General features: G+C 35.0%; 6 protein-coding genes and 1 long non-coding RNA gene across 10 annotated transcripts; 1 reads left to right on the forward strand and 6 right to left on the reverse strand.

Annotated features, from left to right (window-relative positions):
- Positions 1–2,654: 2,654 nt before the first annotated feature.
- Positions 2,655–8,334, reverse strand: LOC126717100 (disease resistance-like protein DSC1). 3 transcript variants are annotated; one of them, XM_050418366.1, is made up of 8 exons: positions 8,090–8,334; positions 6,907–7,722; positions 5,736–6,807; positions 5,559–5,621; positions 5,221–5,388; positions 3,901–4,008; positions 3,114–3,738; positions 2,655–2,907 (listed from the first exon to the last, which is right to left on the reverse strand). In XM_050418366.1, exons 2-3 carry the CDS (start codon positions 7,702–7,704, stop codon positions 5,770–5,772), a joined length of 1,836 nt encoding a protein of 611 aa, XP_050274323.1. In that variant the 5' UTR covers positions 7,705–7,722; positions 8,090–8,334; the 3' UTR covers positions 2,655–2,907; positions 3,114–3,738; positions 3,901–4,008; positions 5,221–5,388; positions 5,559–5,621; positions 5,736–5,769. The 3 variants fall into 3 exon arrangements, with proteins under 3 accessions (XP_050274323.1, XP_050274325.1, XP_050274324.1); XM_050418367.1 differs by lacking the exon at positions 2,655–2,907 and adding an exon at positions 4,558–4,713 and having other exon boundaries at positions 2,914–3,738; XM_050418368.1 differs by lacking the exon at positions 3,114–3,738.
- Positions 8,335–8,463: 129 nt separating this feature from the next.
- On the reverse strand, positions 8,464–9,570 carry LOC126719265 (disease resistance protein RUN1-like). The gene is made up of 3 exons (XM_050421837.1): positions 9,229–9,570; positions 8,835–9,132; positions 8,464–8,687 (listed from the first exon to the last, which is right to left on the reverse strand). The coding sequence occupies exons 1-3, from the start codon at positions 9,568–9,570 to the stop codon at positions 8,464–8,466; spliced, it is 864 nt and encodes a 287-aa protein (XP_050277794.1).
- Positions 9,571–10,221: 651 nt separating this feature from the next.
- Positions 10,222–10,767, reverse strand: LOC126719266 (disease resistance protein RUN1-like). Its single transcript, XM_050421838.1, has one exon. It carries the CDS (start codon positions 10,765–10,767, stop codon positions 10,222–10,224), a length of 546 nt encoding a protein of 181 aa, XP_050277795.1.
- A 1,845-nt stretch (positions 10,768–12,612) lies between these two features.
- On the reverse strand, positions 12,613–14,971 carry LOC126717101 (uncharacterized). Of its 2 annotated transcripts, XR_007652432.1 has the most exons (3): positions 14,795–14,971; positions 13,803–13,985; positions 12,613–13,176 (listed from the first exon to the last, which is right to left on the reverse strand). It is a non-coding gene; the product is annotated as an uncharacterized LOC126717101 (long non-coding RNA). The 2 variants fall into 2 exon arrangements; XR_007652431.1 differs by lacking the exon at positions 13,803–13,985.
- Positions 14,972–15,379: 408 nt separating this feature from the next.
- LOC126719267 (uncharacterized) lies at positions 15,380–26,952 on the forward strand. The gene is made up of 15 exons (XM_050421839.1): positions 15,380–15,482; positions 19,506–19,617; positions 19,741–20,507; positions 20,608–20,698; positions 20,875–21,273; positions 21,515–22,270; positions 22,862–23,290; positions 24,038–24,349; positions 24,461–24,700; positions 24,822–24,942; positions 25,014–25,171; positions 25,300–25,933; positions 26,439–26,503; positions 26,594–26,695; positions 26,800–26,952. The coding sequence occupies exons 2-15, from the start codon at positions 19,507–19,509 to the stop codon at positions 26,950–26,952; spliced, it is 4,338 nt and encodes a 1,445-aa protein (XP_050277796.1). The 5' UTR covers positions 15,380–15,482; position 19,506.
- Positions 26,953–36,368: 9,416 nt separating this feature from the next.
- On the reverse strand, positions 36,369–37,618 carry LOC126720040 (uncharacterized). Its single transcript, XM_050422517.1, has 2 exons — positions 36,772–37,618; positions 36,369–36,662 (listed from the first exon to the last, which is right to left on the reverse strand). Exon 1 carries the CDS (start codon positions 37,585–37,587, stop codon positions 36,772–36,774), a length of 816 nt encoding a protein of 271 aa, XP_050278474.1. The 5' UTR covers positions 37,588–37,618; the 3' UTR covers positions 36,369–36,662.
- Positions 37,619–47,621: 10,003 nt separating this feature from the next.
- LOC126719268 (disease resistance protein RUN1-like) lies at positions 47,622–52,000 on the reverse strand. The gene is made up of 6 exons (XM_050421841.1): positions 51,502–52,000; positions 49,804–50,816; positions 49,512–49,631; positions 48,854–49,220; positions 48,491–48,705; positions 47,622–48,317 (listed from the first exon to the last, which is right to left on the reverse strand). The coding sequence occupies exons 1-6, from the start codon at positions 51,998–52,000 to the stop codon at positions 47,622–47,624; spliced, it is 2,910 nt and encodes a 969-aa protein (XP_050277798.1).
- Positions 52,001–71,482: the final 19,482 nt, after the last annotated feature.

Below are 71,482 nucleotides of genomic sequence, written 5' to 3' on the forward strand. Positions count from 1 at the left end.
GGCTTTTTTATTTTTATTTTTTCAATGTCAAAATTTTCCACATATTGCAACTGGAGGTTTATGCGTTTGTCATCGTCATAGTTAGGGCGCCATCGTCTTTTTCAAGAAAAATGATTGGTGAAATTTATACGTTTAGCAATCAATTCAAAAGTGAGAACTCCTGTTCAATTTTTCTTTAAAGTTAAGTAATAAATGAAAATTTTAGATGGACCTTACTTTGAACCAGTTCTGCATATTATATTATCTTCTGTCTTTTTGTTTCTTATAAGATAATTGATAATTTGTTCAACTCAATGCCACACTAACAGAAGAAACGAGTGGGTTCCAGTTAGCTCAACTGGTAAAGTTTCTGATAGTTGAATAAGAGATCTGGAGTTCAATCCTCGCCTACACCAAAAACTGATTGGTGTCTTGGTCTGATGATAAAAGAGCTATCATCAACAGCGGACGCCATAGGTTGAAACTCTCAAAAAAAAAAAAAAAACAGAAAAAACGAAAGAGTTTATAATAGAGCTGCTCCATTTCATTGAATGAGGAAATAAAATGAGAGAGTACAGTCAGTGGATTACACCTCTGTCCTATACAATATAGTGAAACAGAGTCAGAAGAAGTAAAAAATCTGTAACAAGAACTCAACGTCTACTAACAGAATCTTGACACGTAATCAGGCCTAATTATAACAGACCAAAAAAAAATTAAACTCGTTTCTTCTTCACGTGACTTCGGCGTGTATCACTTAAGTAAAGCGGCACCGTTTTGCACTTGTTCCTTTTATGAAACGTGAGGATCTCTGGCATAAAACGATGGCGTTTTGTCGCCGCCTTCTTTGTTGAGAGCAGCATCACAGTTGAGAATGCTCGATGATCTATCTTCAGCAAAGTTAATGCTTATTCACTTAGTCTCATCTCACTCAGTACTACAGACCCATTAAGCTGAATATCAAGAAGACGAATGAAGTGTCTATTTGGCAAATATTATTTTTGCCAACTTTTTTTTACTATTCAGTTTATTTTTGTTACTATTCATATGTTTTATTACAATTTTTGGTACTATTTATAAGTCTCTTTATACTATTTCAGATAACTTTTAATTTTATCTACAATATTTTCGGCAAAAGAATTTTAATTTTAGCAAAGTATACAAATCCCAAACGGACTGAAGTCACCATTCCCATAAGCATTTGGATGAATATTGGTGGTTTTTATCACCCAAAAAGTGTCTAATAAGACGGATGAATATTGGTGGTTTTTATCACCCAAAAAGTGTCTAATAAGACAAACATTGGTCATTGCTGGCTGACTTGCTTTTTGAGGATGGGCTTTTGCTCTTATTTTTTTTAAAATCTAGCCCAATGTTCATGTTTTGAAACTATTAAGTACCATGTTCCTATTTTAAAACGACTTTGTTAAAGTCAAGTTCTATTTATATTTTACCACTTAATTTTTTTTGAAAATTTAAGTGAAACTTGACATTGCTAATGTCAAATTTCACTTAAAAAATTACATATAACTTGATTTTGTTAAAATCGAGTTTCAAAAACAGGGACATTTTGTTAAATAATTTCAAAACATGGACATTGTCTTAGATTTTTTTTAAAATAAGGGCAAAAACCCAATTTCTCCCTTGGGGCTTTTGCAATGGCCATATCAGCAACAAATATGCCCATAACAAACTCATAACACATTCTATAAGCCTATAAACACTACAATCATCTACTTAATTTTTAAGGGGCCAAGGTGAAGAACTGCAAGAGGAGCTGTCCAAGAGTAGGGAAATAAGTGCATGAAAGGAGGACAAACAATGAGATGATCAAATGGCTATAAAAGGTCAATATTGTAGGTGCAGTTTGTGGAATTGTGAGCTTTAAAAGAAACGAGACAAGATGCTCCCATACTTCTAACATCAATTGAAGAAATCTACTTAAATTTGATTCTTCTTAAAACAAAACAATCTGAACACAAACATTGAGTTTCATGGTATGTCCCAGTGGAAGGAGATTAGAAGAGAAATAACAATATAATGATGTATATAGGGTCTGATGTGAATCCCTCCCATGGCAGGCACGGCCTTCCCTCTTCAACAGTCCCTCAATCAAACCCACTGCATTCTTAAAAACCAACTCACTCATACCAAAAATAGAATTTACACAACTTAACAAAGTTTTAACAATCAAAGAAATTAGAATTGGTAATTTATATAGTGTATCTTGCTCTCTATATCTCTTTTGATCTTTTGACAATTTGAAAATGTAGGGAGAATAAATAGGTAACTTTTATACTCTTGGGTTGAAGTTTATAAGCAATAGCATAATCCCCATCCACCTAAAAAAGGTACTTTTAACTGGTAATGACACAGAATTTTTTTTGCATTTTTAGATTTTTTTTTATACAATCAAAGGGAAGGGCTGGTTCAGGTTTTTATTACAAGGCCAGGAGATATTCATATGTGATTTAGAAGCCAATTAGCTAAAGCCCTAGCCTGAGTTAGTGCCCTTGTTATGAATAGCAAAAAACACTGCCATCCCCTGCTTCCGTGAGTCAAGTGATTTTATTTTATTTTTTTTATTCATCAAAGAAGCCTTCTCTTCTTTGTGTAGATATATCCTCCAATGTGACTTGCAATAAACAGGACAAGGAGAGAGAATTCTTTAAGAATAGCTGTGAAAAGAGATTTTATTTATTTATTTATTTTCAACCCGAAACATATAGCATTCTTTTTGTACAGAATGTATTGCAGGCTGAAGCAACCAGAAAACAGTTTTGACATTTTTCCTCCAACTTAGAAGAATCTTTCGAAAACCCTTCAGCAATGATCACCTACTGCCAATTATCAGGAGCTATGCACACCCAAACAGGCCTCTCTGTCTTTGAACTTAAGACTGCAAAGCCTGAATTGTTACTAAAGTACCTGCAAAACATAGACTTAGAGAGCATTAGGACTGATTGCATAGTGCTTTCTATCCTTTTAACAATTTATAAAATCGGATTGCTTAGGAAAATCACCATTTAGACATTGCACTAGAAAGAAAGAAATAAAAGTCAATAATTTTTTTGCCTTTTAGGTTTATAGCAACTAGTAACCTTCCCATTTCCACCTGACCACTCAGTACTCACATGTTTTGATTACAGCTTCTCCTCATTTACTTCTTGTATTCCTTGATGATTCTCTGAACTTTTTGACCGCATGCTGAGGTTTACAAAATTGCAGATTTTCATTTATTCTCTGATGAGATATTTCAAACACCCAAGTTGGATATTGCATATCCCCAATTATCATCAATCCCCATCCAAAGAGCATTGTTGTCGATCTCCATATTTATGTTCAAACAACTTGATCTATCATTCCAACTTTCATTACCATAACCAAAGCACAGATTACATACAACAATTTAGGATCATTTCTCAAAGTCATCAAATAAATGCATATATGATTGCATAAATACCACCTATTAACAAACAAATAATTTTCCACATCTTAAAAATATGATTTCACAAGACTTTCATTCTTAGTGCCACCTGAATAACAAAAGCACCAGAATATTGTATTTACTTCTTATTATCTCCTCACATCCCAACAAGCTCCTCATTTTTTTTTTCTTTTTAAGGTAAGTCGTGTGCTAATAAGCTTTGCCCAAACTAAATTGAAATCTGACACATCTTAATGCTATGTAGACACCGTTATATTGAGTACTGCACAAAACCCACAGATAACTTAACCGAAACATAGATGCTGCTTAATCTGCATATAAATAATAAGAGGCCATTAGCATCTAAAAATGGGAAATGCAATTCAGTTGCGTTTACAATTAGAAATCTAATAAGAATGCTTCATGTTGCTTTTACAATCATTCTTCTAACGTCTTCATAACAAAAAAACACAAGAGAGGGGATCTAGGATTACCTCAATAATGCTGAAGACAACAGTTGGGCATCTGTTCCCAAGAACTGAGAATGTCACAGTGTAGAGTGGAGACATAAGCTGAAGTCTTATCTCACCCCATAACCGAATCTGTTAAACAAATATGAAGGAATTTAATAAATTTCACACCCCTACACAAAACAAAAACAAAAACAAAAGAGAGCATCCAGACTTCAAATCCAAAACAACACACATGTATCTCAAGTTCCAGTGACACTTCCTAAGAATCCCATATTACTGGCTACCATTGTGTTCTGATTCCTAATACAGAAATCATTACTAACTAAATAGTATTGCAGTCTTATTCCAAAATTCAGAAATAGTTTCCACTGAATCAGAATCAGAGCAGATTAACAATGTTCCACATGATCCAGTGCACGGGGCCTACTTCTAATATTCCAAGTCAAAATTCTCTTGTTAACATTTATTCTATCTACTTAGTCAAGCTTGGCATATCTAGGAGCAAGAAAATATCGAGGTACACCTTTCAAAATCACCTTACAGCTGCATTCTTTCTTCAGACCCTAAATCTCAAAAATTAAGAAAAAAATTTTCACTATAGAACTGCCTATTCTTGAACCCCTGTAATGAATAAGCCTTTGATTTATATTGCTCACCAGGTACTTTAACGATGTTTACCTCAAATAATATATTGAACAACATCGCATTGTTTCCATGACCCTCGTATACAGAGAGAGCCAAAAATTGAACTCCCTTTCATGCTTTGGCTCCAAAGAATCACATATGCCCTTGTTCTTATTTTCTTTGGTCAAATAAGAACCTTCTTTTTATCCCCTGCATTAGCATCAACTACCTAGTCAACTTGATGTTCTAATATCTCTACTACTCAACATCCTGCATTTGATAGTTTTAATTTTACAATAATTCAGAGGTTTTAAAAGCCTTATTATGGAACTGCCTTCAAGAAAATAACATTCACCTATATACCAAAACAAAAAGGCAGATATACATAGAAATATGTACATGTATGCATGTGTGTGTGTGTAAAAGAGAGAGAGGGTATCAGACTGTCGAGTTTGTAACGATTGAATATATTTAGCTAGATCTCATTTAACATAGACTCCATCTCCAAACTTTTTTCCACTCCAATAGCTGGGTTACCAAGTAATGTAATTATGTAACTCCCATCTAATTCCCCAAAACCAGTTTCCAAAGGACACGTGATTACTAAATTAAGCTCATTCTCATAGAAAATAAACCAGCAGAACACATAGAGCACAAGATATATACATAAACTTTAAAAGCATTCAAACAAAAACAAACATCACATCTCAAATATACCATTCCAAGAGCTCGACAGGACCCAAACCAGGCTTCACTTCCTCCAAATTTCCTGAAACCTCTCCAATCTAGCAGTCTTGTTCAACCAACCTCTCTCCACCTCACCTTCCCCTGATGAAACTCACCTCAGTACCCCTCTTCCATCATAATGACAATCCACACTCCACACTAAAACAGTGGAAAAAAGTGTTAGTGCAAAGTCTAAAAAGTTTTAAATGAAAGAAAAGGCCTAGGAATGAGCTCTAAGGCAAAAAACTTATGCAGAGAGTGCATAAAGAACGTGTTCCACCGGCAAACAGTTGACTCAAAGTTAGAATAATTTTGAAAAGTTTTTTTACCATTAAAAGAGAATGAACTCTGCATGTCCTTTGCAATTGTATTAATACCCCTCACGCATAAACCTGTTCATTTAAAGAGAGAGAAAGAGAGAAGTGACAAAGACACCAAAAGGTTCAAATGAAATAATGTAACTAAAGAAAATTATTTGAAAAAAAGAAGTCTTAAGAGTACTTTACCTAGGCATATTTCTTCATTTTTTTTTTTAATTTATCAAGATCTCCTCATTTTCTTTGATCTTGTTCTATTTTGGGTAGAGTGACTTATTTTTGGTATTTCTGGTCCACCAATTGGCATATCTCTAATCGGACTGTCCGAATTGCTGGACCGCACTGAAGTCAATCCCTCCAAATATGTAGAGCCCAACTCTTTTGAGCACAAGCCATGCTCTTGAGCTCCATACAAACATATGCAGCTCTTGGCTACTAAGAGCCTCTTGCTGCTGTTGCTGTTATGGATTTTTCTTGCTTTTAGTAGTTGTCGACGAGAAGTACTCTGGATTGGGCACTGGGTATGGTACAGTCTGCGTAGGATAAAGCTGGGACCTCGGTTAAGAAACGGTCTGAGTCGTTGGTGCACAATCCTCTTTGAAATTTGATGGTTTTGTGGTTGGACCAGTTCATAGTTTTCACTGATGATAATGGAATTCTGAGGATGACAAATGCATTCCACATGGATGCCCATCCTTGCAATGATCGGAGCCTTTTCTCCGCCAGTTTTACTAGTCCAATTAGAGATTTTACATGAAACTTCAACAAGATTCTGATCACCTTGAAGCAAGTCTCGAAATTCCTGCTGCAATTGGCTATGAGGTACACCATAAAACCACAGATGACCACACTCCAAATTATCAAAGAGTCTTTGCCTGAGCAATCGCTTATGACCATTGATGAAAATGTCGACAACACAAATATAACTGTATGTATCTGTATCCCTCATCCCATCTAGACAAAAAGCTAGACACAGGGCAAATGTTGAAAATTCTGGACCAATCCAGAATGATATGGAACCATTGACACTCTGATGGTTGAACTTCTTTGGAATCTCATTTCCTGGTAATATAATCTGATATTCGCATCTAGTGTCATCTTCAACATAATTTTGTGACACATTTATAGGGTCGTAGAAGTCAGTTTGAATGATAGAAAACTCAGTGGGGGAGAGCCTAGTAGATGATTGTGAATCCAGTAATATGTCACCTTTCACACCTAAACATGTCATAATTTTTGGAAGCCTTAACATTCTTCCAAACTGCATGCAATTAGGATATTCAAGAAATTGGCATTTAGCAAATCTAGTGAAGTATTGGAAAGGTAACAAAAAATATTTTGTATAAAGAGAGAGAGATACCTGAAGCAATAATTTTTGTATTGAATGTGAATCTAACGAGAAGCAGTTTGATGCATCTACTTCTCTTACACTTTCTGGAAGCTTTGGAATTTTCTCAACAAACATACAATCCCTAATTTCAAGCCAATGTAACGAATTAAATCTATTAATGCTTTCTGGGAGGCTAATATCTTTGCTCCATATGGATAAACGTTTCAGCGAGGGTGGGCAACAAGAAGTCAAAATGAAATCTATTTCTTCACAATTTTTAGAACAACAAAGAAATAGGAAATTCAAGCTCCGAAACCCATAATTGGAAAATCCACCATAGCTCAGTGCTTGTCTACTTATCTCCACGTCCTTTGGAAATTCGACGCCACCAAAAAGATAGAGTAGGTGAAGATGCTGCAATTTATAGATGCTACTTGGAAGATAAATGGAGCAAAAATTGGAACTTAGGTATAATTGCTCGAGCCCAATGAGATTCCCAAATGATGGTGGCAACTCTCTAATAGCAGTGTCAAACAAATCTAGAACCTTTAAACCATCCATTTCTTGCGGAATATTGGGAAACTTCTCAAGCCTTATGCAACCAAAAAGGCGAAAATATTTTAGAGATTTCATCATGAGGGAGCTTGGCAGAATTTGAAGTTCACTACAATCTGTGAGGTCCCACTTTTCAAGCTTATCAAGACGTCCAACCGACTCATGAACTTCGACTAAATTTCTACATTCACGAAGATCCAATTTCTTTATGTTTGGGGTGGTGATCAATAAGTCAGGCAATTTTCTAATGTAATGACAGTGACTGACATTCATATATGCCAAGCTTCTCAGCTGTGTCCATGGGGAAAAAAAGCCAAATCAAAATTTGGCCAAAACAGAATTTTCTTTATTGAGAACAAACTTTAAAATAGGAGTAAAACTTATTTTCTTTTTCCACTTTGTACCTTAATTTCCCCAATTAATTAAATTCAATTATGTGGTCATACATATCAATGAATTATAAGCTTGAATTTTAACTTCTTTAGAAAAAATAGCATTGTTTTTGTTGCATTGGTTAATACAAAAATGTGAATGAATTCAATTGTAAAATCTAAGGTACAACACCAAAAGATAATACCTCAAGAAAAAGTTATCAGTTTTGCCTTTAAGATATAGTTTATTAAAGGAATAAGCTATAAATAAATAAAAATTATTATACCTCTAGAAGCTTGTCCAATATAATGTGACTTTGTGGCACATTGAATGCAATGAGTCTGTGAGGACAAAAAGTGGATGGCAGGGAAGAGAAAGGAAATCTGGGCTAATCAATCAACCGTAATCCATTGGGAAGATATTAAAGGTCTCCACAAAAATGTACATTATCAACTATAAGGAATTTGAGATTTTTCATCCGTTGAAGACATTTAGCTTCTAATTTCATCTTTGTTGGTCCTGGCGAGCGTGACATTATGCCTCAAATTTTTTCTGACCCCTAGTTGGAAAAAGCAATGAGTGAATTAAATTATACCCAAAAAAAAAAAAAATTTCATCTACCCAACAAACAAAAGGGAGAAGAAGGTGAAGGGAATTAACTTATACCATATTTTCAATTACTACTTCAAGAACATCCTCATAACACCATAGCCTACTACGTCTTCCAAGCATTTGCAGGGATTCTTGTCGAACAATTTCCCTACCCATTTGTTGTACCAAGTCATGCATAGACAGTGCATTATATTCACTTAAAGTAATGAGTGACTTATCAACAAGTTTCTGAATACCAAAAAGTGGGTATAAATTGCAAGCATTTAGTATATCTACAACATAATTCTTGTCAAGTCCCTTGAAGAAACATGCAATATCAAGGAAAATATCCTTTTCATTTTCATCCAATCCTTCATAACTTATTTGGAGTATTTTATGAATATCATTGTTAGGAATCCTTTCATACTTAGATAATGCACTTTTCCATTCTTGCGTAGTTCTTCCATACAATTCAGCACCCATTATTTCTAGAGCTAATGGAAGGCCTTTCGCGTAATGAATAGCTTGGTATGCAAGTTCCAAATAATCTTCTTTAAGTTTGTTTCCATGGCAAGCATGCATACTAAAGAGTTCAAGAGCTTCGTCATTATCTAATTCCTTTACCTCATAGGTTGAACAACCTTTTCCAAGAGTAGCTAGCAAGTGTTTGTCTCTTGTTGTGATAATGATTCTACTTCCAAAGGCAAACCAATCACATCCTCCAAGCAAATTTTCTACCTGAACCCATTTATCCACATCATCGATAACTAAAAGAATCCTCTTACAAGAAAGTCTTTCCTTTATCACATTGATTCCTCAAAATTTGTTTCCCACCTTCAAATTTTTATCCCCTAAGATCTCAAAAAGAAGTGTCTCTTGTAGTTCAATTACACTAGCATTTGTCCCTGACTTTTCTTTAATATTCTCTAGATAACTAAATCCTTCAAAACGATCACAAATTCTATTAAAAATAGCTTTTGCAATTGTTGTCTTACCTATTCCACTAGGGCCATATATCCCGATCATGTGAATATCATTCGACTCAATATCTGAAAGTATGGTCTTTACACGATAATTTACTCCAACCGGGTATCGAGCAACAAATAATGGTGTGCAATTTAATTTAGAATTTGAGATCTCCTCAACAATTCCTTGAATAAATTCTACACCTATCATTCAGAGAGCATATACGTATGCGATGAGTTTGAATCTAAAATAAAAATAAGAAGGGATAAAATGGTGGGGCCCACACTTGAATTTATTGGTAAGATAATTTAAGTATAATTTTTTGTTTTGCAATCCATAAAATAGTGGGGCCCACACTTGAATTTATTATTTGGCTAATATTTTCTAAATACAGTTTTCCAAAAACTGTATCCTATTTTCCTGATTTAGAATAGGATTTTAAAAATGACTAAAGGGGTATTTTAAGTATACAGAAAATGTTTTTAATGACATAGTTGTAAATAAATTGAAAACAATAGACTCCACTTAACTCTTTTACCTCTTGAACTTATCTTTATCCCAAAAAGAATTCTTTATACTGTTTTGAAAACAAAAACAAAAATTCTCCTACCACCAATCAAGCCCTTAATGTGTATAAAAATTACTAAGTATTTTTTTAGCACCAAAAAAAAAAAAGTTTTTAATTTTTTAGATACATAGTTGTTTAAATTTTTGATAAATTTGTTTAAAGGTAATTCAATAACTTCAAAATTAAAATAAATAAATAAATAAATAAAAAAGACAAGACATCTGACGATGTTCCCCTAAATTTTTCTAATCAGGGTAAAAAATTTAGCAATAAAATTCAGAAATCAGCGGTCATCACAAAGCCATTAAAACTAAGAAATCAGCACAAGAATGGTCATTGAATACATACCCATACTGGTAATGCCAACCAGATATATTGCCAGCTTCAGTTAGAGCTTCTCTCCACCTTTGAACCTTGTTGTTATCCTTGACTTTTCCATGCTCAGCCAGTGCTTCCCCGAATTTTCCCTTTTGGTTACGAACTTCTGATGGATCCACATTGTAGAAAACCGGCCGCACCAACTGATCATTCTTCTTACACTCAACAATCTTGGCAAGTTCATCCAAACACCAAGCGGAGGATGCATAATTTTCAGAGAAAACGACAATTGAAATTGTTGAACTCTCTATGGTTTTGAGAAGTTGGGCAGAAATTTGTTCTCCTCTTGGGAGATTATCATCGATGAAGGTGCGAATACCCCGCCGAACCAAAGCGTTATACAAGTGGCCTATAAAACCAAGGCGGGTATCTTCACCTCTAAAACTCAAGAAGACGTCAAAGTTCATGGGTCGGTGGGTGAAAGAGGAAGATGAGACTTCATTGCCGGTCACAAGAGACATGGGAGATATAGGAATTGATGGTTGGGATGACCTGAAAGGAAGAGGAGAAACTGAGAAAGAAAGAAATGGGATTTGGAATTGGAAGAGACGACTGACGAGAGGAGTAGTCAGTTTGCAAAGAAAAGGAGCGTCTGGACGCGTGTTTAAGCTGTCTAAGCACACCGTTCATGACTTTTTATTCTATGATCAATTCTCAAATCACATATGATAATGTCAGCTTGGAAAAAAAAAGGGTGTAAAATAAATACCCAAGTTAAAAATGTTTTTGTTTTTCAAAAAAAGAAATATTAAAAATGTTTCTTTGCTCTCAAAAAAAAAGTTCAACACGTTTTAAAAAATTGGCTTATCTCCCTTATTGTGGAACCTCTTGGAAATTTGGGAACAACATGAGAGAATGTATCTGTTTGTTGGAAATTTTTTCTTTTTATTTTTTGATAAATGTTAATGGATGCTATAAGTCCATTTGTTAATAGGCCAATTTTAGAAATTTTTTTATGCGAAAAGAAAAAAAAAGCAATTGACTTTTTAGACTGCTTTTTATATTTCTTATAAAATTAATATTAAAATTTTCTTGGAATGATTTATTAACAAATGACATCCTAAAAATTTATTCAAATTAGCAAATCAATAAAGTGCTCATCCAAACGTAACTATGTTTGTCAAACATACGTGGCTACATGGTGTTGATGAAGCCATCTGCTGTAATACTAATACCTTCAGTTCTTTTAATTTTCAAATAATATTTGAAAATTTAAAAAAAAAAAAATTGATAATTTGTTCAACTCAAAGCCCCACTAACAGAAGAAGTGTCATTACTCTTTAATCTTGTAAGGTTTCTTCCATCTAACTAGTCAAGCATGGCATATCTGGGTACACTTTCCAAAAGCACCTTACAGCTGAATTCTTTCTTCAAATCCTAGTCCTCCAAAATCAAGAAAAAAAATGTTTTGCTATAATACAGATTCTTCTTAATCCCTTCTTAAGAATTAGCTTTCAATTGTTTCTCGAAAAAAAAAAAAAAGGAGAAGAATTAGCTTTCAATTTATATGGTACACCGGGTACCTTAACTATATTTTAGCTCAGTTATTGCATTGAACAACATTGCATATCTTCCATGATCCTCATGTACAAAGACCCAAAATTTCAACACTATGTTTCATGGGTTCTAAAGAACCACATATGCCCTTGTTCATGTTCTCCTTGGTCAAAGAAGACCTTTTTTTCCTCACTGCATTAGCATCAACTATATACTGAATAGGATGTTCTAATTGCTCTACGACTCAAAATCCTCCATTTGATAGGTCCAAATTTTGCAATAATTCAGAGGTTCTAAAATCCTTTTTATGGAATTGCATTCAAGAAAGAGAGTATCAGATTGTTTCCAATCTTTATATTTCAAGTAGCCTCTCTAATGCTAATACCTTCACTTCCTCCAAATTCACTGAAACCTTGCAGTCTTGTTCACTAGAGTAACGGCACCAATAGTGGGAGAGAGATTGAGTTGGTTAGTTAGTTAGGTAGTGACAATGGAGAAGTGGTTTTGAGTGGTATTGATAAGGAGAGAGATGGGAGGGGCAGAGAGAAATGGGTTTTGGGTGAAGAGGCACTGAGGCAGGAGTAGTAGGAGGGATCTGATGGGAGATTAGTGGAAAAGAAGAGAGGTAGGGTGGGGAATTGAGGAGTATGGAGAGGAGAGAGAGAGAGAGGGGAAGTGCAGTGGTTTTGAGGGAGTGGGGAAGAGAGAAGGGATGACCATGCCAAGGGAATGTGGACATTCTTGAAAAATGTAAATACTGGTGTCCACATTTTATATATGGTGTGCAAGTATGTGGACACTGTTAGATGTGAAGTAATAAGCAGTTTATTTATTTTTTGATAAAGCCAAAAGGAAGGGTTGGTACAAGCTTTTATTGCAAGACCAAGAGATATTCATATACAATTTAGAAGGAAATTTAGCTATAGAACCCTAACCTAAGTTAGTATCCTGTTATGAGCAGCAAAAATACACACGCAGCCCCTGCTTTGGCAAGTCAGAACTCAGAAGCATCTTCCACTATCACTTTTATTCATCATGGAAGCTTTTTCTCCTCCGTGCAGATATCTTCCAATACATTACTTGCAATCAAGAGGACAAGGAGGGAGAATTCTTTAAGCATAGCTATGAAAAGAACCTTTTTTTTTTAAATGCAAAACATCCAGCAGTCTTCTTTGCCTAATGTATCACAACGGAAGAAACTAGAAACAGTTTTTGAAATTTTTCCTCCAACTTGGAGAAGTTTTCCAAATGGTGATCACCAATTGCCAATTTTCAGGAGCTGTGCACACCCAGACAGACCCCTCTGGTGTTTGATCTCTGGTGTTTGATCTTAAGCTTGCAATGCCTGAGCTGTTACAAAAGCACTGGAGTACCTGCAAAATAGAGGCTTAGAGAGCATTAGGAAAGATTGCATAGAGCTATCTTTTTCACAATTTATAAAATCTGGTTGCTTAAATAAATCACTATTAAGAAAGTGTATTAGAAAGAAAGATCAATAATTTTTTGCCTTCTAGGTCTATACCAATTAGTAACCATCCAAACTTCCCCTGACTACTCAGTACTCGCATGTTTTGACAACATATGGATTCTCCTCAATTGCTTCTTTTATCTCTTCCTTGATGACTCTCTGAACTTTTTAACGGCATGCTGAGGTTTATGAAGTCAAAGATTTTCATTTCTTCTCTGATGAGATATTTTGAATACCCTAGTTGGACATTGCATATCCTCAATTATCATTAATCCCCATTAGAAAGGCATTATTGTCGTTCTCCATTTTTATGTTCAAACAACTTGATCTGCCATTCCGACTTTCATTACCATAAATCAAGCATAGGTCACAAAAAACAATTTAGGAACATTTAGCAAAGTCATCAAAAAAATGCATATATGATTGCATAAATACTAACAAACATATCCCACATTTGTGAATATGATTTCACAACTGTCTTTCATTCTTAGTGCCACCTGAATAACAAAAGCACCAGAATACAGTAAATACCTCTAATTATCTCCTCACGCCCTGATAAGCCTCCCCATTTTTTTTCCATTTTTATGGTAAGTCATGTGCTAGCTAATAAGCCTTGCCAAAATCTGACACGTTTTGATGGTACACAAATACCATTATATTGAGAACTACATGAAACCCACAAATAATTTAACCCAAACATGGATGCCACTTAATCTGCATAAAAATAATCAGAGGTCATTACCATCGAAATATGTTGTCCTACAATTAAAATAGGAATAGACTCATATCGAACTACAAGGAATAATAAAATAAAGTGATTCACATTTTGATAAAGATCAAGATTTATTCTAAACTTCCAGCAGAACCCACAGCATCTACATCTTAACTTAATGAATGAAACTTCAAAAATAATTTTATTCATATACATGCCTTCCCATGCCTTTTTCAATGTGTTAACACCTCAAGCCCATGTTCAGGTAAGACAAGAAAAACTATAGGAGAATATCATGCTTTGTTTTGTTTAACAATCCAAAGTTTTGCAACAATTTGATACGATTCTAAGGAAGGAACAAAATATAATTTATAAAATGAAATAAAACACACACACACACACAAAAAAAAGAAAAAAAGATTGCACTTAAGTTTATCTAACACTGAAGAGAGAGGAAAATAGATTGTGGCATATATACTGTAAAGAGTACTCTTAAAAGAGCAATCTTGCTTAGCTTTGACAAATATAATTTCTGACAACCGCAATGTCCACGTTTGTTCAATCATTACATTCCAAACATAGTTATAATGCTGACAAATGCCAGTTGGGAGTGGAGTGAGTTGACAAGAACTGAGAATATCACTCTTAAAAAGTGGAGAGACATAAGCTGAAGTCCATCTTTTCCCGTAACCAAATGCGTTACAGTTAAAGTTGTTAAACAGATACAAAGAATTTTCACAAATAAAAACTGAGTAATCACAAATATATATACCATAGAATCATTGAAACTCATAAAATACATTATACATACTTGATGTTTGAAAGAGGAAGAGGAAGTTGAAGATGAGACTCCTTTGCTGTTCATAAGAGCTAATAACGGGGATTGAATTCATGAGAAGATCTGAAAGGAGTATGTAACTTTGAGAAGATAACTTTTCTTTTTCCTTTTCTTCTTTTAATAAAGTAGGATTGAAATTGAATGCTTTGATCGATGATTTTCGTTGCTAAATAACCCTAAAATTCTAAGTATTTCGTTAGTTGTCCTGTTACGAAACAATTTGTAATAATAGCATCTCGAGTTTCTTAAACTCGAGATCCAATTTAAAAATCGAGCTTTTAAGACTCGTTTTTGTTGTTTTTCAGTTGCTGACATGGCGAAAGTTTCCACTTGGATAGCAAGTTTATAAAACTCGATTTTGGAAATCGAGTTTTATAAACTCGCTTTCGCTTTAACGCTTTTTTCCCTTACCACTTAAAACAATCTACAGAGACCCGTTCAAAATCTCTCAATCTCAGACACCGCTCTCTCAAACTCTCTCAAACTCTTCCCCTCACTGTGGAAATTTCAAAATCAACTCACTCTCTCAAACTCTGTCAAACTCGCCGTGCGGAAGGTGGTTCTCCCATTGAGACTCAGCCACCGAAACTGAGTTCTGCTCCCATTGACAGTGAGGCACTCAAAGTCAGTACTGCTCCCATTGAACCACCGTGCGCCTAAGGTACTCTCTCTTTCTCGAACTCCAATCTTAGGTTTTGGAGTTTCATGATGTTTCCTATTTCGTTTTTCAATTTCAGATCTTTCTGGGTTTTGGTTGTTCATGTCATTTCAGTGAATGCATGTATATTATTCTGTTTGGTTGTTTGGGAAATTAATGTTAGCAAAACTGATTGAGCATTTGATTGGGTTTCATTAGTTTAAAAAGTGTTAATATCTGGATTACATTGATATTTAATCTAGTTTGTTGGGGTTTCATTTGATTTGTTTGTGGGTTTTGTTTGATTTGTTTGTGGGTTTTGTTTGATTTGTTTGTGTATCTTGTTTCATGGTATTTTCACTGATTTGTTTTGGGTTTGTTTTAATTTTCTGATTGTATTTTCGTTTGTGGGTTTGTAAAGCAAATTATGGGTTTGATGAAATGGTTCTATGAACGGTGTATGAGTTGTGAAGTAATAAGTGAGAATATTCATTTGAAAAAAATGAGAACTTACACCTGAAAAATAATGGAAGGAAATGGAGTCAACAAAACAATACATCTAAGAATTTTTTTTTATTGGGTTAAAAATACTCAAATCAAGCCAAGGAACGAAAGATAAAAAAATATTAGTTGAAGAAGAGGATTATACCTGTGTTTGGAGTGTTTGGACCAAGAGCGATTCTGTGTTTTGCATCTCAGGATGAACCGGAACCTATGGATCTTATATAACATTGGTCCACAAATCTGTTTTCTGCAATTACATTTTTAATTTTAATTTATATTTACTTATCTGGGGGAAGGGAGGGAAAAAAAGAAGAAGAGGACGAGGATTATAAAAAAGTCTTTTTCAATTCTTAACCACCCAAAGGTTAGGAACCTCATGTGTAACTAAACATTAAGAAGTTGATGCATTCGGGTGATTGTGCAGAGGTAACACTAAGCTGAAATTAGAAGTTAGAAGTTAGAAGTTAGAAGTTAGCTGTCCACACTTACTGCACCACCAACAACATAAAATTTAGAAGTCAAACACCATCAAAGAAATCTTAAAAAGTGGGAAACAGAGTCACACCTGCAGACTTTTGAAAATAAAGTTTGATAACTACAGATCCAATGCTACAAAAACAAAAGCAGAAAGTTATAAATCTTAAATATGTATGATAAGATTGTACAAAAAAATAATAGTAGACAATATAATTAGCCCAATAAACTCAAAGAGATGGTACCAGAAGAGAATGTAGAGCTGTTTCAGCTTGATTTCCAAGGAAATACTGCAGAGCCATAGCAGCATGCTCCTGCAATAGGAAAATGCTAAAATAAGTAGGAAGTTTTAACCACCTGAACTAGGAGATGATTGTCAAGATTTTTCTAACATCATTGTATCTGCAAAGAAAAGAAATAACTGAAATACATTTTCACTGGCCTACATAATCACTGAAAACATTTTCTTGATCTATATAAATATTTAAAGTCCATTATGCTCCAACCCTTCATCTGAAACTCTTTATTCCGCCCCCTACTCCACATATTTTAAATACAATGCTATAACTCACTACTTCATTCGGGAAAGAATTAAAACTATATTGGACACACACACACACTATAAGTATCTATCAAAATGGGCATAGGGGACAAAAACTTGGCAAGATTCAAAAGGTAGGGTAGTCGGATTACCCGTAAAGTAACCAGAGTTGTAAAATGTTACCACTATCCTTTCTTTTTCTCTTTCTTTGATAAGTATCTCTCTTTTCTTTTCTTGACAAATTAAGAAATTTTATTAGAACAGAAACGAATTCAGCAAATAGCATGTAATTTCTACATCCTATAAAGTGATCACATTTGAAAATTTAAAAAAGCAATAAAATCCAAGAAAAAAACACAACAGATTATTGCCTAAAGCATGCAGCCAGTTTTATCATTATCCCTTCATATATTAGCCAAAAAGGCATAGCCAGATGGGTGGAAATATATTAAGAACTATCTGTCAAACAAAAAATCCATAAATAGAAAATATCATTCTTCTGTAAGTTTCACTTTCTGGAATTATTTGTGCTAGCCTTTATTTTATATATATATATATATATATATATATATATATATAAAACACTAAGGTAGAATTTTCAAAGGTGGAAAATTAGTCTCACCTGTGCTGGGACCGCAACAGCTAGCCTTGCAGGAATATTCTTGGGATCAAGGATGAGGGAAAGCTGATATAAAACTGATCCAGAAAATACCGTTGCAAAGAAAATGTTCCATATTGTAAACCAAAGGACTTTGTTACATGCACTCTTTTCTATATCACTATGAGAAACATATCCTTGAATAGATGAAAGCAACTCCATTATAGGAGGCACTATTTTCAGAAACAACTGAAGAATAAGACTGGGAAGGTATCCTGTAACTACTTCACTAACAAATGTTCTGCCCAAAAAAAATCATAAAATTAGTACTCTGTCACCAATAGATTAAATAAAACAGGCATTAGATTTTCTCATGAAAACATTATAATAATAACAAATTAGATTCCTCTTGATTTTTAAGTTGCATATGGGCAATTAATAATATCACCAAATCACCCCAAATATTCAATAAAATATCAGCCAAAACCACTGCAGTTTTCATCCCCCATGCCCCATGCCCAATGGTCATTTATTTTGCATGACAAAGATTATGCAATATGATAAGTTGATATATCATTCAATGATAACTAAAACTTAAGACTTGAAACTCTCATGCTCTTCAATCTTACCAATCTCATAGCAAGCTAAATAAGTGCAATCTCCTCCTTTAAATAACACATTAGAGATAATAAAATGAAGTTAAGCCTCTCAAGGACAGACATACAAGGGGGCACCATTTCAATGTTTGTGTACCTGAGCCCCCCAGAACTAATTACACCGACAAAAAATTTCTCCCATCCCCTTGAAATTTTCTGTATCAAGACTGCTTCAGTTTGACATAAGATGCTACAGACACCTAAACAAAGTCCCTTTACAGGATGTATAATTTATATAACGAAGCAGCTTTACTCAAATTTTCATCAAAGGTGCCTTCTCTCAGTGTTGTAGGGTTAAGCAGAACCAGTAAAGAAGTGTGCATTAAATTTTAGAAAGTGGAATGTAGACCATGCAGTTCAGTAAAGAGCCTTCATTTATCAAAATAATATACCCAGCCACTCTATTTAGTGATTCTGAACTCAAATTTAATCTGAATGACAATATTTATTATTTAAAAAGTACACAGACTGGGAACTCTGAGTAGATATCCTTAATTAATAAGAGGAAGCATTACATGGGAGAAGTACAATCATACGCCTATGAGGAAGAGTCCTGTAGAATTAAGAAAGTCATTTACTAATTACATAGAAAGTCCGGCCAACTCTCAAGCTGTCTCTTTACAGCAATAGGGCTTAGATAGGGCCTTCATTGTTGTTTTGACTACTTTAGTGAACATAAGATCAAGGGGGAATCAAGTAACCAAGTTCCTTTCAGTCAATGGCAAAAGCCAGTAAGCCACGTACAACTAAAGCTAAAATGTACTACAAAAACCAGATTCTTATTTGTGTGGTGGCAACACCATAGATATGCAAAATTCAACTATTTTAGACGTCTAAATATCCATTTATGGACTTCAATCTAGTTATTACAATTCAATAAGGGGAAGAATCATTCTGAACCATTGTTCAACCAATTGATAAGTGGCAGGAAACATGATACTCACACAGTCCATATATGTTCAACCAATTGATAAATAAGCATGCTAAAAGTTCATAACCAACACAAAGCAGAATTAATGAAAGTAGTCATTTTATTTGGTACAGAATTCAATTTCTTTTAATTGTAAAAGTTTACAAAATTATTCCAACTCCAAAAAATTCATTATGTTTTTTTCTAACTTACCAATTCTAATTTCTTTGATTGCGTAAACATCATCGATTTGCATGTTTTTTGGTATGATTGCGAACTTACGTTTTTTGAAGAAAATTCTATTTTACAGTAGCACTCCTTTGCCCCTACACTATTAATGATCTCACAGTTGCATTGTTTGCAGTATGGAGCCTCGGATTGATGAGGAGTTAGAGGTCTTGGACCCCGGTCCGCGTGAGAGGTCATTGTTGACACGACAGCCATATCATCGATCAGAGGCCATTTGGAATGGCGAGGTGAAATTTCTAGTTCTAACAACTGCTTTAATATTTACGTTGTCTTTGATTGTTAGTTAGCAAGTTCTTTCAATGTTGTATTTCTAGTTCTAACAACCGCTATAATTTTGATCGATTTTGTAGGACTCGGGCCCACTTACGTGCCGTGGTCGCACTAAGGAGATGGCAAACATTCAGATGCAAGATAATCGAGTCATTGATATTATCAAATTGCTAAGGCTAGAAGGATTGTTTAGAGCCCCTTCAAGAGAGATAGACAATTGCCTAATATCGGCCCTAGTTGAGCGATGGCGGCCGGAGACTCATTCTTTCCATCTTCCACATGGTGAGATGACAATCACCCTAGAAGATGTGGAGGTAATTTTTGGACTTCCGATAGACGGTGACGTCTTGGTTGGGCCGACTGCTGTGGTGGATGATGGGGGTTGGAGGCGATTGTGTACGGAGTTGCTAGGTTTTAGTCCGCCGAATGACAATAAAACATTGGTGGGGCAAAGAATTCTCATCAGCCGACTTGTTGAGGCCGTTGCAGCGCCATTGCCTCATGACGCAACGGAGATGCAGATACACCGGTATGCCCGGTGCTATATGTTAGCGCTAATAGGGGACAAACTTTTCATGGACAAGTCAGGAGATAGGGTGCATTTGATGTTCCTGGACTTCATGCGTAACCTTCGTGATCCGCCACATTATAGCTGGGGTAGTGGTTGCCTGGCCTGGTTATATAGGGAGTTGTGTCGGGCAAGCGAGAAAGGGGCATCGCAGATTGGTGGGGCGTGCACCTTGGTCCAGTATTGGGCATGGGCAAGGTTGCCATTCTTGTGCCCGAGGATAGAGCCCCCACCTGGATGTGATTATGGCCCATGGCCATATGCTCCACTTGCATTTAAGTAAGTCTTTTCTTGATACCAAGTGTGTTCTGCAATGTACATTTTTGTGTAACTAAATTGTATTATTGTTCTTATGTTTTTTGCTTGCTTGTAATTGTAGGTGGGTGCGGGTGCCAAGCCCGAAGAGTAGACCATCCAGCATGGCCTTGGTCCACTATCGCGAGCTATTAGTTACAATGCAGCCAGAGCAGGTAATAATATTCAAAAAATTTGTTTGGTTATGATCATTTTCGTTAATAATATGATTGCTTCATCCTTTAACATATCTTTTGTTATAATTTTAGTTTTTTTACCCTTTATATATGTATTTTCCCTTGTTTCACATTTGAAGATGCTATGATAATTGTTTTTTTTTTTTCTATCGTAGATTGTGTGGCAGCCATACGAGGCACACTTCAGCCACCTTCCTGAGTTCTGCGTTGCAGGGAGGGATATGTGGACAGCAAGGGTGCCGCTTCTGTGTTTTTGCATAGTAGAGAGACACCACCCAGACCGTGTCCTTCGACAGTTTGGCTTGGCGCAGGAGCGGCCTGACCATGTTGTCTACGATGATAGGCTGCATAAAATCGACTTACGTGGGAAGGTGGAAAGGAATTGGAGGGAGGAGCATGGACCGTATATCATTTCTTGGGAAATGAGACGACAACAAGTTTGTCGTGCACCTCCTCAGATTGGTGAGATGCCCCGCAATCATGCCTATTACGTCTGGTACCGTCCGGTCACTCGAAAGTATGTCGACCGCAACAGCGCTAAATTAGATATTATGGTAATGTGTTCTACTTACATTTGATTGCCTACTTCGTTTTACTTGAGTACATGTATGAACATAAAATCAATTTCTATGAATTTCTCAGCAAATCTGGTTTGCTTTGACTGACATGTAATGAAATAGTTTTTGATACATATAGTATTCTAATAGAACTGTTAGTTTTGAGTAGATTCATAAGTCTTATATTATTCATTCATTAATTGATACATAAATGATGTTGGTTCTTTCTCCGTTTCAGATTCAAAGCCATTTAGCGCTGTTGGCGATGCTTCCTGAAGGCAGCCAAGCTCACAACCATGTCCGGCGTATCCTAAATAATGTGGCTGGCCTTGGTGGTGGTCCTGCAGTAAATGAGCATGCAAACAATGGGGATGAGACTGAACTAGCAGCTGCTGCAACCCCAAGCACAAGTGCAGCACCCGTAAGTACACCGACCCGTGGTCATCGTGCTACTACAAGCCCAAGCACAAGCGCAGCTAGGGGTCGTCTTCGGCCTGCTACAGCAACCCCAAGCACAAGTGCAGTTAGGGGCCGTGGTTGGCGTGCAACAACCCCTCGGGTTGTAACTACTCTTGAGATGCCTCCACCCATCCCGCAAGCATCTCTTCAACATGAGGTCCCTTCACCCATCCCATATGTATCTCCTCAGCCCGAGGTCCCTTCACCCAGCCCACCTTCGCAGCCCAATTTCGATGTCAGTATTGACCAAAATGTGACCCCTCCTATACTCCCCGAGACACCCTCATACCCACACACTGGCTCTAGTGCACCCACTCCTGGCCTCTACATAGAGCAGGATTACCCACCTACCACATCCTCATCTGACCCTCTAGGATCTCCGGTTGGGATTGACACTGTAGAGCCACATATTGATGTACCGGACCTTAATCCCCCTCATCAGGCCTCACCCCCACGAGGTAGACCGCAACGCAGTAGAAGAGCACCCACGTGTGGGACAGGTGGACACAAAATAGGACACCGAGGCCCCGCTATGGTATGATAACTTTAATTTGAATGTAATAATATATTTTCTACTTCACTTTACTCTTACCATTATGGAGAATATTGATTGCATGCATGTAATGGAATTTGCAGCACGATGATGACCCTAAGGTTGATGCCCCGCAGCCTCCTCCCCCACACAAACATTACACGAGGGCTAAAAAACACAAAATTGGTGAACCTTGAGTAAGTGCCTTGAAAATTATGTTTCATACTTTACATATTAGAAACTTTAGGATTTTAATTGACTTTCAATACATTACCATTGTAGTAAATGTTATTTTCCCTCATTTGATGATGTATGCAAATTTCTATTTATGTGTTATTCCAGGGTGGAAGTTACATTTTTGAGTTTGAAAATTTCTTAGATCTTCAAGTTTGTCGAGAGTTTGTGGGTAAGTCTCAACTATTATGCACATTACTTATTTCAAGCTTGTTGACCTATAATTATGTGTTGTCAATCTAGTTCAAAGGTTTAGACATTCTATTAGGTCAGTGTAGTTGATATGGATCTTCCCCTTTGTAAATGCATGAAGCAGAATAGACATTCTGTTTGGTAGTGGTCCACCTCTTGAGTTTGTAGTTTAAGGCATCTTCATTGAGTGATATTACTGAACTTGTGGAAGAGAGAATTGGGCAATTGGAGAGCAGGAGGATTAGTAAGAGAGCGGAGAAGAAATCCTGGGCTGCTTCTATGAAGCCATTGGAGTTAGCTGAGGAGCTTGAGAAGAAGCATGCTTCTACTGGTTTGCATTGGGAAGAGGGTGCAGCTGCTCAGCCAATGAGGCTTGAGGGCGTACGAAGAGGATCAACCACATTAGGATACTTTGATCTTGATGCGGATAATGCTATTACAAGGACCATTTCTTCTCAGGCATTCAGGAGAGATCATGGTTCCCCTCAAGCTTTGGCTGTTCATACTAATTATATTGCAATTGGAATGTCAAAAGGGGTCATTCTTGTTGTGCCCAGTAAATATTCCGGTTATAATGCTGACCACATGGATCCAAAGGTTACTTTTGCATCAATCTGCTTATATTGCTCTTACTTGTTAGCCTTTCATGTTCCTTCAGGATTCTATGTTTCTATATGTTATTTGTTCATCTTTTGGTTGAAACTTGAATAGATTCCAGGAAATATATTTTGGGTGTAATTAGAATCAAGGGAGAATGTTGTGCATGTGCCCTTTAAAATAATAGTCAATTCCTGGTGTCATCTTTGCTGAATTGCTTAAGTATCAACTTAATTGCTTATTTCAATCTCTAAAATGCTCCAATGAATTTCACACAAAACAGCAGTACATACTTGATTTTGTACAGGATGACTTCCATACACAAATAACTTGATATTATTGAAAAGAAACACAATGTATCAGCTTTAAAAATTAAAAAAGAAAAACCTTTGGTGTGCGTACTTAGTATGAGTATATTCTGTAAGGATGACTTATATACATAAATATAATGTGCATACTTAGCATGAGTGTGTTGGTACTTCCTCAACAAAGTTCTTATTCAGATATGCCCTTAGTATATGGTTATCCGTTAAGATACCATTGATTGGTAATATCTAAATTTCTTCTGTTACAGAAATCGAACATGTTAAGTGAGGAATTTGGCTTTTTATGGTAATTTCAGTATGCAAACATCTGGATGCTTAATTAAATTGTGAAGCTTCTAAGTACATTTGCTTTTGCTATGAGCCACGTTGTAGTTACGACAGAAATAACTTTACTCAATAAACCATGCTGTTTATGTTCCAGATGTCGATGCTCGGTCTGCAAGGGGATAGGTCTCATGCCCCTGTAACTTCCATGCGCTTTAATCAGCAAGGGGACCTGCTCTTAGCTGGTTATGGTGATGGTCATATAACTGTTTGGGATGTGCAGAGATCATCATCAGCAAAAGTTATTACTGGAGAGCATACAGCACCAGTTGTACATACGTTATTTCTGGGGCAGGATTCTCAGGTTACTCGTCAATTTAAAGCAGTTACTGGTGATAGTAAGGGTCTCGTTCTGTTGCATGCTTTCTCAGTTGTTCCCTTGCTCAATAGGTTCTCCATCAAAACCCAGGTAAAACGTTAGTATGCATCAATATGTGATTTATGATTGTGGCACTATGTATAATATGCTTGTGAGTTGACATCATCTCCAAACTAATGATCATATTGTTACTTGAAATAGTGTCTTCTTGATGGACAAAAAACGGGAATTGTGCTATCAGCTTCACCGGTCCTTTTTGATGAATTCTCTGGAGGTGCTTCCCTGTCCTCTCAGGGAAACAATGCAGTTTCATCCAGCAGTCTTGGTAGTATGATGGGAGGTGTAGTAGGTGGAGATGCTGGCTGGAAACTCTTTAATGAAGGCTCTTCTTTAGCTGAAGAAGGTGTGGTCATATTTGTCACCCATCAAACTGCTCTGGTGGTATGAAGCCCTCAAATGATTGCACAAATTCCATGTACCTTTTGTCTTGTGAATTGATGTTGTTCTTCTTAGTGGTTATATCTTGTTCAGAATGTGTTAAAGCCACATTTGCATGTTACAGGTAAGGCTTACTCCTACTTTGGAAGTCTATTCGCAGCTTTCTAAGCCAGATGGGGTTCAAGAGGGTTCTATGCCTTATACTGCGTGGAAATGCATGACACAATCACGCAGTTTGCCTAGTGGTATGCATTGAGTGAATTTTGGGCATTTATGTTGAGATATTTCATCTTTCTAAGATATGAATTTGTTACAGAAAACGTACCTGTAGAAGCATCAGAGAGAGTCTACTTGCTCGCAATTGCTTGGGACCGAAAAGTTCAGGTTGCAAAGTTAATCAAATTAGAGCTAAAAGTATATGGGAAATGGTCTCTTGACAATGCAGCTATAGGTGTGGCTTGGTTGGATGATCAGGTACGTATTTAGTTATTCATATATTGTTGATTTGTCTTTTGTTGTATTTAAATAGTGTTATTTAGGTTGGGTGCCTAGTAAATAATTGTAAATGCTTTGCATGTAATGAGATTTTTGTACTTGACCAGATACTGGTTGTTCTTACATCAACTGGACAACTCTGTCTGTTTGCTAAGGATGGAACTATGATTCACCAAACAAGTTTTTCTCTGGATGGTTATGGTGGAGATGATCTTGTTGCATACCATACCCACTTTATTAATATCTATGGAAATCCTGAGAAAGCTTTTCACAATTGCATAGCTGTAAGAGGAGCTTCAGTATACATCCTTGGTCCTATGCATCTTGCTGTTTCTCGCCTTCTCCCATGGAAGGAACAGATTCAGGTTCTGTGGAAAGCGGGTGATTGGATGGGTGCACTGAACATGTCAATGACACTTTATGATGGCCAGGCGCATGGTGTTATTGACCTTCCTAGAACCTTGGATGCTGTACAGGAGGCCATAATGCCCTACCTTGTGGAGTTGCTTTTGTCATATGTAGATGAAGTATTTTCTTATATTTTGGTGGCATTTTGCAACCAAGTTGAGAAAATGGAACCACTGGACAACCCAAATAGTAGAAGCAGTTCTGTGCACTCTGAAATAAAAGAGCAATACACTTGTGTTGGTGGAGTTGCTGTGGAATTCTGTGTTCATATCAAGAGGACTGACATCCTTTTTGATGAAATTTTCTCCAAGTTTGTGGCGGTACAACAGAGAGGTATCATTACATCTCTGAGTCTTCTTGTGTTGAATGCTTCAATTACTACGCAGTTTGATCTTTGATGTCCAGGTTGAAGTTCATTTTTTAAGTGAAACTTGGTAACTCAATTTGTGATAGCCGTAACTACATAACATGAGGCTAGAAAGTTTAACAAACTTTGAAGGTCAGACTGTTTGCTTAGAGAGCTTTCCTTGTGATGAAGTTTTTCTAATGCTATATTCTATTTTACCTTCGCCTTTTAAGATTGGGTTTGTTACTAGGAAGGGTGCAAGTGTTATTCAGCTCTCCTAGCACCTTGAGAGTGATGTATTCTGTGTTGACACTTTGCTAGTACAAAATTAGGTTGAGTTAGTGTCTGCTGTGGTCTAATTGCTTGTGAAGTGTGTGTATTCTATATATATATATATATAGCAGCCCTTCACTTGCGATAATTTTTCCATATTAGCAGTCCTTAGACATTACTCTTTCGGTGATTTACCTTTTGTTTCATTACATTTTTCAGACACATTTTTGGAGCTTTTGGAACCATATATATTGAAGGACATGCTTGGATCACTGCCTCCTGAGGTATAGCTTGATGTCCCAGTGCTTAGCCTTATTGGCAGCTTAATCATAAATTCTGATATTTCTTTTTCTTTTTTCGTTTTATTTTGTTAGATTATGCAAGCACTTGTAGAACATTACAGCAGCAAAGGATGGTTACAACGAGTTGAACAATGCGTCCTTCACATGGATATCTGTTCTTTGGATTTCAATCAGGTCTTACCTTCAAAACCTTTGTTAATCATTTTTGTTGTTGGAGTAAATTTATTTGTTATGATTTATTGACTTGATTGGATAATGATTATTATTTTTCCTTGTAGGTTGTTAGGTTATGTAGAGAGCATGGATTATATGGTGCTCTGGTGTATCTCTTCAATAAAGGATTGGATGATTTTAGGGCTCCTTTAGAGGAGCTGTTGGTGGTCTTGCGAAATAGTCAAAAGGAGAGTGCTGCTGCCCTTGGGTATGTATAATGTGTTCCTTGTATTCTTATTCATTGAATATGGAAGATTTTTTAATATCATGTTCTCATTCTAGTTTGCTTCTCTTCTATGAATGTTGTCATGTCAATATTTAAAAATTGATTGGATTTAGGGTCTGTTTGGGATCTGCTTATTTTGCTGAAACTGAAAACTTTTTGCTGAAAGTACTGTAGATAAAGGTAAAAGTTAGCTAAAATAGTATAGTGGGACTCATGAATAGTACCAAAAAGTGCAGTGGGGCCTATGAATAGTGTAGTGGGGCCGAATAGACATTCTGTTTGGTAGTGGTCCACCTCTTGAGTTTGTAGTTTAAGGCATCTTATATATTTTTTGTAGACGTATATCTCAATTCTAATTCAGCTTTAGTTTAATCGAGATCTACTCTTGCTTTGGTTTATGACAAATATGATGCTCAAGAAATTTCTTAATATGATAAGCATTGGTTAATTTTTGTGCTAAACAAAGTTTGATTTGCATGTTTTAGGAATAATTCTATAAATCAGTATTGTTCTTTACTGGATGCTTCCATTTAAAGATATAGAAAACCTTGGATTGGTGATGCAATCCCTTATCCACATTACAAACTTCACTGGAAAACCAGTAGCTATCAAGCACATGGTAATAAAATTCCAATTTACAGAGTCATAAGCTTTCCTTAGGTCTGCTTTAATAGCACATCTACCTAGACCACAGCATACCTATTACTTGAGAAAGGAGGCTTCGGAGTTACCTTAGGATTAGTAACCTTCACTTGAGCTTGCTTTCTCCTTGAATTATCAGTCTTCACTGCATCTACAACCTCCTTAGCCATAGGAACCCATCGTCTCTTAGTCATCCTCTTTGGATCAACCATTTCAGTATTACCACAATTGGCAGCAGAGTGTCCAAAAAATTTGCATTTTGGACACTTCATAGGGATCCATGGGTACTCAATCCCAACAAGAAATTAATTACCATTCCCCATATCAACTTAAATCTCCCTAGGAAACTCAGCCTCCAGATCAACATCCACAAAAACCTGAGTAAAACTGAGCCTTTGATTCACTTTAGTTACAATATCAGTGTACAAAGGCCTTTCAACCCCACTGGCCACATGCCCTAAACAAATGTGATTCTAGTACTCCACAGGGAGATGAAAATTTTTATCCAAATAGGAATTTTCCTTAAAGAAAGATCAAGAAATTGCATTCTTGGCTGCCACTTACGCAAGAAGATGGATTTGTTTGCATTTTGTGTCTCCCGCATGAATACCCCTTCTTTACACTCAGGTGCATTCACACAAGCTATTCTACATTCCTCTAGTATTACTTTCTAGCATTTTTCCCTAGAGCTGTCAAAACTTCTGCAGAATGAATGCTTTAGTAGCATATTTTTAATCTATAGGCATGTGCAATATTGAAATAAGTGCATATAAAGTGCCCACATTCTGGTTTTTGGTTATATATTGACCTTATAGCCCCTAGATAAAGATAATCTGACATGTCTGTTTCCCAAGCTTGATGAGTCTCTTAGGCTAAGATCTGGATGTATGTGTTTGACTCTGATTAGAATCAATGCCTAGCTTGAACACTTTATTTTTGAAAACCTTAGGCCAAATCCTAGCCAAACATACATTGTTTCAGGTTGGGTTAGTTGAAACTTAACGATTGTTGTTCATATCATTTAAAAGTATGGTTTTACCAGTATGAGACAAAGGTGTGCTCAAGTATTGAAGTTTTCAAGGTTGAAATGGACCTGAAATCAGGGATTGTGCTTAATGTAATCTTCTTTATGTGCCAGATCGAATAGAGGATGCAAACTGGCATCTCAACAAATTTGAACGTGCTGGGAAGACACATGCAAAGGCTTCAAAATTGGAGGTTTCAAGGAGTGCAAATGGTTCACAGCAGAGTGTTGCTGCATCACCAAATGAAGAGATGATGGAAATTTCTAGGGACTGTTCTTCTACAGAAACAAATCTGTTTCACATGGTCTCATTCCAACAAGAAAATTTTGTTCAGACCAACTCCACCGGAGAAGAAATATGATACTATCCTTTGGTAAGTTTTTTCTTGGCTATGTTATGTCTAGTGTCTAGTATAAAGTAAAAGAAAGAGATAAGAGAATCTTCTTTTCAGGAATAAGCAATAACTTTCTTACAAAAACTTCATGCTACCTAATCCTTTTGCTTTGCTTTCATTACAGAAAAAAATAAAAATAAAAAAATTTAAAAACTACCTAAATAACTTAATGCTACTAACCTCTCTCCAATCATTTAGCACTTATGTGCCTCAATTTTCTGAATGTAAAAGTTTGTGAAGTTCTTGTTTTAGCTAGTGGATAAATATATTCATGAGTTTTTTGATAACAGCTTCATTTTATTTTATTTTTTAAAAGCATTTGGGCCTCTTCCAGTTCAAAAATAGCTTTTCTAAACATCTGTAACAAATAATGGAAACAATTATTATATCGATAGTTAATATGTATTGTTATTACATTTTACATGCTATTATAAAACTCATTTATGGTTCATATTTTGTTCAGTTATGACAAGGGAGCCTCACAGGAGGCTGTATGTCATGGGATTCCTTTTGTCTGTTATTAATCATTTGCTACTAGGCTGTAGCATTAGCTCTTCAACTCTCTTCTCTTCATGCTCTGATAATGAGCATATCTAAGCCTGTTCATCCACAATATGGAGAGTTTCTGGATTTCCTTTTATCTCAAACTTTTCCCCTTTTATCTTATTTTGTTTGTAATATTAGTGTCTCAAAATGTTTCTTCAGTGCAATAACTTTGTTGTGGAACTCATTGGGATAAAATGGTCAACCTAAGCATTCTGGTCCACCTAGCTGGTTGTCAACCAAGTAGTGAAGTGCTGAATTGGCTTAGGTGCATTGATACTGTGCACTGAAAGCAATGTTTATAATTATTCTACAATGCTTATAAGAAAGGGTGGAGGGTAAGATTGCTGGTTCAAACCCACTACTAGGTGCATTTGTAAACTCACCAATAATAATAAAAAAAAAAGAAAAAAAAAAGCTTTTATATTGCTAACTACAAATGAATTTGAATATATAGAGTTATATATCTTTATTATTTTGTTTTTGAGAAACTAGAGCACAAATATCTGATTGTTTTGAGCCATTACTAATAGTTACAAGAGCAAAAATATTTCTTTTCCCCATTTATGTCTTTTCCTCTTGCAAATTTATTCATTCCTAAACACTATATAGATGCACATTATACATCCTTGCTAGAGTTCACAATTTTCCAGACTAGCTAAGTTAGAATCCTGGCTATATTATTTTTCAGTTTTACTTTTACCTAAAACAGAATTGGCCGGTGGTGGGGTACATGTTTGGGCTGAATAACCCCAAGTTGTCTTTAATCAGGGTTGTGAGAAGGTCTTTCCAAGCATCATGTTAAATATAAACATAGGAAACATCAATCTGTTCTTAAAATGTGTTTTTTTTTTTTTTTTTTTTTTTTTTTTTTTTTTTTTTTTGTAAGTCACAGCATCCTGTGGGTCATGAACCTACAGCCATGCCATCCTCCCAGTTTTTCCTGGGAGGAGGTAATATATGAGCTAAAGCTAATTGGTTTACGATACATGAATTTGTTCTAAAATTAGATCAATGAAATCTAGGGAAGTTGAATTAGTTGCAGGCTATAATGTAGAATATGCATGGGATGCGATCCTTAATAGTCCACTGTTGGCAGAAGCCAATGTCCTGGGGTCACGGGGACTCATTCTGACTGAAACAAGGGGTGGGTCTTTACCAACTTAAAAATATTCGATTTTAGGGAAACCAAAAAACATGAGTGCCTAGGACAAGCCTTTTTGAAAACTCAAGTGATAAGTTTTATTAAGAAATAGACATATGTAGCCCAAGTACACAGGAAGTATACAATAAGTAACTCTAAAGGTTCAATGATCAATAAAATCTAATAAGTTGGAAAATGAAAATAATCCTGCTGCTGTCATTGGTCATCCATTCAATTGTGGTTCCTCAAAACACCAATCTCAAATCTAAAGTGGTCGCTTCACACCTCTCAAAGCTTCTAAATTTCCTTTCTAGACAATTGTTAAGTTTTCTTACCTTACGTGTTTTGGACTTGTAATAGCCTTATCATGCAATTTTGTAGAATGTGCTACTACGTTTGTGTTAGTTATGTTAGTTATGCTCTTAAGCATTTCACATTTTAAGGTCGGTAACTTTTCTTCGCTAATGGTTTTATCTTGCACAGAAGAAGAGAATGGAGAAACCCAATCTGGACGAATTGTAGCACGATGTTACCAGTCGTGCAGTCAAATTCATCGACTACGGCATGATGGGTGATGGTTCCAAGTCTGAAAACAAAAAAGAATTCAACACAAGTTGTTTAGGGAATTTCGCGAAGAATTTGGTCAGGAAGAGCCTGGGCGAAGGTGTACTGTTCCCTCCAAATCAACTACTTCCTGTTTTTATTGTAGGTTAAAGCTTAGTCATTGCTTTTCGAGATCTTTTTTATTGGGTTATTACTGTGACTTTTTTTATTACAATATTATGAGACAACAACTGTGGAATTTGGATGAGTATGATCTTCTATACAAGAAATACAAATTGTGCAATTTGGATAAGTATCACGTATCAATTAATTATATTGCAGTGACCTCTATTTCGAAGCATACAATATATAGGCAAAGGAGAGTGATTGACCATTATATACATATTACTAATAGATTTGTAAAAAAAAAATAAAAAGTAAAAAATAAATTGCCACAGATTGAGAAAAATGGAAGAAATTTTGTTTTTTTTTGATAAGTAAGAAAGATATATATTAAAAGGTACCTCATGAAAACACAAGGCAGAACAGAGAATAAGACTGGAAACAAACAAAAAATAGAGACAATGAGATAACTGAAACAAGAAAACAAACGGAGACAACAAAGAGCATATTAATTACAGAGAAGATAACTACGGAACATAGGGATAGAATCACTAGAGGTGAGTCCCCAAGCCTTAGACCAATCAATAAGAGAGCCACTAAAATAAGCGAGCAACTAGTCATCGGACTTGTCCCTATCCTGAAAAGTACGCCAATTACGCTCCCTCCAAATACACCACAATAGGCACACCGGAAGTAGATAAAAATGGAACAATTATTACTAAAGAATAGACTAACTTCTACGGGTAAAAACCTAAAACGCGGGGGTTTTTTTATTTAAATTTTTTTTCCTTTAAAGATAAAATTGTAAAATCATGGAGAAAATTGCTTGTAAATAATAGGCAAAATTTTAGGAATAAAAATACCGGGTAAAAATGTTTTTTTTTCCTCTTCTGTTTAAAGTTATAATTATAAAATCATATCCAAAATGGCTTCTAAATAATAGGCAAACTTTTAGGAATAAAATTACCTAAACATGGGTTTTAAATTTTTTTTTTTTTTTTTGCTTGAAATTGTAAAAAAATTATCAACGCAACGTTCAAGGATCACAATTGATTAACTGAAACAATAAAAGTAATGCATTTATTTTTCACCAAAACTCTATTGGATATTGTTATCCTTAAACATAGCAATTTATCCTTAACAATATTGCACAACTCCAAAATCCTGAATCTCAACCGTGGAACATAATAACGAATGTTAAAAAATAAATGTAAAACACAAAGATAATTTAGGATTCTAAAATCCTAAAACATTTTATTTATTTATTTTACTTGTAAATAATGGGAAACTGTGCTGGTTAGTAGGCCATTTTTATTGAGAATCTGAAATCCTAAAATTTATTCCATACTTATTGCATTATTATGTAATAACTAAATTATTTTGATTTTTCTTATTGCATGGAAGACCTATTGCATAAATTTGTTTTAAACTTTATTCCTTTAACTTCCCAAATGCAGGTCCTTTATGGGCTAGAGTCTGTAGGTCTGTTATGGGCTGGACTATGAAGGTCCTTTAAATTTTATGATTGTTTTCCTGGTCGATGCATGTTCTGGCGCTCATGCATACGGTGCTGAAGCAAATGCATCTTCTGCATCGAATGTTGACGAGCTTCATCAAGAAATCTCAGTTCGTTCAGCAGTAGTCATAATTCCATTGATTATTGTGTGGACACACACACATATTCCTTGGAGTATTTTCAAGAAAATCCAAAGAGGATGTACAAGAGAAGAAGATGTTGCTGGAAAAGCTACAAGTCAAAATGAATGAAGCAGAAGCAAAGGCCAACAAGCTTAAAGTGTCATTGGAGAATCTATGTGGTATACTAACAAGGTTTTTACGAACTATATTTTGTTTTTATTATAAATAAATGTGAACAAGTTGAGATCTGCTGGGTGTAGAGTGAAAATATGGATTGTAGATTGGTTTGCCCAGCTAACCAATAAGATGGGAGGTCAGTTGAGGAAAATTGATGTTGTTGGGCGCTACCTCATTCAGATTTGGAAGGCCGTTGGGATGGATACTGATGGAGGGAAGGTGGAGTTTCTGCGGTCGTGGAACGATAAACCGAATCAAGCTCATGAGTACTAGCCTCTTGTGATGGATATAGCACAAAGGAATACGGTTTCAAGGATAAAAACGTGAATTATGGTATGATGATTATTATTATTATTACTTTAATATGCTGGTGATGTAGTCGTTATTTTTACTTCTATTATATTTTGCTGCAGGTGTCGTCACATTATGGGTCGAAGTGATGAGGACGAGTTCACTGCAGCACAAATGTTCTACCCACGCATGCAATGTGCTTATGTGTGGTCTTTATTTGTTTTGCTTACTCGTAATTTACAAACATGTTACCCAGTTTACAACAAGGTCAGGAGAAGATGTCGAAAAGTGATCCACTATCTTCAACTTTTATGGAAGATGACGAGGTAGGGTGCATGTATAGGGGTATCAAATTGCCATATAGGGGGCTACATACTGTTTTCTTTATTAGTTGCGCATAGCATAATGATACTGAAATCAACACCTAAATTCCTTAACTCTGTGCTCTACCATCTTTGTTCTGTCTATTTGTAGCGTGTAAGAGAACAGTTCAAGCATGACAATAATGCAAAAGATCTTTTGAAAAGGGTTAAGGTATGGTTGATTGGCTTTTAAAATTAATTTCTTTTAATAATGCGTTTTGAAAATGTTAAGAGTGAGAATTAGCAGTTGCACATATAAATCGTGCCTTGAATCAAGCCTTGCTCTAGTGGTCTGAATTAGCAGTTGCACTAGTGGTCAAGCCTTGTTGCAATGACAAGTGCCTTTCACCAAAAGAGGTTGTGGGTTCAACCTTAACCACTGAAAAACCCCACAAATATAACTAAGTTTTGTGCACTTAGTACTACGACGTTGCAGCCAGTTGTATTCCTTCATTGAGAAACATAGTCGTTTTAGGTAAGTATTAGATTCAATGTTTTTAAAAAAAAAACTATTATGACATACATATTCAAAATTTCAATTGCATTGGGTTTTGATTAGAATGATTGCGTTATTTGTAGGCACAGATATCACTGTTATATCAAACCTCTGGAAGCATTGGAAGGTGAAGAGTCCAGGAAAAGAAGGCAGACCGCTTCTTCATCATGCAGGGCTTGTTCAAGCTTTATCAGATCATGTTCTACTTTTTCCTACGATATATTTCCCATCGTCTGATTGCGCTCTAACATACCCTTATGGAAGAAAAATGTCTTCAATGATTGGAATTATTTATAATAAAAACAAAATATGAAATGTAAAAACCTTGTTAGTATACCGCATAGATTCTCCAATGACACTTTAAGCTTGTTGGCCTTTGCTTCTGCTTCATTCATTCTGACTTGTAGCTTTTCCAGCAACATCTTCTTCTCTTGTACCTCCTCTATGTATTTTCTAGAAAATACTCCAACGAATATGTGTGTGTGTCCACACAATAATCAATGGAATTATGACTACTGCTGAACGAACTGAGATTTCTTGATGAAGCTCGTCAACATTCGATGCAGAAGATGCATTTGCTTCAGCACCGTATGCATGAGCGCCAAAACATGCATCGACCAGGGAAAAATTGATAAAGACATAAATAATGTAAGTTGGATTTACATTTGATAAAGACATACATAATGAATGATAGATTTTTGTTTTTTGCATTATATGGGAAATGTGATAAAATTATTCTGTTTGTGATTTGTATTAGGTACCATCATGACGATTTCAAAGGACCGAGTAAAGCCATCCCCAATGCCTGACAGTTGGAAGTTAAAAGGGTGGATAACTTTCTTTTCCGTGCCATTTCTTAGTGTGATTGCAAATTTTGTATAGAGCGAACAATGTATTGAGATGTGGATATTTAAGCCTTGATTGGCAGGAATTTTATGTTTTGTATAGAGAGAACTATGTAGTTGATACATTTTTTGGATCAAAACCTTGTGTCTCTATTTGGTTATTTGGAGTTAAGATCATTTCACTATATTGTGAAAAGCACTCATTTGGTGTTATGGAGTGGAATAGTTTATTCAATGCAATGCATCTATAGGTTACTCATATTTAATAGTTTATTCAGAAGTTTTTCCCTTAAACAGTTATAAAAAGCTCATTTGTAGAGAAGAACAACAATTGTGACCTTTAAAATTTTTAAATACATAAAATAAACAAATTTAAATTTCCAGTGGAACTCGAGTCTATGAAACTCGAGTTCCACTGGTGCCTCTCTGACTAAACAGAGCAAAACGGAGGAAAAAAAATTCCAGTGGAACTCGAGTCTATAAAACTCGCGAACCATCTGGAACTCGAGTTTCATAGACTCGAGTTCCACTGGAAATTTTTTTTTTCCCCCTTGGTTTTGCTCTGTTTACTCAGAGAGGCCCAATAGGGTGCTCTGTTTTTTCCAGTGGAACTCGAGTTTCATAGACTCGAGTTCCACTGGAAAAAATTTTTCCCTTGGTTTTGCTCTGTTTACTCAGAGAGGCCCAATAGGATGCTCTGTTTTTTCCAGTGGAACTCGAGTTTCACTGGAAAAATTTTTTTCTACGTTTTGCTCTGTTTACTCAGAGAGGTCCAAGAGGCTTGCTCTGTTTTCCTCTGTTTTTCCCAGTGGAACTCGAGTTTTATAGACTCGAGTTCCAGTAGGAAATTTTTTCTCCTGGTTTTGCTCTGTTTACTCAGAGAGGTCCAAGAGGCTTGCTCTGTTTTCCTCTGTTTTTTCCAGTAGAACTCGAGTTTCATAGACTCGAGTTCTATGGAAATTTTTTTTTTTTTTTGTTTTGCTCTGTTTTCCTCTGCTCATTCCAGGAATCATTCACTGGGGAATTTTTTCTTTCATTTTTCCTGGTTATGCAGACAAACCAGAAACTGAAACGTGTGCAAGCACCAGGTGAGAAGCAAAGATAAACAAACTACGAATATAATCCATAAACCCTCATTTAGAGGCAAAGAAGCTAAGAATGTAAATACACGTACATTACATCAAACGAAACTACTGAAACTTCTACGCTCTCTGTATAAACATGGTTTTACAATGCAAAATGCAGTTACATCGCAAGAAAAGGCATTCTCAATATCAACATCCTAAACATGCCCAACCACGCTTAATTTGCAGTTCTAACCATACTATTGAAATCACAATCTTCATAGGCATACATTCAATAGAGATTTACAAGTACATTCAACAAAAACCAAAAAGTTCACATAGACCCAATACAACGTAGTCACTTTTCCTAACATCGGCTGTCCACACAACAAAAACATCGTCCTTGGAAGCATGCCTGAAAAACGTAGAGTAATCACATTAGGGGAAAAGATAGTAAACATTAGGTCAACATAGAATGAACAACAAATATTTAACCGATGTATAAGTATTTGCCATCTACCTACCTAGTGTGGAACATGACCGCTTGTGGAAGCGCCACGGGACTGCGGACATTTTCTGCGGTTATGCCCGGAAGCATGACACAGTCCACATGTCTGCTTGGACTGACTCTCTATCAAATCTGCATCCTCCCTCCGCCATCCCGGTTCTCGAACCTTATTCCTCACTCCATCCATCTCATTCCTTATTCTCGACTTCACTGGTCGACCTTTGGCCCGCAACAATGCTGGATTAGGCAACCACTTTGGCCCTATGGGATCCCTCCACAAAGCCATCGACTTAGGAACCACAAATGCATGCTCATAAGTGTTAATGGCATTGTTCAAACCATAACACGGGTGAATAAATGTGGTCGAATCAATATTTAAATAGTCACATACTCTGATTGCATGTGAACACGGGATCCCTATGTTTTGCCATTTCCCACAACTGCATGTTCTTTCCTGTAACCGAACTTCATAACTGTGGTTTCCCCCTCCTGCACTACACGTGTTGATTTGGGTAACTATTTGAAATATCAGCTCTTCATTGCTAAATGGCTTGAGATAATGTTTCTCAGATTTGCTCTTATTCTCATCCCACTTGGAGAAGGCATATTTACTCCATTTCTTACCCTCTGAGAACTCAAAAAGGTATTCTTTGCGACGGTCGTGGAAATAACTGACAAGTTTGTTCCAAGTGAACTCAACCAACGCGGCAATAGGAAGGCCCCGTGCACCTTTCAATACACCATTGAAGCACTCTGATATATTGGTTGTCATTGCCCCAAAACGTCTCCCACCATCATGTGACTGGGTCCACATATCCACTGACTCGCCCATTAGGTATGTGTATGGAAGATAATCTTGATTCTTTTCCTTGCCATCCTTCCCCATCAACATCTTCTTATTTCTAATGGCCTCAATTTCCGCCTGCTTAATGGTCTCCATTATGGAGGTAAATTTCACTGCCTGACTAGCATATCCAGCTTTCAACGCCGCTGACTTCAGAGTCGAGTTCTGAAAATGTGTGTTAAAGTTGCTAGCAACATGTCGAAGGCAATATCTATGAAATACCAGTGCTCTTCCATCATCCCTTCTAGGCCAGTTTGCAATGGCGTTTTTGATACCGAGATGTCGGTCAGAAATTATGCAAATGCCTTCGTTAGGTATCACGCGGCCAATCGCATCTCTGAGACATTGTAAAAACCACCTCCAACTAGACCCTGACTCAGAATCCACAATAGCAAAGGCAAGAGGGAATACCTTGTTGTTAGCGTCGGTTGCCATTGCAACCAACAACTTTCCCTGATATTTACCATACAGATGAGTCCCATCAATACTGATAACCGGCTTGCAATATTTGAATCCATCAATGCTTGGACCGAAAGACCAAAACACATAATTCAAAAATACTGTGTCATCTTCACAGGTGGATGTGGTACGATAGAACACCTGGGTAGTCGGATCCTGATCAATATATGCCATTAGCAACTTTTGCAACCTTTGATAAGACTCTTCCCAATTCCCAAACATCTTCTCAATCGCCTTTTGTTTCGCATCCCACACCTTGTAGTAAGAAGGCTTTTGTCCCTCATATTTCGACTCTATCATAGATCTGAGATGCTTAATTGGGGTAGTGTGATCCTCACATAACTTCTTAAGGATGTCATCTGCAATAAATTTACAACTCATCATTCTACCATCATTTCGCACCCCAGTCCGTATACACGTGTGAGGACCCTTGTACACGGTGACTATCCATAGATTGTGGAACTTGGGCTTCTTGACTACGCAGACATACCACGTGCATGACTCATCAACGCATTTCGCACAAAGTTTTGTCGTGGTTGACCTACTGATCAAAAAATGTTTGTTTTCCTTGAGGGCACACTTTGTTAATACGCGTTGCACCTCCATTTTATTGGCAAAAGTCAAGCCTTTGCACAAATTCATCCCCTCAATCCAACTAGACACAAATGGTGTCTCAATATGTGAAGGATCAACAAAATTTTCCCAAGTATTTTCATAAAATGACAAGGCAGGTGGTGAGTACACAGGGATTGTGTCCGTAATGTTTTGGACACTAAGAACATTGTATGCATCAGGTTGACTACCGTCCAGTGTCTCATCGTCATCAATGTCCCTCTCAAAGTCCCTAAAGTCCCCTTGTTCAATCCTGTCTTCAATCTCATCTCTATCGCCAAAATCTTCACCATTAATGGCAATATTTTCATCAACATAGTCATCATCATCATCCTGATCCTCGTCCTCATCATCATAATCATCATCATTCTCATCCTCATCCTCATCCTCATGATCATCATCATCATCATCGGCATGAACATCTTCATCGGCATGAACATCAGCATGCTCTACATGTGTAAAATACTGGTATTGAGCATCTGGAACTGTAACTTGTAAACTTGTTTGTGTTTGTTGGATTTCCTCAATACCAACTTCTGCACGTGGCTCCAACTGTATGTACAACTCAATGTTAGTTACTTCAGGTATTCTCTCCAACTTGTCAAACATGATCTTCACATGTTTGTCTGATTCTATCGCCATGTACTTGTAATTAATCCGGTGCTTCAGGATTTCATTTGGCATGCGATAAGTAATGTGTATGTTGTGCACAGCAGGGTTCTCACACAACTCTTCCATAACCATCATCTTCAATTGATCAAGGGTCTTCAACCTACCATCAATTTGGGTATAATAGGTCTTTATACCCGGCCCTTCAAATGGCAATCCCTTGTTCGCATTGGCATTCTTCAACGAACCACCGTGGTATATGATTATATCAATTTCAGGCATTGTGAACCTGTTACAGTCAAGTTACTATGTTAGTTAACAAATCCATCTATCCTTCCTATATACAAGAGGCTAATTACAGCAACATGGTATGAGAGGTAAACACATGTAAAGCAAAAGATAATTGCAAACGCAATTTTTTTTAACACATACAAAATTGCAAAACATAATGGGGGACTAAATAATTGCAAAAGATATATCATTGTAACACAAACACAGCCACATGGATGTAGTTTCCAGTGTCATGTAATACTTGCATTTTTTTCCCTTTACATTCTATGAGGAGCTGTAACATTTTCTTTGATCTTTTAAGATTCTCAATCATAATTTTATTACCTGTTACTAACTTATCATAATCAAGGGCTGTTACATTGGAAGGCTTGGTTTATCTTCATTTTTTCATGAGGATAATTTTCTTCTTCTTTATCATTATAGATGAGAGAAGACTGTAACTGCCCCTCTCTAGGTTACTATTACAGGCTTAAAAGGTTAGAAAAAGGTTCCCTAAGCAATTGTTTTTAGAGAATAGCACAAATACTCAAGTGCCAGATGAACCCTTCTGTGTCACAGGCTCAAGGACACATCCAAGAATTCAATTTAGGGAAATTGTGGAAAGATGTGTTTCATCTCTCAATAAATTGATCAAGAGGGTAGACTGTATCTTTTCACCCACAGTTTGTACCATAGTGATGCAGCCTGAATAAGGCAGCAAAGATGACGTGTTTGCTGTAAACAGCAGATAAAGGCTATAAGGCAGAAAAGGGAGTCAGTAACCCCAGAAATAAGATTAATTTTCTGTCAAAAATAGCCAGTTTTCTTCAGATTATTACTTATTTATAAGAGAAGCAATGCCTGACTAGTCAAAGACACATAATAAATGCTAGACAGCTGACAATACATTTAGAGATTGGAGCATCAAGTGGAATTATGCTGATGTAGGATACAAGAGTCATAGATAAACTTGAAGAGGCAGTAAGTGATTTTTCAGTTTATTCTTGATTTCAAAATGTGGTTGATGGTTTTGAATGGACTTTTTTTGGAGTGTATGATCCTAATGCAGATGCAAATAGATAGCAGCTTTGGGAAGAATGGGCAAGGGTATATAGTTGGTTGGTGCATAGGGGAGGCTTTCAACATAATTCCTTTTCCAAGCAAAAGGATGAGCTTTAAGAACAATGGTAAGGATGTGGCATTTTTCTGGAGTTTATTTCAGAACATAGCCTAATGGACTTACCATTGGAGGAAGGTGTTTAAACTTGGTCAAACGATCATGGTCACCCATCAATGCCCAGGTTGGACAAATGTTTGATCTCACTAGCTTTGGAAGAACAATTTCACTATTTGAATCAGAGATTTCTTCAAAGATCATATTCAAACTGTTTTCCCATGTTACTTGATGGTAATGATATCAACAAGGGCAAGGGCTTATTTACATTTGAAAATATGCGGTTAAGAACTAAGGGCTTTGTGGATAAAGTGAGAAATTGGTGGGGGAGTTATCACTACCATGGGTCTCTTAGTTATATATTGGCTTCGAAACTCAACTCCTTGGAAGACAATATGAGAAATAGGAGTAAGGAGACTTTTGGAGATGTGACAGTATGGAAGAAACATTTATTGGTGCTAAATGAATGGAGGAAGAGGGATGCCTGATTGTTGAAGTTTCTTTTATTCCAAAAAATATCGGGGCTTCAGATGCTAAAGATTATAGGCCGATCAGCCTTATTGGTGGCGTCTATAAGATTGTGGCTAAAGTGCTAACTACATCAATTACCTTAAATACCTTAAATAAATGCCTACATCAATTACCTTAAATAAATTAAATGGTTTAAATTATTTAGTTTGGACACACGCTATGATTTGAAGCAACATAAGCGATATTGAGAGGAATATATGATTACTACATTACTGTCTGCCTTAGATTCTGATCTACATGGTTTTAAAGAGCAGATTCTTTCTAGTGAAACCCTCACTTCAGCTGCCAATGTTAATTCTCATTATTGTGCTCATGCTTAGGCCAAGGTTCTATTGAGACAACCATAGTCTTTTGCTTTAGTTTCTAGCATTGGAGGTTGTAATAGCTTCTAGTGGTAATGGTTGTAATGGTGGATGTGGTGACAACAAGTGCTCATTTGGTGGTATGAATTGTACTAAACGTTATTGTTGGGTGAATTAGTAATAAATCAAAGAAAATATAACAAATAATATATAGCTCAAATGACATGCAAGCCAATAAAAACATGGAATTGAAATCAACAACAAAAAGATACTACAAGAAGAACATCTTATATTAGGAAAAAACATGGAGTCATTGGAAAACCCATAAAGTCATTGGGAAGTTCTCTTAGTGGCAAAACCCATACACAACTAATACCCAACTACAATAACAATCAAATCAAAAAACCCATACCTGAAATATGAAATTCTTGAGAGGGAAGAGCAGTGAGAGAGGCAATGTGGTGAGTGAGAGTGAGAGGTGTGAGAGTTAGTGAGGCTAAGTGTATGGGTGAGAGTTGAGGATGCTTTGTTTTTGGGTGAGAGTTTGAAGATACTGAGTGTGGACTGAATAATCTATTCTCAGGAAATACCTTTCAAAACTACTGTTATCTGTTTTTGACTGTGGACGGAATAGAGTTGTAAAATAGTTCCACCAGAACTCGAGTCTTATAGACTCGAGTTCTGTTCAAAGTTAACTACATTGTTTGGATAAGTAAATCTCGAGTCTTATAGACTCGGTTTGCGCCACGAAAAACTCGAGTCTATAAGACTCGAGATCCCTTGAAATTATTATTATTCTTATAATTAAATCTCGAGTCTTATAGACTCGGTTTGTGCCAAGCAAAACTCGAGTCTTTAAGACTCGAGATCCGCGTGGCAAATTTTGCCACCTTAGCAGTGCAGAACTAATGGAAAGCGAGTTTATGAGACTCGGTTTTTAAGTTGAATCTCGAGTTTCAAAAACTCGAGATGTTAGTTTTCTAAATTGTTTGAAAACGTGCCTAACTAACTAATTTGAATGGTTGAACGAATCTGATTTGCACAATACCTCTTTGATCGATGTCTTAAAGGTTGAAAATTTCCCTATGGATACAGGCTAAATGTGAAATGGCCCAATAAAATCGTTGATATGACCCGGTAGAAATTTCAGTATTCATTGTGGCCCATGAACGAATTTACAATGAAGGGAACGGAGCCAATTTTCCGAACAATAAAAATAGAATTTGAAAAATGAAAAAAAAAAAAAAAAATATATATATATATATATATATTGATGCTCCTGTGTTTTTGTTTTTGCTTCTTTTTTTTTCCCAAAGTTTTACGCTTAACCCAATTCAGGGTTTATTAAATTTCCCATTCAAGTTTCAAAACTAATTAGGGATATCAAAAAATAAAACCAAAATACAATCCAACCAAATTATTATACAAAATTCAATCAGCATTTTGAAAAAACAAATACAATAATTGAGGATCTGATGTCTTTGGTAGCCTATTTCAATTGTTTTTTTTTTCAAGGAAATTTGCCATTAAAATATGAAATAAATAATTTTTTGTTTACAGTATTATAAAGTACTAAAAATATAATTTGTGATCTAAAAAAACAAAACACAAATGGATTACTAGTTATACTTTTTTTTTTTTTTTGGGTGAAAGATTATTAGTTATGTTATGTACCTTTCATTCTCCAAAATTTAACCTCTCAGAAATCTTATTGGTAGACTCATTTTACCATATCACCTACATATCCCACCATTACATGCTTATATCAATCATGATAATTGCCCCTCTTTTCTTTTTCTTTTTTTCTCTTTTGATAGAATGATAATCACCACCTTAAGCATTTTAAGTTGCCCAAATGCAATCATACAACTTCGTTTTGCACATCCCTAATTTTTGCTTAAGGATTAATATCATAAAATTTAATGTACAAGGGGTCTTTTTGCCATTCACTCAAAACCCAAGAGGTCTTTTTGCAATCTGGCCTTAGCATTTACATTTTGAGAAGATTTTGAGACTCCGAAGCTGGATATTGCATAATCCCAATTACAATCAATACCCATTCAAAGGGCATTATTGTTGATCCCTAATTTTACGTCCAAACAACTTGATCTATCATTCCAACTTTCATTACCATAAATCAAGCACAAATCAGATCCATTCTTTGTATAAACCTCCATTTGGACACTCATTCAAAATGTCATTTTTTTAATGAGAGCTACTAAAAAATTGTCCTTTTCAATGTTCATTGATAAATATGAATTATGTTCTACAACCTATGTTACCTACTAACATTTTATTTACTTCATGATGACAGTGTTAACAACCTATGTAACTCAGTAACATTTTATTTAGTTCATGACAATAGTGTTAACATCATTCATCAAGGAAAAAAATATATGTGAAGTAGGAAAAGTGTGCATGTGCACATCTGTGCTGTGGGGTACTCTTTAATGACAATCAGAGGAAATGAAACAGGAAAATCCTTTATCCTAGCAACATTATTGATGAGAAAGCACTGCACCTTGATACAAGTTATCCAAAGATATCATCAATGGTCACTGTTGGGTAAATTTCATCACCAGTGAAGCCATTCCAAATGGGGAGATCCTTTATTTCCGAGTAATCTTCATTAAGCTTAAATTTTGATCTTCTAGTACATCTTTGCCACTCATGATGCCAAATCTTTTACTGCATGATGCAACCATCCAGGACAAACCTTGAGCATTGCATGTAGGACCAATCTTATTCCTTCTGTGTGATTACTCTAACTCAAGGTTAATATAATAGCAGTCCATGAGAATCACTACTAGCAAATATTGGTCATCCTCTTCACCTACAACTTCAAAATAACTCCCATTACATGCAAGAATTTATTCTAAAAGGCACCAAAGCAAAATTGGAACAATTATATTGTTTCATATAGTTACAAAATCAATCTCCAACATTACTTGAAATGGGGAGATTTCAGAGTTTTTAAACGACACTTTCAAGAAAACTAAATGCAGTAATTGCATTATCATGAAATTAAAACTTATGACAACACTAATTAGTCAAAGTTTTTACATTAACTTATACTAGTGTAGTTTTTGCTTGGCCTTCATCTATAATTATGCAGATGGTCATAAAATATCTATCAAGTCATAAATTGAATGTACCAATCCTTTCAATCTATAGGTAATGTTGAGAGAGAGGGAGAGAGAGAGAGAGAAAGAGATCATCAGTCCCAGCTCATGGTCCTCAATGTCCAATGAGTGACTTTAGTAATTTTGCCTTTCATTGGTGTTGCCATTTCCATATATCAAAAACAAATATTTGAAATTTGGGAGAGTTCTATTATGGTATGTTTATTCATGAGATCTTAATTTGAAACTTATGAGAGTTATATGAAATTTTACACCTTCAGAAGAATTCTAAAAAAGAGTAAATATGGGGAAAATCTCACCAAATGCTGCAGCCTGTTATAGGCTTGTGAAAAGAAAATCTCACTGGCACCATTACATGCAACCAATCTTGAACCACTTGGTTATACCCTCCAACAGAAGCTGGATTTCCATTAATCAAGCAGAAATAAGCATAATTTTTAGTTCTATGACATCAGACTTTGGATAGTAATGACAGAAAATGACAGATGCAACTAAAAGAATGTTGATATATTAAGGTAAGGAACAACACAATGAAATATGAATATATAAGCAGGCAATAATATTCTTTGAATTATTTGGGAAGCTCTCAATTCTGAAACAGAAATTATACCAATCATCAAATTGGGGTCTTCATTGTTGAAATTTGCATTGCATGAAGAAATTTTGCATCTTCATTAGAAATCCCTTCAACATATATAACAGCAATTTGTAACCAACTCGGAACAGATTAATTTCTATGAGACCAAGCATCATGATGCAATTGGATTTTTCTATAAAGTATAAGTAGCACAATAGAACAACAAAATAATCTAAAGATACAAGAGTGGATAAGTGACAATTCACCTTGGTATAAGAATCCTAGACATAATCTCAGTGATTACCATTTCTCCTATTTCATCCCAAGATAACCCACTCTATTGAAAAACCTTTATGTCATTATATTGCCTTTTCAAATGTTTGTATCTATGCCTGAGAGCATTTAACCATTTCAGTCCCATTGAACATCTTGACCATTTCAGTCCAAGCTTCGGCAACGAGTCCATGACCTACTTTATTCCCTCCAAGTACCTGTTTTCATGACAAATCAATGAGGTAATGATCCATTGTTGATGTCGAGCTCATTCTCAGACATTCACTATCGGGAATGATAAATCTGTTGGGTCCCAATAATCTTATTATGGAGATAACTATTCATTCATCAAAACATTTCAAAGTTCTCTTTGCTTGAATGCACTTAACTTGCTGGGACAAGGCTATTCATTGTAATACCTAATTGGTGATTAGCTTTATTCATTAAAAGCAGATGATACTTCTTGAAATACACATCACCACATGCTAAAACATAACCAATATAATTTAAATCAGTCATACTGCATTTAGATCTTATCTAGTTAATAAAGCAACAAATTAAAAAAAAAAATTACAATTACTTCTAGAAACAATCAGAAAGGAAAAAAGAACATCAAGACCAGTTCAATCAATCATGAATTTGCAAAGTCAAATTCCTTGTACTCATTTCTCTATAACAATTTTCTTTTGCCTTTTTTTGTGTTATTGGGCAGGGGGATTAAAAATGTTAATTTTTCCCATAATAAAGACAAGTTTACAAAACATGCATTATCATTAGGTACTAGTTATGTCATAATTGGCTTAGGTTACAATAAACTATAAACATATTACTGATCCTTGTGCAAAGAAGACAACAGTTGACTAGCCATTAAAAAAAAAAAAAAAAACAGTTGACTAGCCATTAGTATATAGATTTTGGAGATGCTAAAAGGCCATATTTCTTCAAAATATATTAAACTCTTGTGGGAAAAGAGTCCATCTATGTTTGACGTGACTCATAATAAGAAATTGGGTGGGGGGTGGTGGGGGGGGTGTTTGGTAGCTCATGACTCTATCTTGTTTGTTTTAAGCATGCTTTCTAGTTTAATAATAATAAAGAAATAAATAAATAAAACTATTGCATAACCAAATTTATCACTACCCACAGCAGGATCAATATAAGCATAATCCTAATATCAACATTTCAATGCCAATGAGAAATGCAAAATTATGACATGATATAAAAACACACCTATATTCAATTCTTGAATAGCATGATATCACCAATATCCACCAAAGAAAGGTTCTAGCAATGAGTTCTAAGGCAAACATCTTAAACAAAAACCTTTTTCTTTTTCTCTTTTTTTTAATCACAATGATCCTCCAGGGAGTGTCAATCATTAACATTTTCTATAAATTTCACCACTGCTGCTGCCTTGTTCATCATCAATGGTCCTCTAGGGTGTGCCAACCTGTAAGTTTTTAAATAATTAAATCAAATTCCCGAATTATTTTTTTTTTTCTTTCCTACTTTTCGGGTAGAGAGGAAAAATAAAAGGAGACGGCCTTATAGTTAAGAGCTCCTGTGCTCCACATACATTGACTGCAAGCTATTGACCATATTGAAGAAAACAAACCCAAATCATACCAAAAACAGAATTGTTGCACCTTAATGAAGGTTAAGCAATCAAAGAAATTATAACCAGTGAGGTATGTTCTAAATATTTCAATGTAATAACAACCGCAAAAGATATCGAACAAAGACATACAAAGGAAAACAGTTTCAGTGTAATAATAGTACCTTGCCTTGTTTCTTCAAAATTTGATCAAGAGGTTCTCCTTTTCTTTGACTGTGGATACTGATCACCAGTGGTTGAGTCAAATTCCAAGCCCAAGTCAGACCCATATTCACATCCATTGAAAGCCTTGAATTAGAAACCGAGGATGACCCGCCACCATTCATAGCACTTGAGATAATCTGACTTTCCAAATTGCTCGAATGCACTGAAACTGGTCCTGCTGAATATGTGGAGCCCACCTCCTTAGGACACCGACAACAGGTTTGAGCTCTACACAAACATTTGCAGCACCTTGCTACCAGGGATCTTTTTTGTTGCTGATTTTTCTTGCTTTTAGTAATGGTTGAAGAGAAGTACTTGGGGTTGGCCACAGGGTACTACGGTACTGGGTATTGTACAGTCTACGCAGGATAAAATTTGGACCTTTGAAAAGAGATGGTCTAAGCCGTTGATGCACATTTCTCTTTGAAATTCGACGGCCTCGGGTTTGGATACAATAGTTGTCATGAAAGATACTGGATTTTTGAGGCTGAGGACAAATGCATTGTACATGGACTCCTATCCATTTAATATTAGGACAATAATTGGATGGATTATCGGGAGAGGTTTCACAGAAGATCTCAACAAGATTCTGATCACCAAGATTGAAGCCCTCAAATAGTTCCTGCAATGAGCTACAAGAAAAACACATGCGCTCCTCATCTTCAAATTCATCAATCATGCTGTTTTCGGTCGTTCGTTTACTACCATTGATGGAAATGATAGTATGATAATAAAAATTCCAATCAGATTGTTCAAAATGAACACAGAGAGCAATTGTTGGAAATTCCGGACCAATTAAGAATGATATTAAATTTCCATTCTTTTGATGGTTGAAAAAATTTGGAATCTCATTCTTGACATAGTTGCTAAATGGGAAAGCACGGGATACTGTGCTTGTCACACCTAAACATGGTGGTAGATTTGGTGGAACTCCTATCAATTCTCGAAACTGCATGCAAGTAACGAATTCATCAAATTACATCTTCGCAAATCAAGTCCTGTAGTATTTGGAAGGTAACAAAAACTGTTTCTAAATTAGTTTAAGTTTAAGAGAGATACCCGATGAAAGATTGATTTTTTATTTTTGTTGATGGAACGATGACAAAGAGGCCGAATTAATACCTCTGAATATCTTAAACTTCGTGGAAGCCTAGGAATTTCTTGAAACTCATCATCGTGAATTAGAATATGAAGCGAATGTAATCTCTCACATCTGCTTATGCTTTTTGGGAGGGTAACAACTTTGCTACCGGAGATGTCTAGTTTTTCCAATGTGACGGGGCAACAATAATTCAAAATAAAATCTATTTCTGATTGATTATCAAGGTAATTAAGACCTAGGTATTTCAAGTTTGGAAAAACATATTTGGAAAAAGCCTCCCAGAGAATTGCACAGTGGCTGTCTATCAATCTCCACGTCCTTTGCAAATATCAAATTGCCCCAAAGAGAGAGTGTCTCTATATGTTGTAAATTATAGATGCTACCTGGAAGATGACTTAACAGGTCTAAAATCGTTCCAATACGCAACTCCTTAAGCCCAATCAAATTTCCAAATGACAGACGTTGAAATTTCGGCAGGACAGTACCAAAGTATTTAAAGTAGCCCGAGTAGGCGGTGTAGCTCTTCATCAAGAAACTGCTCGGAGTAGTTTGAAGGCTAAAGCAAAGCCCAAAGCTATCCCCCACATCAAGCTTATCAAGACGCCCCACAGAGTTTGCAATCTCAACTAAATTGTTACACCCACTAAGATCCAATTTCTTTATGTTTGGACACATTGATAAGTCAGGTATTTTCCTAATCAATGGACAACCACTGAAGCCCACATGTGTCACGAATTCAAATGCACGAATCTGTTGAAGAAAAAAAAAAATTGAAACTTAGAATATGTTTTAATCTTTAAAGAAGTATTTATTAAAAAATTAAAAATTAGAAATAAAAACTTTAAAAATATATAATAATTTACAAATAAATACTAATGACCATACCTGCATTAATGGCTCCACTATTCAGTTACGAGGCATTCTGAGCACAAATAGTTTTTTAGGACAAAAATTGGATGGCAATGAAGAAAAAGGATATGTATCCCAATCAAGCAATCTTAATTCATTGGGAAGATATTCAAGGCCTCCATGAAAATGTACATTATGAATTATTAGGAATCTCAGATTTTTCATCTTACGAAATATTTGTGCCTCTAATTGCACCGTTGTTGATTTTGATTCAGGTGATTGTACCATTATGCCTCGAATTTTATCCGATCCCTAATTGAACAAAGGGGTAAGTAAATCACCAGAAAAGAAATAACACTTATTAAATTTTAGACAAAAACCACATTAAGAATTTTGAATTTTCTTACACATTAAAAGGTATAAAAAAATGTGATTACGACTTTCATGTGAGAAAAATGGAGAAAATGAATCAAAACAATTTTACCATGTCTTCAATTAGTACATCAAGAGCCTCCGCATAATTCCATAGTCTGCTATGTTGTCCGGGGTTTCCTTGTGATTCTTGTCGAACAATTTCCCTACCCATTTTTTGTAGCAAGTCATGCATCCGCAATGTATTCCCTTCATTAGTCAAAAGACACTTCTCAATAAGTTTTTGAATACCAGATTCAGGGTATAAATCGCAAGTGCCTAGTATATCTACAACCTCATCATAATCGTATCCCTTGAAGAAACATGCAATATCAAGGAAAATATGTTTTTCGGTTTCGTCTAATCCATCATAACTTATTTGCAGTATTTTTTGAATATCTCTACTAGGCATTCTTTCATACTTATTTAAGGTACTTTCCCATTGAAGTTTATTTCTTCCATACAAATCAGCACCCATTACTACTAGAGCTAGTGGAAGGCCTTTAGCATAGTCTATAACTTCGTTCACAAGTTTCGAACAATCCTCATTTGGTTTGTTGCTTTGAAAGGCATGCTTGCTAAAGAGTTCAATAGATTCATTTTCATCTAATTCCTTAACTTGATAGGTTGAGACACCATTTCCAAAAGTATCTATCAAGCTTTTTCCTTTTGTTGTCATAATTATTCTACTTCCAGAAGCGAAGCAATCATATTTTCCAAGCAATTTTTTTATCTGGTCCAAATTATCCACATCATCAAGAATGATAAGAATCCTCTTTTGGCAAAGAATTTTATTTATCATGTTGGTTCCTCCACATTCATTATGCACCTTCAAACTCCTATCACCTAAGACCTCAGAAATAAATGTCTCTTGTAAGTGGATTATGCCTTTTGTTATTGCCTGCTCTCTAACATTCTCTAGAAAAAATTTCACTTCAAAATGATATGAAATTCTATTATAAATAGCTTTTGCAATTGTAGTTTTGCCTACTCCCCCAAAGCCATAAATCCCTACTATGCTAATATCATCATTTGATTCAATATTTGAAGATTTTAAAACATCCTCTACGCGAGAATTTATTTCAACTGGATATTCAGCAACAGATTATGGCATCTGATTGAATATAGACTTTGAGATATCTTCAACAATGTTTTGGACAAGTTCAGATTCATCGCGGCTGCCATTCACAAACCATTTAACACATGTAAATGAAATTAGAGCGTAAGCTAAATAAGTAAGCTAAAATCATAATTGAAGTATATATCCAAAACCGATAGAAAACTAATTAAAATAAAGTATAACTTTGCACTATCTCATCTAAATTTTAAATTTGTTTGTCAAGTAAATTATTAGGTGTAAAAATCAAAGAGTCTATATTGAATTTTAATAGGAGTTTAATTTTGTGGCATGTATTCTATCTAATTTTTTAATTTTTGTGGCAAGTGAATTATTAGGTGCAATTAAATTATAAATCATATGTGTGTGTGTATATATATATATGTATAAAAAATAAAATAAAAACCATTACAAATTTTAAAAATGTATAGTTAAAAAAATGTGTAAATTAAAACTACTTATAATTCAAACTTCTTTTCAAAAAAATTAAAATTAAAATTAAAATTTGAATCATGTATTTATGATTATTTTTAATTGTAACATGCATATCACAGAATTACACACTGTAAACTTTAATGGTGATCACAAAAACAATTAAAATTTTTTAAGAACTTGCATATAAAAAAAAAATAAAACTCCTTAAGAACAACTGACAAGAGAAATCACTAAGTAAATACAGATTTTTGGAGTAGTCCCAACCAGAGAGAACGGCTGCTTCACATAGAGCTTCCCTCCACCTTTGTATCTTCTTTTTATCATTAAATTTTTCTTCATGCAAAGTTAATGCTTCCCCAAACTTTCCTTCTTGTTCACCAACTTCTGATGGATCCACCTTGTAAAAAACCGGTTTCACTAATTGCTTATTTTTTCTAAACTCAACAATCTTAGCAAGTTCATCCAAACACCAAGGGGAGGAAGTATGGTTTTCAGAAAATACAATTATTGACGAGGCTGAGTTCTCAATGGTTTTGAGAAGTTCTACAAAAATTTCTTCTCCTCTGGGTAGATCATTATCGATGAATGTGTAAATACCTCTCTGACACAAAGCCGTGTACAAATGGCTTATAAAACCATGATGGGTATTTTCACCTCTAAAACTCAAGAAGACATCCAAGTTTTTGGGTTGGTGGGTGAAAGAGGAAGATGAGGCCATTGGGATTTAAGGTAGAAAGATGAGAAGATCTGTAGGAAGGAGAAGGAGAGCTGGGATTTACGAATAGACGGATGAGAAGATCTGAGGGGAGGAGAAGGAGAGCTGTGGAAGGGTTTGTAAATATAATTGAAGTGAAAAAGGAATTAGGAAGAGGGTGACTGAATGCAACCAAGAGGAGACTCTAATATAGTCCTAAGACCATCATCAAGTTAAAAGAGGGGAAACCGAAATCCAGAGGAAAGAAGAAAACTTTTTTTGTTCATGTTAGTATTTTTTTTTTTTTTTTTTGGCCTAGTACTTCATGTAACCATGTAAGTACTTAATCAAACTGTGAGCATGCATTTACCCGTAGGGGAAATTTTTTTTTCATCTTCTATTCTTTTTAAAATATACAATATAAGTAGATATCGTTATTCCTAAATATTATTCAATTTAACAACAAATTTATCAAAAAATATTTTATTAAGAGATGTTTTTAAAATATTTGTTAATAAATATTTTAAAAAATAATTTTATAGAAAAATAGCTAATTCTTTTTATAAAATTTTATTTATACATACATATATTTTTTAAATTGATGATTGATAAACGGTCTAAAGCATTCAAGAAACGGATTCATCAAAAATATAAATGTTAAGTTGCGAGAGGGACCTACACGTTTTTGCTTTTTCTGAAAAAGTAGCTATCTTTAGTCAGTGCTCACTCAGATTTGAGATATCATCAAGTAAAGTTTTCTCTTTCTTACAGATTTCCCCTCTTTTTCCTTGAGATTGCCAAAGTCAGTTCTATTATGCACACGTCATCAGATTTTCCCCCCTTTATTTTCTCGACGTACACTCATTTTTATCGAAACTTTCTCCCTAACTTTCTCCCTCTCTCTCACATGGTCTCGTCATAGATCCACTGCAACAAATAAGTGAGTCTCTCCTGATATGAAGTTAGCGTTTGATATGTTTGTAGTTTATTTTACTATTCAGTTTATTTTTATTTTTATTTATAAATTTTATTATAATTTTTTATATTATTTATTGATCCTACTATATTATTTCAACTAATTTTTACTTTTATCTATAATACTTTTAATAAAAAATTTTAATTTCAATAAAATAAGTAGATTTTAAATAGACCCAAAATCTCCCTTAGAGTGAGTAAAATACTATTATGATTATATTTAAATAGAAAAATCACACTAATATGATTCATTTTTAAGTAAAATGGTCTAGTTAATGTGTGTTCTAATGGCACACACTAATGTAATTGACATGCTTATTATTTATTTTACTATTCAGTTTATTTTTATTATTATTTATGGATCTTATTATATTTTTTTTATACTATTCATAGATCCTACTATATTATTTCAACTAACTTTTACTTTGATCTATAATACTTTTAGTAAAAAATTTCAATTTCAACAAAATAAGTAGATTTTAAATAGATCCAAAATCTCGCTTGGAATGAGTAAGATACTATTATGATTATATTTATATAGAAAAATCACACTAATATGAGTCATTTTTAAGTAAAAGGGTCCAGTTGGGCACTATCTATTTTTGAAAATATTTTCTTAAGAATTGAAAAAACTGTTCAATATTTTTTTAATTTTCAAAAACTTTTATCCAAAAATAAAAATTAGTCTGTGCTCTAGGCACACATTAACAAAATTCTAACAAAATTCATTATATAAATTTTACGTATAATTTTATTATACATAATTTGATGTGACTGACGTAACACTCTTTCACGTTAATAATAAAAGGCATAAGCGTGCAACACATGGAACGAGGGTGAGTGATTAATCCATGCAAGAGGAGACTTTGATGTAGTCTTGCTTTTGGGGTGGCCAGTAAACTTTTTAAACTTTTTTGTTTTTTTGAGAATAACTTTTTAAACTTTTCAAAGTCACACTTTTACATTGCAATATCTTGGAACTTTCTGCGTGAACCCAAAATAACTCTTTGAAGTGAACATTATTACAACCGTACCTGCCTTTTTTTTGGTAGAAACAACAGTACCTATCTTTTTTTTCTTTTTTTTGGTAGAAACAACCGTACCTGTCACTGCGATCACATTTCACATTGCAAAATGTATTCCTCACGCGTAAAATGGGCCCTTATATAAAATTCGACCTTATTGTGAATTCATTTTCTGAAAATAGTACACAAATTCAACCTTATTGTGAATTCATTTTATGAGAATAGTACACAGTTAATTGGATTCAGTCAGTTGAAGTTGAGTTGTAACTTCCACACACTTCTTCTTACCCAAAAAAAAACTTTACACACTTCCCATATAATAAATGAAAATATTAAAGTTATAATCTACTTTAATAATAAATTAAAATATTAAAGTTATTATATATTTTACTATAAAGCATAAATTAATGTGAGTAGACATCATAAAATGGGTCATAATTTTCTGACCCGATCCTACCTGAAAAATACATGATCTAAACTCAATTTTTTTTACCCGAAGCAAAAACAAGTTAACTCATGACCCAACCCATGTTTTTTGCGGGTCAACCCAACCCGACCTGAACCATTTTTTAAAACCTTTTTTTTGTAAAAAAAAAATATATATATATATATATATTGGTTTAATTGTTTGGTGTGAGCTTTAAGAAAACAATTGAGATATTTATATAACTGCATATAAATTAATTGAAAGATGAATGGTTGAGCATTCTGTAATGAGTAAAGTTTTTTAAATATCAAATAGTAAAGTACATGCCAAAATAATCTGATTACAATAGAGTTAAAAACATAAATTTAAAATTGTAGACATGTGTGAGAAACATTCACAAGTGTGAAAATGATGAATCCAAAGTATCAAATAGCATAAATTATGAATGCTTAGACCTATTTTTTAACAATTTATGTCCAAAATAAATGATTTTTCAAAATAAATTTTGCTATTTCCTAGACTGTGTGTTGCTTAACTATGATATGATATTCATAAAAGAGACCATGTATAAATAAATAAACAATCAAACTTTAATACATATCTCAAATTAAAATAGAGTACCAACCACGATTGATAATAGATTATAAAATTAATTTTTAAGATTGTAAATTTCTTATATTTCTTTATTCTTTGTCAAATGAGTTATCCAATAAGTCATTTGTAATTTTGTTTTAAATTTTGTGATATTGATATTATGTAGAAATAAAACTTGTGTATTTTTTTTTACTTATTTTTGTGTTATTTTGTTTTAGATAGCAATGATAGGATTTGTATAATTTCAAAATTATTGAATAAGTATTAATAAGTTTAATTGATTTCATTCTTGATATAAATGGTGAATTCAAAGTAATGCATTTTACATCAAGTAATTTGTTGCATAACTTTCCAAATGGCAAATACATGTTATTTTCTTTATTAAAAAAAAATCATGTGAAAGGTACGAGTCAACCTGACCCAACCCAACCCGCAACCCGATTGACTTGAACCCGTTTTTAACCTGCTTAAAATGACCCCTTTTTTAACCCACAACCCGATTGACCCGACTCGAATCCCACCAACCCACCCGTTTTTCCATGTCTAGTGATAATGAATGTGATTGATGAATTCTTAAAATATAATAAATGAGCCCTAAAGCTAAAACCATAAATTCAACATTTTTGTTAAAATGGGCCTTGAATCCAACCTTGACCCTGACACAAATTAAGGGTAGATCAAAGTAATAGATGTACTAACAAAAAAAAAAAAAAAAAGAGTAATATATGTAAATTTTTCTTAAAAAGTCGTAATATATAGGACTGAGATCGGGCCGGGTCAGGTTAGTTTCATGGCCACTCATAGCCCGACCCAATAAAAATTGAGTCTACCAAAGAAGAACTCAACCTAACTTGAAATTTCGAGTCTTGGGTGGGGTCAGTTTATTGGGTATCGGGTCAAGTTTCTCTCTCCTTTTTTTTAAAATTTTAAATGTGGTGGTCGGGTCAGGTTAAGATTCTTCCACTTGATTCTACATTTGAACAGACAATTTTGCAAAGCACTAGTTCAATGGATATGTATGTTTCAATTCATATACTTTTAAGAATGCAAATGTGTTTTTCTAAGAAATTATGAGACTATTTTGGAGGTCACAAGCTCTAGATTATGCAAGGCTAAATCACAGCACTGTTTCCTTCATCAATTTACTATTATTAGATTAATTTAATTTTTGTGACACATAATGAATGGCCAAATTTAAAATAGGATTCAAATTTGAAATCAAGATTTAATTGAGGAAGACAAGACTCAAAAGGTAACTTTAATTTTCAAAAGGTTTGCATTAGGAAAATTCAAAAGACGATTATCATTGGCAAATAATTTATGAAACATTCTCAGTTAAGAAGAAAAAATATATTAGGAATAAAGATAAAGTTTAGCTACAAAATTGGTTGTAGTCTAAGACTACAACCTTATTCAATAAAATAAATATTACTATATATTTTGAAAATCTAACCTTTGAATTACATGTTCTTTACGCTCTTAATTCACATGTCAAATTTTGTGTCAATTAAACATTATTTACCATATGATCTATAAGCTCAAATTTTATGCATAATTTTAAACTACAAAAACTTGCAATTTAAACAATTTATTGATGATATAGCTATTGATCTTTAATTTTCTAATATAAAAAAAAAATGCGATCTAATGATGGATTTGTTAAAATTTACCTTCAATAAAAAGATATTGAATAAGGTTGTATACTTAGGCTACAACCAATTTTATAGCTAAATTTTGTCCTAGGAATAATTATTTTAGAACTCTATATTCGGAATATAACATCATAACTTTTTTCTTCTTAAATATATATGTCCATAAATGAGAAATATTACTCCTTAACTTGCTCCTGTCTTTTTTACCCTTCTTTGACGAGTTACAATGCTTTATACATTGAAGCAAATATCATATATCCTTAAATACATTAAGTTCTTTCCATTTAAACAGATTTATTTAGTTTCATTTCCTATTTGTGATAACGGAAATTTTCGTTTTAATGCATTTTCAACCAAATTTATGGCTTTGGTTTCTAATCTCTACTATAATTAATTAATAGCTTTTTAAATTTCACTTATTTCTATTTCAAATTATTCTCTCTCTCTCTCTCTCTCTCTCTCTCTCTCTCTCTCTTTGTTTGGGATAGATCCTGCAGTACACTCGATTCCAACTTTACACATAAACATACTTTGAGCAAGTCTGAAACATGACTTAACGTTTTAATCATGGTTTGCCAACATTACAAAATGAAGTTGTAATACATTAGTTCCTGACCATGAGCGGCCTGAACGGTCATGACAGTCTCCAACATACGTCAAATGCTCGAATCATCCGAAGTAGAAGGTGGAGGAACAGCAGCAGCAGCGGCCGGATTGACGGACACCTCAGCAGTAGTATCATCTATAGTAGAGCGAAGAGGAGGTGCGACACTTGAAGACTCAACCCTAGGGCATTTACAGCTTACTCTCATCTGAGCAGCCCTCTGCCTAAGAAAGGTGGCACCTATAGGAGTTATAATATAAACAGGCTCAAATGTAGGAAAGTCTTCTAACCCTAAATGTAACAAAATCCGATGAATAAAAACCGAAAGAAAAGAGCATGAGAAGAAGAACTACTCCTATGAACCTCAATCAAAGAACGAATGAAAAGATGAGGAAAACTCATAGGAGCGTTTGTGACAAGGGCATACAAAAACGCACATCTCTCTAAAGGAATGGTGTGCAGATGAGAGATAGGCCAAATGGAATGGCAAGAGACCTGAAAGAAAAGATAGTGAATCTCAGTCAACTCAAGAGACGTGATCCGAGAATCAGAACCCCATTGGATAGAAGTACCAGTAATATATTACATGACGTCATCTAGGGGAAGAGACTCATCGTAGGGATAAACAGGATGTTGGACCAGTGGCACCCCAAGAGCATCAGCCACTACTGTAGGAGTAATGACATACTCTTCACCCCGTATCTAACTCTTCATTTGAGTGTTGGAATCATAGACGTGGACAGAGAGGTTCGAGTAAAACTCTCTAATCAAGGTAGCCGAAGATGGATGATCAATATCCATCAATGGTAACCAGCCCCTACGCTCAAAGTTTCTCCTAATTTCAGGATCAAGTTCATCTAAAAGAACCTTTCTCTCAACCCAAACAAATCTAAGAAGGTTCAACTTCTAAAAAGTTTCCTGGTTTTTCTCACTAAGGAACATCTCACTATCAAAGGTGGGGGTGGAAGAAGAAGAGGAAGTCCTATGGGCTCTAATCTTCCTAACCATGATGCTAAGGTAGGAAAGATAGACAGAAAAGAGACAAAGGACAAAACCAAAGCAAAAAAAACCAAGGGCAGACCGCAAGTTAGCACAGAAATATAGAAAAGAACAATTCTATATGATGCATGAACAATAACAACACATGATGCATACTCTAATGTAGTGAGAATGAGTTCAATTTTACTTTAGAACCACAAAATTGGCTTGGGCATAGAGTTTATATCAAAAATCCCAACTTCTGAAAATCCACTTTCGAAAAACTCAACAATTTGATCAATTGATCATTACACAATATAGATAACTGAATATAATGATCAAATTAATCAACCCAACAAGCCAATTTCATCACAATATGCTCAATTAAACAAATTCCCAATTCAATTAGTTTCAAGCCCTAGAAAATTTAATTTTTCCCAAATCAACAAATTGATCAAATTAATTCACCAAGATCAGTTTTATATCATCTCACAACAAAAACCTAATGATCAATTTTGAAAGAAAAGGTTGAAATCAACAGAAACCCCAAATTTAGATAAGTTCAAAATTTCCCAAAACGCATGACAAAAATGCATGAAACTTGAAAATAAATGAAAAAGGAGGGGCAAAAGTGTCTTATCGGTCTTAGAAGACAAAAACCTTGCAACAAGTTTGAGGGAAAACGATAAAAAAATTGAACTTGAATCCTTGACCAATCGAAGAGAGAAAGAAAGAGTTTTTGAAAAAGTTTGAAAGTGATAGAACACGTGAAAACTCAAAGTTTTTAAAAAACTCTCTAAGCAATTTTCGATTGATCAAAAATTACATTCGATTGATCCAGAAGCAATCGAGCAGCGATCGAAATGCTCAGATTCAAACCAAAATTTATTTGCATTTTTGATCGGTCGAGAAAGAGGTTCAATCGATCGAAAATCAGGAAAATTTTTTTTTTTGAAAAACAGAACAATTTTAAGAAGAAACTCCTCAAAGCATAGTATTTTGTGAATAGCATGAGTATGAGATGAAATGCTTTTAAAAAACAGTTGTATTAAACCCAGATCTCCAAAAATTAAGATTTTCAATCAATTTTCCTTAAATTCTCAAACTTGAAACACATTTTGTATTAAACTCAAGGAATTTTCAATCTCGGATGGCCAAAACAAAACAACACACAATAACATGTACAAAGTTTAGTAAAGAGTATCTTGTGCAGTGTATGCAACTAGTAAAAACTTGAGATACATGTGAGGTGATATGTGAATAGAAATCAATCACAATTTCTACAAAATTCATCACATAAGTTTGAAAGTGACTATCACCTAAAGAGTTACATCATATAACTCCCACATCTCCTAGAATAAAAGCTTGCAATCATATAAGTTTCTTGATTTGCCTCATAATGTACACACCAATTTTATTTTATTTGAAATTTATTCAGATAGCCAAGATAATATACACACCAATTTTATTTCAATTTGAATTTTATTATAAGCCGAGACTACACCATATGTTCTTTTTGTGCATGTGCTACACTTTCTCGAGTACAAAATCTTACGATATGCACTAAGGTGTTCATGATTGACTAATAAACAGTAGTAAGATAATTATTTATGTCTTTCTCTTAGGATTTTTTAGCTCTTACAATCAAAAATATGTGACTTCAAAATCAAGATTATGCGATCAAAAACTATAAACAGCTTCTCACACAACATGCACTACAAAACTCAAACTAGTAAAGTGCAAAAAAATAAGCTCATCCAAGCTAAATAAGGTACATAAACATATTATGTAAAGATAAATTGGCCAACCTTGATTTCAAATCCAAGAAAAATAATGCAAAACACGTTTTACTTCCCTTTTCCTTTTTTTTTTTTTATTTATTGAAAAAAATAATAAAAACAACCTCGAATGAAATGCATGAATGTTATGCAATGTAGATCTTAGAAAACAAAGAAAACAAAAACAACAAAGAAGAATGGTCACAAAGAGAAAAGCGATGAAGCACAAGGACCACGTCAGAAAGACTCAATTAGATTGAGCCTTTTACATCCAAAACTTTTTATATGCAACTTTAGCATTGGAGTTATTATTCACATTAGAATGATTACCAACTCCAGGATTGGAATAAGGGTTTAAAACCTTTACTAACTCACCAATAAGTTCCATAGGATCTTGTGCTTGAGGCACAGGTACTTTTGGCTTATTTGCTCGCTTAGCAGCTTGCAATTTGAAAAAGTTTGGACGAATTTGCCCAGCCTTTCCACAAATATGACAAACCCATGCAGGCCTATCATGTAACTTATCCTTAGAAACGGTAGAATTCTTAGGTTTAGACTCTTTAAGATCAACCCTAATTTTCCTAGGAGGTGTAACTTCTACGGGTTTGACAATCTCACTTATAGGGGGCTCAAAAGAAGGAACAAAGTTTGTGGAATGTGGTTCAGGCACAGAGATGCTTCTTAGAAGACCTAAACCAATTTTTTCTTAAGGAAACTTTTGAACACTCAGCATATGATCAAGTTTGGAACTAGCAAACCTATTTGTTTGTTCTCTAACAACAGATAATTCATGTTCCAAATTCTTAACTTTATTAAGCAAAAGCATGTTCTCAGTCTTCACATTATTCAACAATTCATTAGCATCAAACAGTCTCACAAGCAAATTTTTCTTATCAAGCTTAAGCGATGCAATTTTCTTTAAACCTAAATCAACACTCATAGCATCCTTTGCAGCAACTTTGCAAAGTCTATTATAGGCTTCTTTCAAATCTGCATCCTCAGAGAGTTCTCCATCAGAAGGGTTCTCTTCAACAGCAACACTTTCATAAACTACAACAGTAGCAGTGAAAGCAATGAAGTTTCCATCCTCATCACTACTAGACTCATTTTCAAAAACTTCATCATCACTAAGGATTACAGCCATAGCCTTACCCTTAGACCTCAAGAATGTAGGACATTATGATTTCACATGACCATACCCTTGATAACCAAAACATTGTTGACCCATAAAATTATTAGAAGGTTGAGCTACTTTCTCTTTAAGTTTTTCAGTGTTGTTTACCTTAGTGAGATCATTCCTCCTAAAATTTCTAAATTCAACATTGTTCTTACCTTTTGCCCTTCTGTTGTTGTTCCTAAGAAAATTTCTAAAGTTCTTGGCAAGATAGGTAATTTCTGTAGCAGAGAGCTCTTCGTAAAATCCATCAACATCATCAACAAACTTAAGAGTCATTGATTTGGATTTGCTTGTCTTAGGTAGGTCCAACTCATAGGACTGAAGAGATCCTACAAGTTAATCAACAGAGATGGAGTCCATATTCTTGCTTTCAATGATGACAGTTACTTTGGGTCTAAAATCTTTAGTTAAAAATCTAAGTATCTTCCTAACAATTTTAGGTTGATCATAGATTTCACTCAAATTATATACATAATTAACAATATCATTAAGCTTAGCATAGAATTCATCAAAAGATTCATCATCAAACATCCTAATGCTTTCAAATGTCGTTGTTAATTGCTGCAACTTATTGATTTTAACTGCCTTTGTGCCTTTATGCACAGTTTGGAGAATATTCTATGCAGTGTGAGCAACTTCAACATTAGAGATTCTCTTGAATTCCTCCATAGAAACAGCATTAAAAATAGCATTCATGGTTTTGCTATTAAAAGTGGCTTCTTCTTTCTGAGAAGTTTGTTACTCATTAACAGGAGTAGTGGCCTTCTCCCATCTGTATTTAACAGAGTTCTAGACTCTCTTGTCGATGGATTTCAGGAATGCTTTCATCCTTACTTTCCAATAAGCATAATTATTCCCATCAAAGTGAGGTGGAATAATTAGAGAGTGACTGTGTTCCATGACAACAGAGGTCAAGGATCAACTCTTAGATCAAAGGATTTACAAAAAAAGAGCTACCTACTTTGATACCACTTGTACGTTTTTAGACCCCTTAAAACACAACCAGATTAACATAATAAATTAGCTAAGTGATTACTTAGTCAAATTATGCAAATCTAGGTTAACACAATTATATCATATTATTGTAGAGTACGGAAAATAAATAACACAATGATATGATAATTTAGGAAAACCAAACCGGTAAAAAACCTAGGGAGGATTTAACGTAGCTATCCTTAAGGTAAAACAGATCCACTATGAAAGAATTGAAGTTTACACAATAGCGACTTAGACCACTAACATCCTATTGCAACCTCAAGTAGGAAACTTACTACCACAACCACATGACAGCTCCGAGTCCACGGACTACTTCTTTCTTGGATTCACAGCAAGCACAAGCACTCCTGCTTTTATATCTTTAAGCTCTTGAAATAGCAACTAAATTGATTACCAAGCTCTCGACATCAATCTAGAGATTGGAAACCATAAGTATGCATGAAGGCAAACACCTCTAGATCTCACAAGAGATTCACACACACACAGCATAAAGAGCAATCTTAAAATGTGGCTAAGGTTTTTCCTTTTATACCTAGGGCAAAATATAAAACCCTACACGTCAAACGGACTTGGGCTGAGTTGGAAAATACTGCAGAAAAACAATCTGCACGAGTTTCGATTGATCAAGTCTAATTTTCGATCGATTGAGCCAGGCAGATTTACACAGTAAATCCTACAGTACACTCGATTCTAACTTTACACATAAATATACTTTGAGAAAGTCTAAAACAAAACTTAATGTTTTGATCATGGTTTGCTAACATTACAAAATGAAGTTCTAATACATTAGTTCCTAATTTCTTATAACCTAACACTTCCTAACATAGACACAAGTAAGTCCACTTGCTGTCATATATGCATTGAAAGATGTAAGGGTACAACACATGAAATGCAATGTTATAGCTTCAATCTAGTTTTGTTTTGGCAAAATATAGATTGAAATTGCATTTCATCAACAATGAAAACCATAAATCCCGCTACAATCAACCCTGACTATGCTATAAACTTACTATCCTATATTTTATGAATAACATGTCCCAAGCCTGAAGTAATGAGGTTTGTGATATCTCCAATTATTATATAATCAATCCCCAATATCTCCAAGGTGTTATTATCAAACTACATGCCACACTCATCACTTCCTATATATATGATGCGTGTCTCTCTTTCATATAGAGATAGTATTTGTTCTGATATTAGTAGAGTAAGTTAAAAACTGATTCAGTTTCATTATATTTGTTATAACTGTTCAACATGCCACACTAATCACTTCCTCTCTTTCTCTCTGTTTTTTTGACCGAGCCATGTGCTGCGACCATTTTGGGCTTATCTCCACATTTTATTTAGGCTTTCTCTTAACGTTTTTTTTTTTTTTTTTTTTTGGTGGGCCTAAATTGCAAAAACCCATTAGAATATAAGACAGTTCCAGTGTTTCTGCTTTATTTTAAAAGATAATAATGCCCTCCTTTTAATTTTTTGTAACAAGCACTTTATCTCCGTTAGTCTTTTGTAAGATGAGAGAAAAAAAAAAATTACCTATTTATTTTGTATCCAAACCCAAACTAAATTGACCTTAATTCTTTTATCAAAATAAATAAATTGACCTTAATACCCGCCAAACTTTGTTAAGAAGTACAAATGTCAGTCATTTTATATTTTATTATTCAAATTGTTATGTAATTTGCTCCTTTGACTTATAAAAAAAATACATCTATACATATAGATGTATAGATGTATAATTTGCTCCTTTGATTAAGTGAATTTTTTTAAATATTTAAATAGTAATTAAATAATTTTTTTAACATTTTATATTACATTTTTTTTGTTGGTTTAAAAATTGCTCTTCTTATCCTCCGAGAAGAAAAATTGTTGAGTTTTTTTTTTTTTTTTTTTTTTAAAGGAATGTTAAGTTTTTAATTTAAGTGTTATTAAAATCTATTTTTCAAATTTCTTAACCCAAAAAAAAAATCTCATTTAAAAATTAAGAAAATTGGTTGTGAGCTTTTAGTCGGCATAGAATCCGACAGTTAAGTGGAATTTGGAGTAAGGTGGTGAATCTGGTGGTGTGGTTGGTTGGTTTTGTCGAGTGACTCTCTCTTTCTCTCTCTCTCTCTCTCTCAAACATTCCTTTTGACAATTTTGGGTTTGTCTAGCACACTCTTTTTAGTAAAAGCTATTTTATTTTTTTTAATATACTTTTTCACAATTTTTTTAATGTAGAGAGAAATATAGTTTAGGAAATAAGTAAAGTACTTTTTTCCCCAAAAGGTAAGAACATTAATTTATTAAAGTCCCTAGAAACTAGAAAGCCACAGTTTACCCCCCAAAAAAAGCAATTGAAAAGCAAAAATGAAAAAGGTTCCCTTAAAGAATCGCTTACAATTACACAACACTGTTTTGGTACCCAAACGAAGGGAAAAACCACAAATTTAGGTTCCCTTCACATTCCTAAGGACACTCGTTCTGGATTTCCTATTCTACTACCATCTGTGTTAAGTGGATTGTTTTGTGTGTGAGCTCCTGCATAGACACGATGGATTGTCTAAAAATGTAGCCATTTCTGCAAAGTCATAGTTGTCAAATTCCAAATGGATAAAAAAATTATAAAAAAAAAAAAAAAAGTGTTCCATGGGACTTCTGGAACATTATGCTTGTAGTGTTTGAAAGATTTTGTTAACACCATATTCAGTGAGGATTAATATATATATATATATATATATATATATACACACACATACATATATATAAGAAAGAGAGGAGGGACTGAAAGCGATAGTCAAAAGAAACGAGGTACTTTAGTCTTTGGATATAATTTCATTTTCATGAATAGCTAAAATAAAATGTCAAAATGAAAATTCAAAACTTAAAAGAGCAAACAAAAAATTGAATCAAACATGAATAGCAAAAACAAAATTTTAAAACATAAATGGCCAATTTAAAAAGGAATTAAACACGAAAGCCCAAAATAAAATTGTGAGTCGTAGAGGAACAAAAGGAAAACAACTCCGAATTTTAAGAGCCAAAATGTAATTTATTAATTTTTCATTGTTTTATCTATATATTTAATAATCTATTCATTTTGAGAGAAGTCTTGGCCACCGGCCATCATCTAAAAAGTAAGGATTAAGGACACTGAATAGGACAACGCTGGTTTTATGCAACATAATTAATATTTACTAAAAGCATCCAATTAGCCTCCACTCTTTTGTTTTTAACTAATCATTTTTAAATATATCCATTCGCTAGACTCAATATTTATTTTCTCCATCTATCAAAATATTATTTCCTTGGTTTTTTTTTTATCTTTCTCTTTACATTTTTCTCTCACTTTGTCTTTGCTAATGCACACTTCAACTCCACTATGCTGCACTGCACCGCGCACCTTTGCTAATGTCACTACCCACACCTGCAACCAACTACTACCAATTCCATATCCAATCCATAGTCGATTAACTAGTGCAATGCTAATGCTTCTAGGATCTAGCATCCAAACCAAAGTCTCACGTCTACTACTCAAGTATACAGTGCAAGCAGCATACTGTTTACTGAACTTAGATCTAGATGACATGAACCGACACAATTTTTTACATCCTTGATCATAAACGATATACCGTTTAACAAATAGGGTAACTTTTGACATATTAGGTAGTTAAGGATAAATTGTTTGGTTGTTCTTAGCCCAAATTATGGCAGAAATGACAAATAGGTTATATGTGTATTGGGTGCAAACAACACCCTCTTCGCCATTTCAGCATGAATTTTGCTTATAATAAAGGAGATGAGTAGATGAAATTTACAAACATAAATCCAAACCCATCTATGAAACAGTGTGTAAGAAAAGAAGAAACTTATATCTTGGTAGTCACAGTTTATAAGCATAAGCCCAAACCACCTAAAAAGATGATTTAAACTAGAAAAGACATACTGAAAGTTCAAATAGCATATAAAACACCAATGAATATTTAGACCCCCAAATACAAAATTACCAACACAAGCTTATAATCAAACAATATATGTGCGGAATATGAAATATAAGCTATATCCAAATTGGTAACACACTCTAAATCATAATTAATTATAAACACAACAGCAATTAAAAGGTAAAGAGAAAGGAAAGAGAGATGCAAATACAAAGATAACATGGCGATGTGTTATCGAAGAGGAAACCGAAGTACTCGACAAAAAATCTCTCAGTTGCCCTCCAAGCGGTCAATAATCTATTAGAGAATGAAGTTGGGATATATGAATAACAGAAGACCCTCCAAGCCTAATCTACCTAGTGCACCTAAGCCCTCCAAGCTTTTTGCACCAACAGGGTTACGCCGAACCTTGTCGTCTCTAACTTACCGGATTCCGCAATAAACCCATTGCATCAACCAAATGAATTGGTCCTCTCTGAATTGCTTCCCAAGCACCAAAACACCTCCTCACTGATATGGGTATGGTGAGATAAGGATTTGGCAAATGTACCTCTCAAGTATATGTTAATGGAAAGGGTGAGAGTAGATGAATTTGGAGAATCAAATGATAAAGATTATGGATAAGTCAATCTTGTTTTCTCTCTCAAAATTCTCACTGGAAGTTCTCTTTATTTCATGGGTATAAGGGTGTTTATAGTTGAGTGTATGAGGAATGCGAAAAGTCAATTTTTATTAAACAGGGCATTCTGGCAACTCAACCTTGCTACTGGAACGAGTCGCGAGCTATTTGCTTAGTCGGATTAGAAGTTTTGTCCTGTAGTGCTCCAGTTGTCGTGACCCTTCAGCTCCCCTACATGCTTCACACATGTGTCATTTTGGTGACTTGCTAGTTGTGAGACTCCTTTGAATTGCACACATCTTGAGTTATCTTCACACTTTCTCATATACTACCCTTACATAAATCCCACCTAAATACAGGGTATCTAATTGCTAAATTACAAGTAAATTTGGCATGGAATAAAGCCAACACATGATTAAATAAATTCAACCTTACAATCTCTCCCTTTGGCTATTCCGTGACAAAACTATAAAACAGACTCTAGACTTAACATGTGAGTTGAGAACAGCTGACAAAACTCACTCACACATAACTCTAGAAACTGTGAAACTCTTGAATCATAAGAATAAGTTTTTCCTGAAAACAATAACACAAGACGATCATTGTAAGCAGAAGTCTTGAAATGCATTTGGAGCAAGCACAATGCGATCAAGTAGTAAAGACAAAAGCAATAAAGCATAACTTGACCAAACAAGAACAATCACTATAAATAGTGATCACAATGATCATTCACATAAGGAATGAACATCCGGACATGCAAGCTAATAAGCTCAATGCAAAGTATCGTTTGCATGTCCAACACTCAACCGATACAAAAATCCAAAATAGTTGCATCAAGGATATAAAATCCAACAAGGGCACAAGAGTGATGTACTAAAGAAAATGCATAACACTAACTAAAAGTACTAAGCTACAAAGCAAAGGTACATACAAAAGTACTAAATATGAACTAAAAGATATAAACCACTGTACTTAACAAAGTGCTATGGAAACCTATAATTGAAACAAGTTCCAAACATAAACACCATAAACCATAAACAATATAAACTAAAAGAGTTTAAAGTTTCTTCCCCTCAAAATGATGCTCCCCCTCAAGAGCTACTAATACTCCATATCTCCCTCTTTTTGACCGGAATGGCCAAAGGGCTAGGGCTGTGCAGTGAAGCTGTCAAACTTGGCTGAAAGCAAATTAATCTGTTCTTGGATAGTAGTCAGCTTGTCAGATTGCTCATTTTGGACGTCTCGCAGGCTGTCAATCCTCTCAAGGATGATCTGAAATGCATTTGGAGGTACTTCAGAAGATGTTGAAGCTCTGCTCCTTTTTCCACAGCTTCGTGAGCTTGAGGGTTGTCCTTTTGCTTTTGTCTCGGTGTCCATAAGTTGTCCTTGTGCTTGATCACCCTCTTCTTCATCACTGAGGAGACGAACTTTGATCCGTGCAATAGTTAGAACATTTATAGCTAGAGGAATAGGCATGAGACTGATATTTTGAGGAATTGCCACACCTTTTACACGAAAGAGCCTCATGAGAAGATTAGGGAGAATCAGCTTTGCCCTTGAAGTTGTCCTAGTTTCATTAGCACTGATGGAGAAGGCATGAACACTAATATCAATGTAAGTGTTCTCCCGAAGCTCCATGAGAAAAATGGCTCTAGCATTACTGATGGTGGTCATCTTCTTCACCGGGTATAGGATGAACATCATAATGTATGTAAGACATCTAAGATTCAATGGAAAAGCAGTTGTGTTGAGACATCTTCCTTCTCGAACACCACTGATTGAGATTGAACCATTTCAATGGAAAGCATTCTGTCTTTGAAGTGCGTGAAATCATGTTCTAGATCCTCAAAGCCCAGAACATCATCAATATCCTCCAAGTCAATGGTGAACTCATGGCCTTTAATCCAACAATTGATTTCATCCTCTCGTAAAATGGCATTGGCATTAGGAATGGCAACGGGTCGGGTTTGGGCCGGGTTTTTTCATACCTGGACCCGACCCGTGGGTTTGTCCTAGAAACCCGGACCCGGCTTATTTATTAAATGGATTTTACTCTTAACCCCGAGCCCGCCCCGTCGGGCCCCGTCCCCTCATGCCCAGCCAAGCCCAAAATCAGAACCACAAACTTCCATTTATGATTTTTCGGCCCAAAATCACAAACACAAACACAAATCCAAACTCAATCACAAACATAAACACAGAAATCCCAAACACAAATGTCAGATCTGTGATTTTCCCTTTCAAAATCACACACAAACACAAACTCACATTGAGACGAACTGAACCCAAAAAAAAAGGAAAAAAAATGGAGATTGAGGTGGAGCGAGGCCGTGAGGCCATAGGCGAGGAAGATGAGAGGGGCAGAGAGCTATGTCTGACAACCTGTGTTTAACTGCTTGTGGGCTTGTGGCCGTGTGAGTGAGAGAGCTGAGAGATGAAGAGGGAGAGGCGATCGTGTGAGATAGAGTGAGTGAGATTGTGAGCTAGAGATGAAAGGCAGACTGGCAGAGGTGTGCTAAAGAGATGAAAGGTGGAGATGTAAGGCTGTGAGGTATGAGGTGAAATGAAATGAGGGTGAGAAGAAACTTAGGGTTAGTTATAGCTATATATAGAGGGGGGTTTTTGTAATTTCAGGGTACCGGGTTATATCCAGGTCGAGTTTCGGATTTTTTTTATAAAACCTGGACTCGACTGGACTCGCTTCGGGTTTTTTTTTAAAAAAAACCTATATCTGACTCTATTTCTAATCAGACCGGGTAAAACCCGACCCATTAGGGTCGGGTCGAGCCGGGTACCCGCGGGTCGGGCAGAAATTGCCATCCCTAATTGGCATAGAACTCACGAATCAAGGGTTCACACACCCCAAGGAGATCAACAAGGAGCTTGTCCCAGCCTCTATCTTGAAAAAAACCTGGGATAAAATAGTCCTTCAAATCAACCAAGTCCACAAATCGCTCTTCGATGATTGGAGCCTTCTCGAAAAACTGATTGTATCGTTCAAAGTGTTGGATAGAGTGGAATCGAGTATTGTCCATTTTCTTCCTTTTGTCAGCACGATGTGCAGTGGTCTTCTTCTTTGGATTCATCTGCAAAAACATAATAGCAAAGACCAAAAAACAGAGCACAACATATGGTAACCAAAATAATTAGTAACAAGTTAGTAGCAATGAAATGGACTTAGAATAAGGCTTTAAAGCATAATTTAGTAGCAACTTGACATGAGAGAACATATAGCATCGAAGCACAACAGAGTCTTGGCAGTAAGTCCTCAAACATATCACAGTGTGTGTTGTGCCAACAAATAACACCATGTACAAACTAGGGCATAGTGCAAAACACATAACCAAAGAAAATTTCACAACCAGTGAAGCAAGGTCATCCCTACAGACATTGTATACCATGAAATCCAAAGTAACATAAAAAAAATGTCTATGAGACATTTTACCATGGGTATGACATGCACAACACAACACAATCAAGGAAAAATACTCAAAAATGAGAAACAAACATGAAGAGCATGTATTATAGACATCATACTACCAAAACCAATAAAACCCAAACATCAAACTCAACAAAATATCCATAAACCATATTCAACATCATATTTTCAAATCCAAACAACACAAAATCCAAGAAATCAAGGGCTAGAAACATGAAATACTTTGAGAAAAAGAGATAACCCATACCTTTTCTTAAAGATTGGTGAAGAAATGATGATGAAAAATTGAGGTTTTGTTAGTGAACACGGTGAGTTTGGGAAGAGGGAGAGACGGACAAGACGATGAATAGTCACGAGATACAAGGGAAAAATGAAAAGTTTTTGAAAACTGCCCTAAAAATAACCCTCAATGTGCAAAACACGTGTTTTTCGTGACTGGGATGAGTCTTGAACAAGTCGCCAAGTTATGTTGCCAAAAACCCGTATGACAAATTTTTTCTAGGTATTTTTCGTGACTGGAAGGTCCACTCGCAAGTAAGTCGTGAAGCATTCTAAGTAAACCTCACGACTGGAGCTTCCACTCGTGAACCAGTTGCCAAACTAAGTTGCAAAAATCCTAAAAACCCAGATTTTTGAAATTTTTCTAAGTCTTTTACGCGACTGGGGGCTTAACTCGCCAGAGAGTCGCAAAAGCTTCTGAGTAAGCTCACGACTAGGGTCTTGTGACTTGCTTGACCTGCGAGGTAGAGTCGCCAAAATAGAGTTGCACAGTTTTTTAAATTTTTAGAATTTTTCAAAACAAAAACACTTTCCAAAAACAATTAAAACACTCAAAAATCTTTTTGTGTTTGAGTAAGTGCAACACATGATTGAGTAAGTGCAACACATTTAAACAATTACAATCACACAAATGAATAAGGCATTTATTGAACATAGATATGCGTGATGTGTGTGGATATCAAAGATAAGATAGTCCTTAGTCTAATGTGAAACTTCAATGATCAATTCAACCAAAACATACATAATTAGCACAAGGAAAAGTGACCAATCTTAATTATAAAAGTATACATATATAACCTCCCACAAAACTTGATTACATACTTTTGAAACTTTTCATTTGGCTTTATACACATCATAACATTTGATTATTTTGAATCAATACATCTCGTTTTAAGATCGATATTTGAAATTTTTGATATTTCAATTTGATGAACAAGCCTTTGGCCTTTTTGGGCATCATACATTTTCATATAAATCGTTTTCCCTTTTTCCTAGTCGAATACTAGTATATGCCACGGTTTTTGCAACTCATTATCTTTTTT

The sequence above is a fragment of the Quercus robur genome, chromosome 3, assembly GCF_932294415.1.
Source record: "Quercus robur chromosome 3, dhQueRobu3.1, whole genome shotgun sequence".
Lineage (NCBI taxonomy): Eukaryota > Viridiplantae > Streptophyta > Magnoliopsida > Fagales > Fagaceae > Quercus > Quercus robur.

What these genes read in the sequence shown, in the direction of transcription:
- LOC126717100 (XM_050418368.1), bottom strand. Translation starts at nt 7,704, where the DNA reads ATGAATGTCAGTCACTGTCATTACATTAGAAAATTGCCTGACTTATTG. An exon ending in TACAAAAATTATTGCTTCAG is followed by an intron (nt 6,808 to 6,906) that starts GTATCTCTCTCT and finishes AATTGCATGCAG; the next exon opens with TTTGGAAGAATGTTAAGGCT.
- LOC126719265 (XM_050421837.1), bottom strand. Translation starts at nt 9,570, where the DNA reads ATGATAGGTGTAGAATTTATTCAAGGAATTGTTGAGGAGATCTCAAAT. An exon ending in TAGGGGATAAAAATTTGAAG is followed by an intron (nt 9,133 to 9,228) that starts GTGGGAAACAAA and finishes AAATGGGTTCAG; the next exon opens with GTAGAAAATTTGCTTGGAGG. An exon ending in AACTACGCAAGAATGGAAAA is followed by an intron (nt 8,688 to 8,834) that starts GTGCATTATCTA and finishes ATTATGTTGTAG; the next exon opens with ATATACTAAATGCTTGCAAT.
- LOC126719266 (XM_050421838.1), bottom strand. Translation starts at nt 10,767, where the DNA reads ATGTCTCTTGTGACCGGCAATGAAGTCTCATCTTCCTCTTTCACCCAC.
- LOC126719267 (XM_050421839.1), top strand. Translation starts at nt 19,507, where the DNA reads ATGGAGCCTCGGATTGATGAGGAGTTAGAGGTCTTGGACCCCGGTCCG. An exon ending in CTGACCACATGGATCCAAAG is followed by an intron (nt 23,291 to 24,037) that starts GTTACTTTTGCA and finishes TTTATGTTCCAG; the next exon opens with ATGTCGATGCTCGGTCTGCA. An exon ending in ATCACGCAGTTTGCCTAGTG is followed by an intron (nt 24,943 to 25,013) that starts GTATGCATTGAG and finishes AATTTGTTACAG; the next exon opens with AAAACGTACCTGTAGAAGCA.
- LOC126720040 (XM_050422517.1), bottom strand. Translation starts at nt 37,587, where the DNA reads ATGGGCGAGTCAGTGGATATGTGGACCCAGTCACATGATGGTGGGAGA.
- LOC126719268 (XM_050421841.1), bottom strand. Translation starts at nt 52,000, where the DNA reads ATGGCCTCATCTTCCTCTTTCACCCACCAACCCAAAAACTTGGATGTC. An exon ending in GATTCCTAATAATTCATAAT is followed by an intron (nt 49,221 to 49,511) that starts GTACATTTTCAT and finishes TTTCTTCAACAG; the next exon opens with ATTCGTGCATTTGAATTCGT. An exon ending in CCTGTTAAGTCATCTTCCAG is followed by an intron (nt 48,706 to 48,853) that starts GTAGCATCTATA and finishes TGAAATACCTAG; the next exon opens with GTCTTAATTACCTTGATAAT.